Source organism: Podarcis erhardii, assembly GCF_964252035.2.
Source record: "Podarcis erhardii genome assembly, chromosome: 8".
Lineage (NCBI taxonomy): Eukaryota > Metazoa > Chordata > Lepidosauria > Squamata > Lacertidae > Podarcis > Podarcis erhardii.
The window spans coordinates 43,236,445-43,308,533 of record NC_138499.1 but is presented as its reverse complement, the minus strand read 5'-3'; the positions used below and the strand labels follow the sequence as shown (position 1 = coordinate 43,308,533).

The 72,089-nt window shown below is 40.0% G+C and overlaps 3 protein-coding genes across 12 annotated transcripts in view; 1 reads left to right on the top strand and 2 right to left on the bottom strand.

Annotated features, from left to right (window-relative positions):
* Window positions 1-8,979, bottom strand: part of LOC309348469 (opsin-5-like) — a 19,962-nt gene extending 10,983 nt beyond the window's left edge. The window contains exons 1-3 of one of the 4 annotated variants that reach the window (XM_081873704.1): window positions 5,974-6,076; window positions 4,289-4,311; window positions 1,532-1,619 (exon numbers count right to left, since the gene is read on the bottom strand). In XM_081873704.1, the coding sequence (XP_081729830.1) occupies window positions 1,532-1,619 (88 nt within the window). In that variant the 5' untranslated portion in view covers window positions 4,289-4,311; window positions 5,974-6,076. Of the gene's footprint in view, window positions 1-1,531; window positions 1,620-4,288; window positions 4,312-4,848; window positions 5,012-5,343; window positions 5,437-5,973; window positions 6,077-8,217 lie in introns of those variants that run through there. The other 3 variants (XM_081873705.1, XM_081873706.1, XM_081873703.1) reach the window with 3 other exon arrangements.
* Window positions 8,980-12,933: 3,954 nt separating this feature from the next.
* CATSPERD (cation channel sperm associated auxiliary subunit delta) lies at window positions 12,934-15,546 on the top strand. Its single transcript, XM_081873682.1, has one exon. The coding sequence runs from the start codon at window positions 13,038-13,040 to the stop codon at window positions 15,390-15,392; it is 2,355 nt and encodes a 784-aa protein (XP_081729808.1). The 5' UTR covers window positions 12,934-13,037; the 3' UTR covers window positions 15,393-15,546.
* Window positions 15,547-18,057: 2,511 nt separating this feature from the next.
* Window positions 18,058-69,138, bottom strand: TRAPPC8 (trafficking protein particle complex subunit 8). Of its 7 annotated transcripts, none has more exons than XM_081873603.1 (31): window positions 68,724-69,138; window positions 65,210-65,404; window positions 60,782-60,865; window positions 56,079-56,168; window positions 55,019-55,193; window positions 52,108-52,261; window positions 51,493-51,583; window positions 48,499-48,755; window positions 45,631-45,746; window positions 44,176-44,326; window positions 41,647-41,747; window positions 41,004-41,109; window positions 39,112-39,243; window positions 38,309-38,533; window positions 36,857-36,965; window positions 35,337-35,531; window positions 35,029-35,159; window positions 34,120-34,194; window positions 33,486-33,612; window positions 32,093-32,250; window positions 31,157-31,596; window positions 29,562-29,709; window positions 27,896-27,992; window positions 27,323-27,394; window positions 27,190-27,230; window positions 26,352-26,537; window positions 25,763-25,864; window positions 25,109-25,156; window positions 22,965-23,110; window positions 21,661-21,750; window positions 18,058-19,165 (listed from the first exon to the last, which is right to left on the bottom strand). In XM_081873603.1, the coding sequence occupies exons 1-31, from the start codon at window positions 68,878-68,880 to the stop codon at window positions 18,931-18,933; spliced, it is 4,434 nt and encodes a 1,477-aa protein (XP_081729729.1). In that variant the 5' UTR covers window positions 68,881-69,138; the 3' UTR covers window positions 18,058-18,930. The 7 variants fall into 7 exon arrangements, with proteins under 7 accessions (XP_081729729.1, XP_081729730.1, XP_081729731.1 ...); XM_081873604.1 differs by having other exon boundaries at window positions 27,323-27,391; XM_081873605.1 differs by having other exon boundaries at window positions 48,499-48,752.
* Window positions 69,139-72,089: the final 2,951 nt, after the last annotated feature.

Here is a 72,089-nt window from a genome sequence, read left to right as displayed (position 1 = left end):
CAATATGTCTGTGAAAACCCCAATGTGTACTTTGTGCATTATATCATCATTTAACTCCAACTTCTATATTTCCCCCCACCTTAACACCCCTGTGTATCTATGCCTACCAACTGAGGATTACACGTCATGCCTCTGATGGAATGGGTGCTACTCCATGAACGCTTGTGCTATAATACATTTCTTAGTCTTCAAAGATGCAGAAGACCCTATGTTGTCATTACTTAAAAATTATTTCCTTCACTAGAAAACACTTCAGTCTCTAAAGGTCTGATGGCACATGAAGGCACCACCTTACTGAAGCTAAGCAAGTGTGGTTAGATGATGGGAGACTTCTTTGGAACTGTTGGGATACTGCCAGGGAGACATAAGCCATCATGGCCCCACGCTGGCTCCGGACGATCTATTGACCTCCCGTAGAAACGCAGTATCAATCAATTAGCGACAAAAGCCTCGGAAATAGCTTTCCACATTCCAAGGACTGGTGCACGCTCTATCAGCAGAGTTTGTACAGCGAAAGATGCACTCAGGAGAGCATTATTTACAACTTTATTCAGCGTTGGTCAGAACAAAGAAAAAACATGACTGCCTGCTTCGATGTCTCAGGCACAGAGAGAGAAAACGAAAGCAATGTACAAAACATAAACTTCCTGTGAACAGGAAATACGCAGACTCTGTGACTCACAAAGCCTGCTCCCTTTTAAGGCGGAACGGAAATATCCTAACAGGAACCACATGTATTTCACCTTGGGTTCCATGATGCTTCTGTGTAAAAATGGAGTGTAAAATATAAGGAAATACAATAATAAAAAACTCAATTTAAACTAATTTAAACCAATGCAAATGTAATTATTTTATTACACTTACTTATTTAAAAAATGAAATTTTGCATACTGCTTTATGCATTCCAACTACAATACTGTGAAGCAAGTCACTAAAATTCCCATTGTATTGATGGGCGAAACTCAGACTGTAATTTGCCCATTGCTGTCCCAGGAATTCACAGCTGAACAGAAATCTGAGTCCAGGTTTGCTGGGGTCCAAGTCCAGCAGAGGCCTCCAGTCTATATATACTACAGTTGGATTCTCCCCTCTAGCAGCTTGTCCAATTCCATATGTACTTCACACAGGAAAATGTGGCCACCTTCTGGATGGGTTATATTTCAGATTCTGTCACCTACAGCCTTTGCATCTACTACCAAAGCACACATAAGCAATATAAAGCTCAGACTGGGCCGGGAATGAGAAAACAGATACATGGGTAAAAGGTAAGGTAAAGGACCCCTCGACGATTAAGTCCAGTCTAAGGCAACTATGGGGTGTGGCACTCATCTCACTTCAGGATGAGGGAGCCAGCATTTGTCCACAAACAGCTTCCTGGGTCATGTGGACCAAGGAGTTAAACAGTATCACACACATGCCAGTGACACAGTTATAAAATCTTCTTCTGTTTTCTAGAATGTGAAATACAATCATCATCATATGCAGAGAATATCACAATCATATGTAGAGAATATCAAACAATCACTCTTACCAAATATAATATAGAAGATTCCAACAATAATATCAGCTGCTTCAGTTATTTTGGAATGAAATGTTGCATTCACAAAGTAAGAACCCATCTGGAAAAAAATAGGATGGAAGAAGAGAGAATTCAAGGTAAGTGCATCTCAGGACCCTCAGTTTTCAGGTACAGTGTTTTCAAGCATTGATACATAAATGTGGAGGCATTTTCTTAAGCCTCGTGGTAATTTAAAAACTGACGTTTTGAGACTTTAAGGAAACATGACCAGATTCAAACCCTCTGAGAATCTGGGATCTCCCCCACAACCTGGTTGGGCAAGCACAAGTCGACTTGCCCACTATGCACAGGCTACTTGGAGCAGGGGTCACAAACATGTCACTCATAGGTGCACATACAACATTTTATTGCAGTCAATAGGAAATAGAATAAGATGTGGCTACAGCGTATGTGTGATGCCTACAATAATTTTTCCAATTTGCAAATGTGCCAAAGCTTTATCCACACCAATCTAAAAGATGCCATAGAATGACATTGGATTTATGTGTTCCTTAATGGCACCACAAACATAACGGTAAATGTTTAAAAATAAACTATAAAAATCACAAGTGTCGACATTATTCATTTAAACTTTATTAAGAATGCCCTTCTCACAATTCATCAATTTAATACTGCATTCTACGTGCTGAAAAAATATTTTTCAAGTCACAGTAAAAGTATAAATAGCACAGAATATATTCTTCAAAACACAGTCCTTATCAACAACCTTTTATTGTGTTCATAATTCTAATTTCACAGGGCTCAATGCAACTTCTGTATGAAGTCACTATGGAAAAATTGCCCAAATAAAACAATCACTGTTATCCAAAGCATACTTTAACAAGATATTTATAACATGAGTAAGCAACCTTGCACTACCAAGGAAAGATGAGCAAAACCAGAAATCTCCATCACAGATTTTACATCAGTGATTGTGAACAGTGGATTGAGAGCCTTCAGAGGACACACAGACTTCAAACATGTTTCACCAAGCTACGTACTCAAAACAAGGTGGTCTTGTTGTCTTGGCAGCCCAGGACCTCCATACACACGGTCCAAGCTTGCATGTCAAAGAGGTCTCATTGATGCTGGTAACATAGTAAAAACAATGCAGGAGGCAGAAGTTATGAGTTACCAGTTTCTGCAGCCCCAGCAAGCACTGTGAATCTCCAGCTGCTTGACTTCACCCCTGGAAGCACACTCCATTGTCTCTCAAGACAGATGGATGCCAACAACATTTAGCAGTGTTTCATTTACTTACCACCCAACCTATTCAAATATTTAGTTAAACTACTTTTAACTAGGGCAAAAATTCAGATGTAGCTCCCTGCCCCCCCAAAAAAGTCCAGAAAAATGAAAAAATCCAAAATTTTCATTATTACAGTTGGCCCATGATTGGTGACTAAAGTTTAGCTTACACCTGCGGTTTGTTCATGGGGTGATTGGGGGGTGGACTATGTACCCAGGTTCAGACATACAGTAATGCTAATTCAGATCATGTATTGTTTCCCAACAATGAAGCAGGAACAAAGGAAGTGTGAGCCACCTGTGGTTTCAGCAAAGAGCACCGGCATGCTGTACATTCACGTTTAAGTTTTAGTTTACCTATGGTTTTAAATTATGTGTTGACCAGACCATTGTGTGGGTGAGCAGCCTTCAGCAAGGGATCCTTCGGCGGGGGGGGGAGCCTTCATAGACATGTGCGGATCCGTCACTATACTCACTGACCCTCCCCCCACAAAAAAAGATCCCTTGATGAAGGCTCTGTATGTGTCTGTATGTGAAAACACATACAGACACAAACACACACACACACATCACCTGCCATGATGACAGACTTTTACTAATTTAATAGGTAATTTTAACTTTCTCTTTTCCCAGAACACACCCTGCAAGTCACTAACTATTGTTAGTGTTTACTAGGTCGTCATTATTATTAATTATTTATTTATTTATTTATTTATTTATTTATTTATTTATTTATTTATGCCCTGCCTTTTCCTCTTTTCTGCCAGTGTGGTGTAGTGGTTAAGAGCGGTGGACCCGTAATCTGGTGAACTGCGTTCACGTCCCCACTCCTCCACATGCAGCTGCTGGGTGACCTTGGGCCAGTCACACTTCTCTCTGAAGTCTCTCAGCCTCACTCACCTCACAGAGTGTTTGTTGTGGGGGAGGAAGGGAAAGGAGAATGTTAGCCACTTTGAGACTCCTTCGGGTAGTGATAAAGCGGGATATGAAATCCAAACTACTCCTCCTAATGGGACTGAATTACTAATATATTAAATTAATGTAATATTAAATGAAAGTTTTTTTAATTGACAGATATATACAAGTGAAATATATAGATATATGAACTTAGTTGAACTTAAAAAAATGTTGACCTAGGACCTGGGGAGACTGGACAATCAGTTCTCAATTATTTTAATGGAAACAGGTCAAACTGAGCCAAAAGAATTGGAAACACTGCTGTGTTTTTATTGGAGAGACCTCATATGACACGATACTGAACACTTTTATTAATCCCTTATTGTTTTATATCTGGCTTGCACTAGCTACATCATTTTTGGCTTGCAATCAAGAGATATTTATAGCAAGACCCAACAAGCATATGCCAAAAGTTGATGTCTTCAGTTGATTAGGACAATGGGTGCCAGCCAAAGTATTCATAAGATACCACCTCTACTTCTCTCTGTAACTTTGTGTTCATAACTTTGCTAGAGTGCATCATACCTGTTTGTCACTACCTTGAAGGACTGCTGCTACTCTGTTTTTTTTTAACCTTCCTTATTGTGTTGATCTGTCATGGAACAACCCCAGTGAAGAAAATAACAGTGGTTACTCAGACCTCATCTCCATCCTTCCTGTTCTCTCTCTTCCTTCCATCACACTTGGCTGGCCACCTAATCCATCATCCATCATCAATTTCCTCTCTTTCCTTCCTTTTCTCCCTTCTAACTTTCTGTGCTAGAGAGTAATTGCTCTCGCCTTACTCTCTAACCCAGGGGTCACTAACTTGGTGCCAATGGGTGCTGTGGAACCCAAAAATGCCTTCACTGGAACCCCTAACCAAGGGACTCAGGAGGGAGAGAAGATGTAATGTCTGTACCTGTGTTATGCTGTGCCCCAGAGGGGTGATGAACCCTCAATCTGGCCCCAAGCAAAAAAAAAAAAAAAAAATAGCCATCCACATTTCAGAGTATCAAAATCCTTCCAGCATGACTGTTATGCCTGACAAATGTTTATATTTAATGTTCAATCCTTCTCAGGCCACATGCTTCACAGTCACTTACAAGGTACTCAAATGAATCACTTCATCTGATAAAAGATCCTGATTTGCATGTCTAAGCACAAGGTACTTGGAAGTACGTGATAGCGTGCATGCAGAAGATGACTCCAGAGATTCTTATTTTTCTTTCCGCAATGCAACTTGCTTCTACTTTCCTTTTTCCTCTGCTGGGAAACAGGACATCAAAAGGCTTTCAGAGCAATTAGCAACATGAGGAATCAGAAAACATGCCCCAAAGCATAAGTTTTTAATGAAAGTTTGTGTGGAACAAAAAATATTTTCCCAAATTTTATTATGTAATACAATTTACCTAATAATTCTAAGAGTGGTGGTGGCCAATATTTCTCATCCTTGGAATTTAATAGAAGAACCACAGTCAATTTTGGCTTGAGAAAGCGAGTTACTGATAGACTTGTATCTTGCATACATGTTATTATTACCCTGCAATATCTGAAACTGCTCAGCCTTGATAAAAGAAGCACACTGGTAAAGTCCCAACCTTTTGCTTCTTTTGAGAAACCATGAGTCACGAGGAAAGTTTGTTAAAAATTCCACAAGCACAGTTCACCAGAAATGTGTCTTGCACAAGCTTCAATGAAACTGTCGTTTCTGCAAAAAAAAACCCACCACTTGTAATATACTACTCAAGCTCTTTCCTCTCTTCATAATAGGAATTCTGTTGATGTAAAGGCTGCAAATGATGGACTACAATGTCAAATGCATCATCTGCCCACAATTTGACTGCAACTCTCACATATGTAAAAAGAGTTACATTTGAATGACCAGTAATGAACCCTAAACATGCTCACACACTGTGACACTGCTACCTGTACACCCAAACTGTCCATATGCATTCCTGTCACACATAAGAATATTTATTAGAGTTCATTCTAATTATTTATTTTTAACCCGATGAGTCTGATCTTTATTTCCCTATCCGCTATCCCCACTTTAAGGGCCAACTTTGATGTGTGGGTGGGGCCACTGACCTGTCAGTCATGTGATGCCATGATGACATCAGGTGACTGATAGGGAACATACCCACCCACCAGGCAAAGTATAAATAAACAAACAAGTATAAATATGTATGAATAAATAAATGAAATAAACGCCCATCATCCCAGACTACTGGTCACGCTGGCTTGAGCTGATGGGAGTCCAACACAAAAGGGCTGCACATTTGCCGTTCCAGCTCTAGATGTTTATAGAGTTCTTGACCTTTAAGAGACCTCACTGAATATGTTTCGATTGTAAAGGACTGACCATTAGGTCCAGTCGTGACTGACTCTGGGGTTGCAGCGCTCATCTTGCTTTATTGGCCAAGGGAGCCAGCGTACAGTTTCCTGGTCATGTGGCCAGCATGACTAAGCTGCTTCTGGCAAAACCAGAGCAGCGCACGGAAACACCGTTTACCTTCCCGCTGGAGCGGTACCTATTTATCTGCTTGCACTTTGACATGCTTTCGAACTGCTAGGGTGGCAGGAGCAGGGACCAAGCAATGGGAGCTCACCCTGTCGCGGGGGATTCGAACAGCCGACTTTCTGATCAGCAAGTCCTAGGCTCTGTGGTTTAACCCACAGCACCACCCGCATCCCATGTGCCAAAAAGCAGCATATGATGGACACCTGGGAAGCTGGAAGAAACTATGCAGAACATATCATTGGGAAAACAACCACCTTGGTGTTTAAGCATGCCTAAGTGTCTTTGACTTGTTATGTCTACAGAGAAAGACAAGTACATTGGATTATAGAACAGACACAAAGATTTTGTCACACTCCAAACACATGGTTGGAAACAGGCAACTAGCTACTATCCACTCCATCATAGTCTTTAAATAAAGCATCTACAATTAGTAACTGTTGCACAAAGATTTTAAAAGACAACTCCCTGAACTTACTTTTGAAATTAAAGCTCACCAATAGCAGTATAAAGAAATAGACAAGGGTGATGTGATTGAGGAACATCCTTTTCTTGCTCATAGTAAATGAAAGTTCAGATAGTTAAGATCTATGGAAAGGAAAGGATCCTCCAGAACACCTTGCCCATATTCTGTGTACTCTGGATTTAGCAGGAGCACGTAGCACTGCCTTCTTCTAGAGCAGAAGCAGGAAAAAAAGAGCTGTTAGCTAATTTGGTGAGAGATGCAGTTAAAATGAAAGAGCTACACTACAGAGACCAATCGGCTCCCTTTTACACTACATGAGTACTAGCAACAGAGGGTCCAAAGAACCATAGCTTCACAGCTTGACAGATACTAATGAATGAATATCATGTTGCCTGTCTCAATACACACAGAAAGTCTGAGCTGTGTTGAGCACCTCTGCTTTGGCATTACCTCACATGCTCTTTGTTGCAGAGTTGCCCCTTATCACACAGCTCGTCAGTTCCAAGTTTCCAGCAGGCTAAAAGTAACACTAACTCCCTCAAAAATTAACAGAGCAGGCATTGCCCCCTTCAAGATGTCCTGCCCTGTGCGTTCTTTTAATCTGCTTTTGCATTCTTAAGAGGACAGATGAATCCACAACAGCAGCTGTAGTGTCAAAGATGTTCAGAATTAGCAACTGCTGTTGGCAGTTCTTTGTCACAGCAGATGCTGGATAAAGTAGCTTGTGGAATTTAAGGCAAGGTAACCAACCACATCTGAAATCTTGCATGGCACAATCTATATAGTAAGATCTACCTCACAGGGATCATAAAAGGAGGTTGTGGGCACTCTGCCCATTTGGACTGCTACTTGACCCTCTCAGAAGCTGGACACCTTCACAGCCAACAAAAGGAGTAACAGCACAGAGTAAACTGATAACAACATATAGTTATTGGCTACAACTTTCTTAGACAGTGCTGTAAGACACCACATTCTTGTACCACTGTTATTTGCACTTACTTCTCATTAGGCACAGCATAGCTAAGCCTTCATTTTCCACCAGTACCTGACCTCACCTCTCTAAACCCACTACTTTAGTACTGAACCTGAAAACCCAACAGGACTGCCTTCTGAATTTCATTGTTTTTACTGGCAGAACCTTTCTGTCCAATTATAACTGGATGCCTGGCAGAGATTCAACAGGTGTTGCTCTCCCCATCAGGACATCTTCATTTTGGCACCGGCCCACCTGCTCAAAATCCAGCCTTGCATGAAGCTATTAGATTTCAGTCGGGCACGCAACGGCTATAAACAGGGGCGTCCTGGCAGAAAACTGGAGACAGATTAAAGGAGGGGGGGACTGGAAATAAATAAAAAATCAAGTCATCAGGAACTTTAGAGTCGAGTAGGCAACAAACAGTCCAAGGTTGAGAGGCTGCCAGTTTCCCTTCCCACAAGGCGCTCGCTAGAAGCTGCAGGTGGACCAGGTGAGCGGGCGCGCAAACTTACCTTGGCTCCGGGCTGGCGCGCGGGGAAGTCGGCTCGCATTCTCCGCCGCGGACGGTGCCGCTCTGCGAAGCGCCAGAAAGAAACGAAGCGCTTTCGCCAAGGAACCTCCAGTGACTCACGAGACGGCAGGGGCAATACCCGCGGGTCTAGAAGGCGAGGGCGCGGATTGGGGCGGGCTGGAGCTGGAGCCGGGGCTGAGGCAAAGGAAGCGCCTCTGCCGCCGACGCCACTCGTTGCTCCAGCATGACGCGGCTGCTGCTACTACTAGCCCACAACTCCTGCGGGCGCGAAGCTCAAGGAGCCCCTTGCCCTGAGGCGACGGCGCCAAGTTGGGGAGCTCAGGGAGCAGAACTTTCCGCTTCTTCCTCACCTCCGCCCGCTTCTCCCACTTGCTGAGAGGCCGGAGGAAGGGCCATGGCAACGGCTAAAGGGAGCCGCTCTCTCCGGGGCTCCCTCATCTTATAGCCACGGGCGGGGAACTCGAGGGAGTTTCCCTTTCCTCCACCCCTCATAGCGACTGGCCCTCCAGCATGAGACGGCTTCCCAGCAGCCTTCCCGCCTTTTGAGGAACTGGATTGGATGCCCGCGAAAAGACCCTGAAGCGGCGCCTCCAGTGAGAAGAAAGCAGGTCTGCTCCGCATCTTCCCATTGGCCAAAGAAATCTCGGCGGTGTCTCTCAGATGGCGCAAGGGCTCTCAAGATCCTGGCGCTAACTGGGGGGGGGGGGGATAGGGGGAAATTGTATTTGATTCCTTGTGTTTGGTTATATATTCAGTTACAGATAGGTAGCCGTGTTGGTCTGCCATGGTCAAAACAAAATAAAAAAATTCCTTCCAGTAGCACCTTAAAGACCAACTGAGTTAGTTCTAGGTATGAGCTTTCGTGTGCATGCACACTTGTGTATCTGAAGAAGTGTGCATGCACACGAAAGCTCATACCTAGAACTAACTCAGTTGGTCTTTAAGGTGCTACTGGAAGGAATTTTTTTATTTTGTTTTGGTTATATATTGTTCTTGTATCCAACTAATAAAATATTAAATAAAAGGGGGGGAAAGATCCTGGCGTGCGCCTTTCGATTGCGCCAGGGCGAAGCGCTGGCGCTAAGTAGGGTAGAAAACCCGGAGCCCACAATCTAAACTGAAACCAAGTAGAATTGTTCTTACTTCGTTGGAATCTTGCGGTGGGGCTGCTGGGCGAATTTAAATTCTGGGTTGATTCAGATTTAGAGACAGCCGCCTTTAGACGGCCGCGTCTGTTACTTCAGTTGTGAAGCACATAATTAACGTCTCTCATACACACACACACAGCGCCATTCCATGCTTTACCATTGCTTCAAGTAAATAAATTTATTTTAATTTTATTTCCGTCCACATTTGTATCCCGCTGTTCCCCAAGGAATGGATCCTACTTTGTTCTCATAACAATCCTGATTGGGACTGTGCGGTGGAGATCTGATTTGCCCAAGGCAACCCAGTGAGCTCGCTGGCCGAGACAGGTCTGGGATCCAGGCCTCCTCGCTACTTTGCAGCTCACGGCCCTCCGGATGGGTAAGCTAGACACTGCAACACGGCAGAGTAGCCACACCCCTCCATCCACTCAGCACTGATCTTGTGGATATTCGTCTGCTCATGGTGAGAGCCTAAGATAGGATCATCTGTGTCCTAGTGGGAAACAGAAGTTGCATGCAGAGTATGGCTGTTCAGCAGGGGCAAGATGGGCGCGCGAAAGGTGCTCTGCACATGCTCCGTTTTCCCACTGTTCACATCGACGCTGACAGCTGAAGCGTGGCTTCTGCGATTCGCCGCCTCGTATCCGATGCAGCCCGGGCAAGCCGGTCACCACCGCAAGGTTTACACACCCGGCGCAGCAAACCGAGCAGAGAGAGGGGAATAGAGAAGGTGGTCAGATTCGCTCGGACATTCACCATGATGGTTTCTGCATTGGAGTGGGAGAAGTGCCAGGTTTTGGAACGGCACATAACTTGTAGTGTGCTAATGCAACAATAAAACATGGGTGGTAATTGCAGACTTCCTATGACACCATCGCCCTCTAGGGGCTGATATATGACACCGCGACTAAGGAGCACGGCGCTAACCTAACCGTGGACCAGGAGAGTTGAATAGGCTAAGGCTGGGGCAGGATCATCACTCACTCACTGGATCATGACGCTTGTGAGCGAAGCCATCCTGAGTCTCGTACTCCCAGCAGGCTCACCTAAGGTGGTAAGGTCAAAGGGGAGGAGCTAGACAAAGAATGATCCAAGAAGTTCTCAACGGCAGAACAAACAGTATGTTACAACAGCTGTGAAGATGGATGAAGGCTACAGCAGATAAGAATCTACCGGTCATTGTGATACTCATGCTATCGGAACAGAGCCTTACTGTGAAGACTGTGCATTGGTTAGCGTGCACTGATTTACACACATAAAACAAATTCACGCACAGGCGTCTTCCGAAAACCCACCCCAAACCCAAAAAAGTCCCATGACGATCAGCAAATGGTAACAGAGGCAGGACCATGAAATCTGGAAGCCCCTAATCGTGAACCAGCTCATGGGCGGTGGATACAGATTCAGTCATTCTGATTCAATGAGGCAGTTGAGTAGCTCGGCAGCTGTATCCACAACTGAGCAGTCCTGTTTAAGATCCACTCTACCCACCCCAAAAAGGTGGAGGGCTAGAAAAGGTGCCCTAAACATAGTCTGCCTCAAAATTATCCTCCTGGGTGAATTTAATGCAAGAGTTGGGTGAGATTTCGATCTATTGGGAAAGAAGGAATTGGCAACAGCAACCAGAACAGAATCTTACCTTTGACTATATTTGCAGCACACAACCTTGTTATTACCAACACACTATTTCGACCCAAAAAAAATTAAAATATCATGGAGGAACCCATGGTTGAACTACTAGCACCTCTTAGACTACAGTGGTAGCTTGGTTTGCAACCGCTTTGGATTACAACCGTTTTGGATTACAACCACATCAAACCCGGAAGTGCGTGTCCCTTTTTTTGGATTACAACCCTTTTTTTAATTACAAACAATTTGGGGGGGGGAGGCCCCATTGGCGAAAGCCCGCCTTGGGTTACAACCTGTTTTGGTTTACAACTGGACCTCCAGAACAGATTATGGTTGTAAACCAAGGTACCATTGTATGTCTGAGCTGAAGATCGCCGCGATGTACTCCTTACCAGAGCTATGACGACGACCGACAACTGATGGACAGATCACTGATTAATACATTCCACGATGGCTATCAAGATTATACCTCAATGCAGGCTTCAAGGAAGGAAACCAAGGCGCAAAATGACCACTCAAGCCCTTAAAGATCCTATTAAGCGGGATTGCTTCCAAACGTCTCTTAAGGACCATCTGAAAGGAGATAGGAGAAGCAACCACTCAGCAACTTAATAGAACAGTTGTCTTTTAAAGTAACAACCTAATCGGAATAGGAAAGGCTGGAGCCCAATAATGGAGTAAGATAAAGGTTAATGTCTCTGGCCTGCCACTGGGTAAAGTACGCATAGTCCTAGTATCAAACCATCCTAAATAGCTTCACATAAGCTTATGGAAAGCTTGGCCCATCGCTCAACATCCAAGAAACCAAAGTGCTGCACCAACAAGCACAAATAAACCCTCTGCAGCAACACAAATCCAACTCAATGATGTAGCATTGGAAAGTGTCAACCACTTCTCCTACCTGGGCAATTATCTTTCCACAAGGGCGGACTTTGATGCTGAAATCCAGCATTGCCTGAGCTCTGCAAGTGCAATGTGTTTGAGGACTTGGACATTCGCAGGGAAACCAAAATGCTTGTTTACAAAGCTATTGTACTACCAACCTTACTATATGCTTGTGAAACATGGACCACTTATAAATGCCATCTCCAGCTCCTCAAAAGAGTCCATCAACGGTGTCTCCGAACAATTTTACATATCACTTGAGAAGACAGGCAAACTAATGCCAGTGTACTGGAAGAAACAAAGATCACCAGTGTGATTCTTCAACATCAACTTTGTTTGACTAGTCATGTTTTGTGGATGCCTGATTATCATCTTCCAAAGCAACTACTCTATTCTGAACTTAAACATGGAAAGCATAATGCTGGTGGTCAACAAAAAAGGTTTAATGATTCTCTCAAGGCAAATCTAAAAAAAAAGTAGAACAAACACTGACAATTGGGAAACACTGGCCTAGGAGCATTCCAATTGGTGAACAGCTTTTACCAAAGGTGTCATGGACTTTGAAGACACTCAAACTCAGGACGAAATGGAGAAACAAGCTAAGAGGAAGGCACGTTTGGCAAACCCTCACCATGATCAACCCACCCCGAAACCTACGTTCCCACTGTGGAATGGCCACCTGAATAAGAGCTTAGGAAGAGAGGGAGACAGATGGAGCTGGTCTCTCAGCCAATCCTATGTGGTGGACCCTGCAACCCTCCCCATCCCTCTGATTCAGCCAGGTACAAAAACAAGCAATAGAGGACGGTTCAGGGAGTGGATGTGATATTTTGCATGCACATGCTTGTGGGTGTAGAGAAAGAGAGTGGGGTTTCACTGTTTCCTGGTTAAAAGAATCCATTTTATCATCTTTTATTCAGGAACAAGACAGCACAGAAGCTATAATAAGCATCATGTGAAATCTCCTCAGGTACCCCATCCCATCTAACAGCCAACTGCCACTTGGAATTCAGAATAACTGAATTAGAATCTGGAACAAAGCAGACGTTTGAAAACACTACAGCTAACAGCATTCACACTGAACACATCTGTTCATGCATTATGGGGTTGGCTTAAGAGAATAATTCAGAAATCAGCAATGCGGAAGCCAAGCAGTTCTGTAATCATATTAGTTATTTTTTTGCTGTGTCTGGATAGGGGTGATTCTTGGCCATGCACTCATGAACTACTGATTATATCAAGCATCTCCTTCAATTCAAGTATGGTATCACACGGCACTGTTCTCTCATACAAATATAAGGACCCTCGTCTAATACCACACCCATGTGAGGCATTCTACTTTGGAGGACAGACTCCTCCAGCCATATATCTTGGGGAAAAGGTTTTCCTCAGCCAAGATAATTTTCAGAGCAGTCTTTTGCCATTGACCATTCCAGCTATAATAAAAAGCCCACCAGCTGAAGTCACTAGTGCTCTTTTTGTGCAAAGCAATCGAGCGCTTTTCGTAATAAATGGAAAGGTCTATTTGTATTTCTATAGCACATGGAAAACCTGGAAAGTGTCAACTGGCATCGATAGCCCCGTTACAGATATCACAAACATGGACTGCTGTTATTCTTTGAAGGACATCAATTGTTACGATACCAGCAATTTCATTGTGGCTTATACAACTGGAAAGCCTGCTGAATCCACTGATGTCTTCACCTCCAAAGATGGGGGATACAGATTTGTAAAAACAAGCCCTTCCAGTTACGAAAATGCACTGATTGGTATCTACAACTTTGTTTCCTTGGCACAACTTGGAGTTATCCTCAATAAAACAGATGGTGATGGGGAAGCTTATTTTACATATACAGATATGAACTTAGCCCATCAAGAACAAGGTGCAAAATTCGACATGAAACTCTATGCAGATGAATCTGTTATTGGCATAATTCCCCCTGGCCTGAGAGGTTTTATTCTCCTTTGGACAAAAGACACTTTCGTGTTCTCTTTCAACCACGGCCTGAATGTCGCTCTGATAACAGTGCATCCCACTGATAAATATGTTAATGTGACATTACCTTCGCATGGCCTTTGTAATGTTGCTGCCAACAGAAATGAGATTGCAGCCCTCACCAAGAGCCAGAAACTTTTCTATGGAACCCTGGACATGGAATCAACACAGATGGTATACATTGGTGATAAAACCAAGGGCAAACCCACTGACCCTTGTGAGGCGATGATGTTTGAGAATATTGGGGTGCTTTATTTTGTCAGTCCTATTCCGAGCACGGATTCTGCATTGTATCATTTTCAGAAATGCATTATTAACATACAGGACACACTCATGACTTTACGGCCACCGCTGCAGCCCTGTCCTGTAGAGATCCTCAGTGGTGATTTCCATAACAAAATATATTATATTGATATGAAGCAGGAACTTAATTTTAATGTCACATTTGTGCCCAAGCCGGGCACTGGGACCTATCCATATGTCACTGTGAGCAATCCCCATGCGCTGGCATTTCAAGCACAAATTGATCAGGATGGCTTTACCTTTGATGGAAACACTAAATACAGGCTACATATTAGGCTGCTTCAACAGGCTTTCTCGGGCATGTCTCAACTCGAGTTTCAGGATACTATTTACTCAAGCAGGATATCCACCGTCACGGTGGATATCTACAACAAAGCCATATTCTGTATTGACATGCATCCAATGACAGCCCTTATTGTAGTGGGCTGTTCACCTAAGAAACATATCAAAATTGCTGAGAGTACAACAGCATGCAACAGAGGTCTCTTTCAGGATATTGTACTGCAGAATAATTTTGTTTATTCAATTGATCGAAAGGTATATGACCCACAGTTCCTTGGCAGAAAAAAATTGTCACAGCCAAACCTTAACATTACCTATCGTTATGATCTTTGGAGATGTCCTATTCTGTTGTACTATGACAGCCCATGGCTCCCTGTTCTTGAGCTGTGGGACAATGATGAATTCATAGAATATGTTTCTGCTGATTTTGTACTGTATGAAATACATGGCATGCATAATTATGATTATCTCCTGAATGAAGTAGAAGCTGAGTGTAGGACAGCAGCGCAGAACTGGATCACTATAATGGCAGAGGATCCTGGAAGAGAGCCAAGTGATATGTGGAACAGATTGCTTTATGAAAATTGTAAAATTTCCCACGAAAATGGGCCTTTGCCATCAGCTTCCAGGCCGTATCATGTTCTAAACAGGAATGAGAAGAACAGAATATTATTTCCACAGTACAATGGCATATATGTCTTCAAAGCCATTGTTGTAGATACACAATATAGCTACTGTGACCTAACAACGGTTTTCAGTGTGTATGTACATGGCGCCCTCCCAAAGTCTCAGATCAATGTTGGTAAAACACTTATTAGTTTTCTGGTTCTCATATTTGGCTCTATTTTGATGGTATACTACTTTCCTAAATTAATGAAGGAAAATGCAAGAATGAAAACAGTTTGGGCGTAATATTTTAGTCCTGTAATGTCATGCTCTGAGGAGGGGTAGGTTAATTCTCAACAGCACTGAAAAGAAATACCATTTGGTTTGCAAACCAGTATTTATGGATAAGGGATGGTTTAAAAATGTATGAGTTTTAATAAATACAAGTTGTCAAAAGAAAGTGCTTTGTGGATGGTTCTCTGACTTTAGCAATATGAGTACCTGCACTGAGCAAACTCACAGCTCCAAATCCACAGTGGGAGAGAGTAATGCACTGTTGTTTCCACAGCGTCTTAAGCATCCATGCAAGGAGGGGGAACGGGGGGGGGGGCACAGACTCAAGAAAACTTTTTCACATTTCCTTTTTCTTTCTGCACTATCCAAATATGAGCAGAATAGTGCTTCATAGGCAGTAACCGGTGTTAGGTTTGTGTATGTGTGTGTGTGGTGGTTTTGGTTGTTTTTCAGTGTGGGTGGAAACAGTTGTCACATGGGCTTTGGATTTGGGGGGAAAGCTCTCTAATGCACTCTGATGCTACACGGTATGCTGCCTTGAAGGCTGAAATACTAAGCAAGCAGCCCATGTTACTCTCTTCTTGCCCCACTATTTTTAAAAAGTGCAAACTTCTCAGTAATTTGAAAAATTGGGGAGAAAAATATTGGATTAGATTTAGATAGAATATTTATATTGGAGATAAGGGAGTGCTCTCTCTGTGTGTGTGCGGCTGCCGTCTTGATAACACAACACACAAGTTGTAATTAACTTGAAGATTTATTGCAATACAAACAATTAGTCTCGGACATCTAACCAAGCGTCCATGCCGGCCCTTCTAAGGAGTGCTTCCTGGTTCTGCAGAATATGCTGAACCTATTACCTTTCTCATACATCTACTCCTTGGGCTCAAGGGATTGCTTGCTTGAGCGGGCTGATTTCTCTCCCTCCCACTCTCTCCTGACACGTTATCTACATTCCATTCTGTGTCAGGTGGAGGGGGAGGGAAACTGCTCACAGCTGTCCGACTGCTTCCAAACCCACGCTGTTTCTATACTTGGGGCAGATGTGTTCATGACATCCTGGATCAGCAGTACACTGCAGCTCACAAAGTCAGAACTCTGATTCTCAAGTGCCTTAGAGAAACATAGTTACACCTGCATTGAAGACTCAAAACTGGCTTCAAACTAATCCTGAAAGTCCCTTCTTGAGACACTGTCGAAGGTAGTTTCTGGTTCACTTTGAAGCAGTGTTTTGGTGTGTGTGTTACTCTGATTTTCCTCTAGACTCAAACAGAGAAAGGAATGCCTGATTTGTGTGACAGTACTTCTGGCTCATTTTGAAAGGGGTGTTTTGTTGTTTTGTTTTGTTTTGCTTTGCTTCCCTGGTGGAGAAGGAATTGTTGCCCAGGTGTTGTTCACATTCCCGTTTATTGTGCACCTGCTGCATTTCCTGTGCTGAGATTTTAATCCATGATCATACATTATCCAAAATGCATAATCATCCTGTTCTTGTTTGATGGGTTGTTTGTCAAACCAGCTTCACATTGGAGTGCTTTAGCTGCTCCTAATTTGTCTCCAGCCAACTTGCGAACCTCTTTGCAGAATCCTTTTTGGCTGGGGGTGGTCCTACATGGGTGAACTGTCAATCTGAGGATACACAGAACTGGGGCTCCCCACTTCAAACCCCAAACCTACAACTCTGTTTCACTTAACTTATTATTATTTATTAAACTTGTGTGCTGCCCTTCATCCAAAGATCACAGGGTGATTCACAACATATACAAAATGAAAACACAAAATACATAAAAAGACCCAAAGAAACCAGTAACACCCCATCCCACAAACACACTTAAAAGCCTACAGAATGTGTAATCAGCCAAAGGCCTGGTTAGAGAAACATTTTCACCTGGCACTTAAAAGATATGCAGTAAAAGTGCAAGGCAAGCCTCCCTGGGGAGATCAGGCAGCCACCACAGAAAAGGGATGTTCTCATGTTGCCCTCTAGAACTCTAGTGAAGGCCTCTATGATGATCACGGGGTCCAGGTCATATGGGGAAAGGTGGTCCTTGAGGTACTGCAGTCCTGAACCATTTAAGGCTTTATAGGTCAAAAACCAGAATTTTTAATTGCGCCCAGAAACTTGCAGTCAGTGCAGTTGGACTAGAATCAGTGTTATATGCTTAAACCGTCTTGTCCTGGTGAACAACCTGGCTGCCAAATTCTGCACTAGTTGAGGCTGCCAAACATTCTTCAGAGGCAGCCCCACATATTATGTGAAGCAGTAATGTAACCTAGAGGTTACCAGAACAAAGAATATAGAAGTTAGGCTATTTGTGTCCAGATCCTGGTGCAGCTGGGCCACCAGACAAAGCTGATGGAAGGCACTCCGCACCACCGAGGCCACCTGCACCTCAAGCAACAGCAGTGGATCCAGAAGGACCCCCAAACTACATACCCATTCCTCCAGAGGGAGTGTTACCCCATCAAGAGCTAGCCACCTCCCATCCATCTGGTCTAAGGTACCGCCTACTAACAGTGTCTTGTGTCTCAATCTTGATCTGGACTGAGCTTCAATTTCTTGGCTCTCATCTGCTTCATTACTGAGGCAAGACAACGGTCCAGAACAAACCATTAACAGGAATCTACTTAATTTCTGTCATCATTTCAGAAACATTATGAAATAAATCAATACAGTGAATATGGTGCACATTTTATTCTATTTACAGCACATTTGTTATAAATATAATACATTTCTCGAAAAGCTTAATTAACTGGTAATTTAAACAGATCATCTGAATTGTTATAGTTACATAATAAAGTGGATGTGTTTACATGACAAACTTTAATGGTTGTGAAATAGTGCATTTTGTACTGAGATGAATGAGAACATATCTAAACTGGGATTTTCTGTTTTTAAAGGATATTAAGTGGAGTTATATGCAGTTTGCAAAGAGGACTGGCTATCAGAATATGAAAGAAATCCCAATTTCACTTTTTTTAGTAGTGGAAAATGAAAAACTGGGTAGGATTTATTTTTGTATCTTACTGAACTTCACAGAAATGTTATGAAAAGATGGTTCATGAACAAACAAACAAATAAAAATGCCAGCAGGGGTCTGTGCCCTAAATTGCTTCCTAATGCAGCCACAAATATTAACACAGGTTTTAACAGCAGTATGGCTGCATTTGACAGGGTCTAAGGTATATAGGAGTTTCCAATTCTGTTACGAGGAGGATGATACCCAATTAAGTTACATGGAGTAGACCCACAGAAATTAAGTCAATTGATTTCATTGGGTTTGTTCTGAGCATGACTAACATTGGATATCACCAGTAATGTTGTGTATTTCCACTTAATTAATGGAATACTTTTTTAAAAATAAATGTTCTGTCAAGTCTAATGTACCAGGCATTATGAAACAGAAGGAGACAAGTACTTGTAATAGTTTGGAATTTTATCTACACTATTTTAACAGTTCATATGCCAAGGCTGCAGGTTAAAAGTAATGAAGTAAGTAACAGTACTCAAAACACTTCTTTTCTTTTTGGTTTTAAATAAACCTGCAGCAAGTCAAACATTGCCAATGATGATCAGTGCTGGCATCGAGTTCTGCTGACTTGTTTCAAACAAAGTAACCTGGTCCGAAAGCTTGGCAAAAACTCGTGGGGTTCCAAGATTATAAACTCCTGTGTGGACGAAACAGGCCTTTAACTGCAGGCTGGATACTTCCTGGCTTTTCAGCTGAAGCTTGTATTGTGTTTGCCCAAGCCAAGTAAATGAACCATGGATTTCAAGTGTTTCTGGACTGGAAAAGAGAAAACATGTCATATTCTTCGGTTCATGCCCCAAAGTGTTAGTATAAACCTATGAGTAACTTAGCCAAAGTGACAGTGATTCAATAATTTAATCAAAGCATACTGGGATATAATAAAACCAGTTATATTTATACTAGCTTTTTGCTTATTTACCCACACCACAAGGAATTTCAGTTTAATGCATTCCAAAGTTTGCAGCCTATTACTACTATTTCAATTCTTACCCACCTTTCACCACAAGGTTCCAGGGCAGGTTACAGAAGTTTAAAAAGCAACACTGAAATTTCCGAGTAGTTTTTAAGAGTAGTCCCACATAGAGCGAATGGCAATAATCTAGTCTGGAAGTTACCAGAGCGTGGAGTAGCACGGCCAAGTCATTTCTGTCCAAAAGGTGTTGTATTTCATGAACTCGCTGGAGATGGAAATAGACATTCCTAGCTACCTAAGTTTCCAGTGATGACGCTGGATACCCCCACCCTAGGTAAAGGTAAAGGTACCCCTGCCCGTGCGGTTCAGTCTTGACAGACTCTGGGGTTGGTGCGCCCATCTCACTCAAGAGGCCGGGGGCCAGCACTGTCCGGAGACACTTCCGGGTCACGTGGCCAGCATGACAAAACTGCATCTGGCGAGCCAGCGCAGCACACGGAAACGCCGTTTACCTTCCCGCCAGTAAGCGGTCCCTATTTATCTACTTGCACCCGGGGGTGCTTTCGAACTGCTAGGTTGGCAGGCGCTGGGACTGAGCAGCGGGAGCGCACCCCACCGCGGGGATTCGAACCGCCGACCTTTCGATCGGCAAGCCCTAGGCGCTGAGGCTTTTACCCACAGCGCCACCCGCATCCCCACCCCCACCCTACAAACCTGCTATTTCAAGGGAAATACAGCCCCATCTAGTTCCACCTCCTAAACGTGAGAACTTGAACACATCAGTAGTTTTCATTTGTTGGCCAACATCCAGCCCATCACTGCCTCCAAGCACCAGTCTTGGACTTCAGCCCCCTCTCCCAATTCAGTTGGAACATAACTATAGAGTTGGGTATCACCTGCATACTGGTGACACTTCACTTCATATCTCCTTATGACAGCCCCCAGTGGCTACAGAGAGTTGTGAAATATCATGGGGGACAAGGGTGAACCCTGCAGGACACCACAGGGAAACTCCAATGGTGTTGAGCCGTGCCCCCCACTCCAACTACTTTCTGGAAATGGCCTGGGAGGTAGGAGAAGAAGTACATTGCCCCAAATCCCACCTTCCCAAGCCTTCCCAAAAGGATACTGTGGTCAATGGTATCTAAGACCACCAAGAACTCAAGGAGAACATGTATTTCCTTACTCAATTCAAGGAGCATTACAGTCAACAACCATTTAATGGGGGGGGTTTCCGTTCCTGGCCCCTGCGTGCACCAGCAGAGCACGTATAAGTGTGCCCTGCCCCCCTTTTCTGTGATGTTTTCTGCCACTTTCAGGTTCAGTGCTGTGCACACATGCACAATCGCGTAATTGGTTGTCATCTATACTACAAACAACGCACAAGGTTTTTTCTTTTATGCTATGAATTTGGCAAGGGGAAAAAAGTAGGGAGGGAAGTTTAGGTGCATGAAATAATATTTATGCCCAACATGTTTCAGAACAAATTCTTACTCAGAGACATGTTTTAGCAGCAATTCTTAAATGCAAGAGACCCTCCAAGCAAAGATTTAGTCCAATATGTGTTGGGCTTGGAATAAATCTCATTTTAAGCACTTGGGAGTTCCCTCCTCCCCTTTTCCTGCCAGTGGTGCTTTCCCAGTTTTGTGGTTGAATTTTGCAACAGTACACATTTATAATTGCTAAGTCCTGAAACATCAACAGTGTCCAATATGTGGAAACACATTCTGGAACTGTACTGGTGTCACTGTGTGTGTGCATGTGTGTGCGCATGTTAGAGAACCAAAGGAAATAATATGAGGAGTAAAACCAGACACATCTCCCTCAAAAGAGTATGAATGTCAGAGTCAACAAACTGGATTGACTTTCCTCACAATAATATTTCAGAGTAGGATCTAACAAGGAATCCTCTGAATCACTCCTACATAACACAAAATTATAAATTGGAAAAACATGTGAAGTACTTAGTTACTTACTAATTTATTACACTGTTATCCGCCGCCCCCCGCTCCAAGGTCTGGGCTGCAAACATGATTCCCAACTCTTTTTATCCTAAGTTTGTGATGAGAGATACTGGCTGAAAGATACTGCTTGCAACAATATCACCCAGGAAGCTTTGCAAGTGAGTAGAGATTTGAAACTGTTGAGCTGAAATTTTAGATAACATTTCTCCTTCATCATTTGTAACTTTTCCACTGCCTTCAATAAACCTTTAGATTGAAGTAAGTGGTTCATACACAGAGAGGAGGTTTCCCTTTTAATTAAGATATGTTGTCTAGAGGTGAATATCTAAATTTGATTTGCTTCATTAACATCAAATTTAGCTTTAGAATATTACCTTGTTGTTTTATGTCGCAAGTCAATGATCACATCAACATCGGCCTGAGAGCAATTTGAAAGTAGAAGAGTGACTGGTACTATACAAAGGCTACAAAAGAAAAGTCTCATTAGAAGCTTTGTCCTGATACTTCTGACTTTGGAAAACACAACTACACAACACAATATGCACCTTTATTAACAAGAATGAAAAAGACTTCTGTTCACTTAAAATCAGCCAGAGGCCAAACCCTTCAGTTATAATTCCAAAATAAATCACCATCTTAGCTATGTTACCTGTGTTTGTTCACAAACATCTTTCAATTTCAAGGTCTCTGGAGCAGGGATTGTCCACTGATGGCAGAATTATCTATAGCACATTATGCTCTTGTGCCAAAATGCTCAGGCAACCTATCAACATGTGGGGCTACTTTTGACTTATCCACAATTCTTAATAAAGAAAGGAATAATTATTCTTCAGCTAGATGGGAAATTATAATGAAGCTGCTCTGCAACAGCCTCCATTCTCCTTTCTGGGTTCAAATGCAAAGTGACAACATGAGGCTAGAAACAAGTGTTTAACCAAAGAGAATGCAGCACTCTGAAGCAGAGGCTGCTGTACCCTTCTTTGCTGAACTAGACACATGACCATATCTCCACCCCCACCTTACATGGGGTGTTAAAACACAATAAGAGAAGGCAACATTTTGAATGAGGTTGTTCTTAGTTTATGTTGTTTATGTCTTAGTTTTGATTAAAAAAAATGATATTTAGCATGAGAAACTCCCATGGTTCTTTCAGGTCTTGAATTTATTCAAAATTTGAGAATGCAAAGGATGGAAGTCTAACCCCAGATCTAATTCAATGAGTTAGTTAGGATGTGGTGGATCTTCAGCTTAGCCAGAAGGACCAATAGAATTTACACCAGTATAAGTCCTGAAAATGGGCATCCTGGGGGAGCGGTGGGGGCAGGACCAGGCAGGGTCGACTTATTGTGGATCCTTACACCATTCAGCTTGATCATGGGACCTAGCAACCCAGCAGAATTTATGTCAGCAAAAAAGAGTTACACCAGCTTCCCATACTCAAGATCCCTCCCAAATACTCCGCTTCAAAAGAGGCCTTTGTGATATTATTTAACAGTGATGAAAAATAGCCTTTAAATTTTAAATAACTATTAAAATTAAAGGCTAACTATTACAATGGTCATTTCTTTTCGTTCTTTGTAGTTCAGTGTTGCACTGCATAGTTCTTCCACTGAAGACTACTTGCATCACATTCAACAATATCTATATTCCTTAAATTAGAACAAAGAAGCATTCAAACCTTTTTTGATGAAATGGGTGGTTATAGGTTTCTGGATAATGAAGACTAGTTTTAATAAGGCTGGAAAACTGATCCAGAGATGGCCTAGCAGGTACCGGTGTGTTTTCTGGCCGGAAAAAATTGAAGAGCCCTATCTCTGATGACTCCTGGAATACAAGTGTTAAATAAGCAAAGTCGTATAAAATCAAGAAGAACTCAATCCCGCATGTGAGAAATACATAAGAGATTTTATTCAAATCATGTAAGAGCAAAAAAACTGTTCATTGATTCTTTCTTTAAAACAAATGCAGAAGAAATGTCCAATACGATCAAACTTCTGCAGGAGATGGAGCAACCAAGAGGGCCCCCTCTGCTGATCTTAACACCCAAGAGGAACCATAGGGAAGGAGGCAATCTTTCAGTTATTTGGAGCCTAAGTCAATTAGGGCTTTAAACACTAGCATGAGCAACTTGAATTGGACCCAGAAACAAAGTGGCAATGTGTATGCTTAAGAAAAGTGGTTAGATGATTATGATGATAATGATAATAATAATAATAATAATAATAATAATAATAATAATAATAATAATTTATTTATACCCCGCCCATCTGGCTGAGTTTCCCCAGCCACTCTGGGCGGCTCCCAATCGAGTGTTAAAAACAATACAGCATTAAATATTAAAAACTTCCCTAAACAGGGCTGCCTTCAGATGTCTTTTAAAGATAGGATAGCTGCTTATTTCCTTCACATCTGAAGGGAGGGTGTTCCACAGGGTGGGCGCCACTACCGAGAAGGCCCTTTGTCTGGTTCCCTGTAACCTCACTTCTCGCAATGAGGGAACTGCCAGAAGGCCCTCGGCACTGGATCTCAGTGTCCGGGCTGAACGATGAAGGTGGAGATGCTCCTTCAGGTATACTGGGCCAAGGCTGTTTAGAGCTTTAAAGGTCAGCACCAACACTTTGAATTGGGCTCAGAAACGTACTGGGAACCAATGCAGATCTCTCAGGACCAGTGTTATGTGGTACCGGCGGCCACTCCCAGTCACCAGTCTAGCTGCTGCATTCTCGATTAATTGCCGTTTCCGGGTCACCTTCAAAGGTAGCCCCACGTAGAGCGCATTGCAGTAGTCCAAGGTGAGTTCTAAAGGCAACCCTACCCACTGCTTTTTGGACCAGTTGAAGTTTCCAAGTTATCTACAAGCGCTTCCCTGAATAGGAAACATTGCAATAATCATCCAATCTGGAAGCATAGAGTATCATGGCCAAACTATCTCTGTCCAAAATGAGCCACAGCAGGCAAAACAGGCAGGGCTGGAAATGGGCACTCCTCACCACTGAGACCACCTGGGCCTCAAGTGATGGCACTGGATCCAGGACTACCCCACAAGCTCCAAACTTGTTCCTTCCAGAGGACTGCAACCGTGTCCATTATGGGCTCTCTTCATACTTCCTGGACTCAAAACACCTAATAACTTTGTCTTTTCAGTGTCACCTTGTGAATGAAGGCCCAGGTGGTTTCAGTGGCTACAAGTGCTTTTTACCAGCTTGGGATGGTAAGGCATCTATGACCCATTTTTGGACTGGGACAGCTTGAGTACTGTTGTTCATGTGCTAGTAACCTCCAGAGAAAATTACTGATAGGCACTTTATGTGCCTTTGAGGTTAACCTGGAAGTTGCAGATAGTGGAGAATATGGCACCTCTACTGTTCACTGGGACAGATTATCGCCTGTGTTACACTGCCTCTTAAAGAATTGCACAGGCTACCGATAGTTAAGCTTTGTGGGGGGAAATGACACTATAGTTAAGCAAAAGAACAACCTAACCCCAAATACTTTTACTCATGAAAGAACTCAATTCTTATTAATCTGGTGTAGGGTCATTCTCTACATCACTTTATGCACAAATTGGGGAAGGGATGGGAAAAGAGCATATATAAATTTCCTACATGGAGAATAGAATTTTAAGAGCAGTGTGAGTGTCAAGCCTCCCAAGAATTTATTCAAAGGCAAGGAAGTCAAAAGCAGAGATCAAGCTATTTGTGGTGACACCCAGCTTGTTTGGTGAGGAGGGAGGATGTGGTAACAGCAGGTTATTAAAACAGATAACAGAAATGGTGACCATACAGCACTATAGAAATGTATCTTTCCCCTGGATTCCCATACCTGTTCCAAGTCTTCCCAGTCAGAATTCCCGAGTATTTTTTTAAAACCCTAAAAAAACAAAGGTATAAGAGCAAGATAATATATTCCACCATGTACAAATATGCTAATTAAAGTTAGTTAAAGATATTTTGCTAAGGGAAATCCTGGCTGGCCTTAATCGTGATTAATATGTGCACCAGGGAGGAAACATTTTCTGAGGTTGAGTCATGATCTATAGGTGGAAGGAAGTGATTATGTTTGCACTTGACTCAAAATAACTTTTATTTAGACATGCTTCAAGAAAACAGGTTGATACAATAGCCCATCTTCACATCCCCCCCATGCAGCACTCTAGTCCAACCTTCATTCCAAGCGTTTGGCAGTATCTCAGTACTCCTACATTCATTGTGTTCTTAATAATTGAACTTCTAATATATACTATGTTATAGAATTCTGCCTGAGATCCATCTGGTCAAGGAGATTTCCTCCTCCCAAATATTTCTCAAAGTTCATCTATTAAAATGCTAGCAAGGCCGATTTTACACCTTAATAACTGTTGATATATACTATTGTTGTACTGTGTATTTTGGGGTCTATGGACTGCAATAAAGCTTGTATGTAAAAAACCAAACCTTTCCTTTTCTTAAAAACAAAAAAGTAATTCTTCCATGATACCTGCTTTTGAGGGAAAGAAAATGCCTCCTTCCCTACTGTATGAAGCACAACATGATGCTGTCCTTCCAAAATGAGTTGCTTGTTATCCTCCACCACATATGCCTGTTTGAGAAAAAGGTTGAAAAAGATCACAACATAAATGAAATTGTAAGGTGTAAGTTGTAACAGGAATTTTCCAAATACTGACAGCTAAGAATGGACACAAATATGGTTAAAATAATAACCTGTTATAGATCTACTGTAAAATATATTGTTGAGTAGTGTTAACAGAGTATAGCCATACCAATACTTTTATTTGGTTATTAAACAAATTTATAAAGAACCCTTAAAATGACATATTTTAAAACATGTAGTTAAGTGGGCGGTTACTGGAAACAGGATGTTCTCTGATGCAGTCCAATTGTGGAACTTCATCTCCAGACACATTCACCAGGGGCTGGTAATGCTATCCTTTAGGAAGTATTTTAAAACGGGCCTAGTCTCCTAGGTCTGTGTCAGTCAATAATATTAAGCAGCATCTCTACTGTTTTGTACGCTTAGGTTGTACTGTTTTGCTTATCTGTGGAAATATTTTATATTTTATACATACTTTCCAAAGTACAATGATGTTCAAATCCACCTCACTGCACTTCTGTATTAGTCTGACAGCATTGTCAGGAGACGGTTTTGCAGCTCCTTGTGATGTGTGCACACTTTGCTGTGATCGAGTTCTTTTTAAGTCAGAATATAAGCTTCGGAAAAAGAAATCTGCACATGGACTGGTTGAACTGATTATCTATGAAAAAACGGAACAGAGGTGTTGTTCTTCAGAAATAGCCAGTAAAACATTTGTTTAAAAAACACACTATAAACTGTAATCCAAGAGTGATGTGCATTCAGAGGTTGCCTCTCAAATTGTAATTCCACAGAAACCCCAAATGGTTCATCATGTTCCTCCAGTTCCAAAAGTCTGGGGATTTACTGCAAGAATTTCATTTAAAAAGGCAAATGGTACCACTGTATGCTTGTAATTGTGCACTCGCACACTTCACTTTTAAAAAGCAGTTCAGTTCAGCAGAGTTGTTCTGAATAAAGAAATATTCAGACGTGCATATTGATTGTGGTCATATTCTGCTTATGTCTAAAACTGTATATACAATGTGGAAGAGAGACTGTGACTGTACGTGAGTAATTATCACAGGTTTTTAAAATGCCTTTAGGCACATTAGCGCTCCTGAACTTTGTGAGTAACTACATAAAACATATCAATACTTTATTTTTACTTTTATTATTCAGTACATGGGTACTTGGACCATTGACTTTTCTGTGTTTTAGATTTAGCAAGGTTTATTTTTCCATCACCCAAGATCATATATTGGAATAAATGCTTTGTTCATGTGGTTATATTACACCAATGTATAAATGCATTTAAAAAATGACATGTATACCTGTTCACTTCCAAAAACGATATCTGCAAATGTATACTTTTCTACAAATGAAAAGGGAGAAAAATGTTAGCCCATAAAAATGAATGAAGATTTAATTATAGAAATATTATACTCCAAAAAACTGAATACTTACCTACTGAATGCTTGCATCTTACTGCTTTCAAGCACAATTTTCCTTTCTCTCTGTTAGCCAGCTTAATATCTGCTAGAAGGAATGACCAAATATGGATTGCTTCTCATGTCATGTAAGTTTACACTTTAACATCATAACTGCTAAGCTCACATATTTTACACACAGCAGCATAATCACAAAAGTGTGTGTGTGTGTGTGTGTGTGTGTGTGTGTGTGTGTGTGTGTTTTAGGGTAATACTATTATTATTATTCAAGTACTTAACAAAAATTCTTCTTGTGCTTCTAAATCTTTTACTTGTGACATGTTACAATTTCTGGTCCAGAACTTTTCTAGCCCAGAACTTTCCCACCACTTCCCAGGCACAACTACTGTTTCCTCCCCCCCACACACACATTAAATAATGTCCTACAGACCCTTAGGAACAGTTTTTGGGGGTGCAGGGAGCTGCAGTCAAAAGGAAGCAGGAAAGTTCCATTTGATGAGCTGAACTTGCAGTTCTTAGGATCCAAGCCTAAACATCCAAGCCTAAAACAGAATTTGAACTACCATATCTACTTCTACAATTCACAAACCTTTGTCTTCAGACAGATTTATGGATTCCTGTAATTTCCAGTTCTTGCTGTTACTAGATACTTGTACTATGTGAAATTCTTTTACACCAGCTTCACTCTAATAAGCAAGCACCAAAAAGAGATAAAAGATGAAAATTTATTTAAGTCATATATTAGAAAATGTTCAATAACTTGATATTACTCAAGATATTTAGTATTTATATTCATGCATCTTTCTGAAAAGGTTAGATCAGGACAATTCACAAAATGGTGCTTCCAGAACAGAAAAAGGACAGTGTAGGGACAAAAAAAACCTCCAGAAACATTCCATCAAATTTCGCCCACTAGTACTGGACAGCAATCTATGATTGTGGGGTGAGGAACATATATGTACACAATCTAACATGCCAAACATGCACACAGAAAAATCAAATCTCAATGGCCTGCTTGCCATAAAAGGCCCTGTCAGGAAGCACTTTAAGCCGGTGTATACTTTAAGGATACCTAATTGTCCCTAATTCAACTCTGGCTGCATTTGCTCAATAGAATTTAATACACTGCAAGAGTTAGTAACTCAAGTAAAGTTTACATATAAAAAGAGAGAGTGAGTCGTGGCACCTGAAGATCTTCCAGATTTCATCATTCACATTTTCCACACCTATTTTAATCTGTCCACTGAAAAAACGAAATAAACGAAGCCCTGCTTAATCACATTATCTCCACCTGGCCAGGTTCATGCCTGGAGAGAGTTTAGAAGTGGGCCTTAAGGTTGTCAGCTTGTTCCTCTACTCCCTTCGTTGTGGATGAAAGAAAGCAACTGAATCGGAAGATCCTGCATTCATTTGAATGTGGAGATCTCTCTTAACACTGCAAGTTTAAACCCTCTGCCTAGAGATTTTAATCTCAGAGGAACAAAGGCACAGAACCTCTTAAATCTGGTCATTCACTTCCCTCCATAGCAAACCAAGTGAGGTACAGATGTGGATGCCAATTTGGCAGAAGCACACTCCAATCTCTCCCAAGCTAGACCCCTAGAGAGAAAATGATGTCTGAAGAGGTTCAGAACAGGCCAATTATTTTAATTATGCATAATGAAGCTGAATACTACAAAGTGACATTTCTAAATTCACCCTACCCTAGATACTGTTAGAAGTTAAACATCTGCATCATCAAAGGTTCAATAGAACAGGGAATGATACTAAAATTACTTTATTCTGAACCAGGCATAGGCAAACTCCGGCCCTACAGATGTTTGGGACTACAATTCCCATCATCCCTAGCTAACAGGACCAGTGGTCAGGGATGGTGGGAACTGTAGTCTCAAAAACATCTGGAGGGCCGAGTTTGCCTATGCCTGGTTCAGAATAAAGTAATTCTGAACTTTCAATCCAGTAAAATTAGTTTTTGAAAATTAGTTTTAAGAGACTATGCACATATCTATAAATATATATTAAAAAGTCAAAGTTAGAGAAGACAAAGATAAGCAATGTGCTCTGAGCAAACTGAAGCTCCAGGGGAAGGAACAACAACTTCCTTTAAAGGTTCTATGATCCTGCCTTCAAGCAGGGGTGTGTGCATTCTTTTCACACCTAAGGATATCTTACACACTCCCAACATTTTCTTTGAGGACAGCAAGCTTCAATTTAAAAATACAATCACTGTTGGACCGAGTTCTAAGCAGACTTACGGTATTGATATTTTCCACATCCACAAACACTAGCATATTGTCGCCATCACCTTTTTCATCCTCAAGAGCATTGCTTCGATATGCGGTAGCTCGTACAGTCAGTGATCGACTGGTACAAATAACGGCAGTATGTCTCAATACTCTGTGACTGGAAAGAGAAAATATGTAACATTTCACCATTGTATTTCCCTCACATGCACTTCAGCACCAGGAAATTGTTCACTAACAATTAAGGTGGTTTGCATTAAAAATGAGGGGAAATTCGCTCTGATGCATCTACATGCCCACTGAAAGGAGCTTTGCATCAAGTTTCAATTCACTCTAAAAAGTTCCACATATCTGATGCCACCTGCCTTACTGGACTCCCTTCCTACTAATAGTAGGCAAGCAATAACCGTTTAGCTTCAGGTGCTTGCTTAATACTTTTTAAAAAAATCACAGAGGCCTTCCCTGAACTGTGATCCCAGCGGTGTGTGCTGTTGATCATTGTGATTTACACTTATTCTGAATTTTATATTATTTTATTGTATATTGTTTTTCTATGTGGTACACTACTGTGTAGTCTGCCATTTTGTTACAAAATGGTATCCACTGGTATCCAAAAATAGACAAAAACCTACTCCATGGCCTCATGCCAAATGTAGCTGAGGTGTTTTAAGAGGTGTCCAAATGTATAAGTGCATAGAATTCTTTTATTTCAAAATATACAGATTTTTATGTTTTCATTGAGGGTTTGCTTTATGACAACTTTAAAATGCTAACTTAATATAATCAAACAGTTATTTGTTGAAACAAAACAAATTCCTTCCAGTAGCACCTTAAAGACCAACTAAGTCAGTTCTTGGTATGAGCTTTCGTGTGCATGCACACTTCTTCAGATGTATCTGAAGAAGTGTGCATGCACACGAAAGCTCATACCAAGAACTGACTTAGTTGGTCTTTAAGGTGCTACTGGAAGGAATTTGTTTTGTTTTGACTATGGCAGACCAACACGGCTACCTATCTGTAACTGGAGTTATTTGTTGGATTGCCATGTTATGTTTTGAAATGATTTGTCATTTGCTACTATAACATTGTAATGATTTTCATTTTTGTTCTGTTGTGAGGAACTTTAAGCATATGTATATGGAAAAGCAGCATTAAAATTTAAATAATAAATAAATCCAGTTTTCCATGTAATACATTCATCTGTGTGCTTAGAATTAAACCCAATGATAATACTCAGGTTCATCCAGAATCTGAAGACTATAAGCAGTCATTTGACTAAAAATGGTACAAATTTAATTAAGTATTGAATCTGTTCTACCCCAAAATTTTGTAACCTACCCAGACATGTAATTTAAAGGAAATACTGGCTTTACACATTAAATAAATGAGAAGAATACAGGTTTCTGCCCATGCAAAAGTGTCTGCATATAACCAATTGAATGGGATTCAACAATAAAGCCAATAATAAAACTGTTGTTATAAGCTAATAGGACACTCTGCAGAAAGATATTCCTGGCTGACATCCTGCTGTTTGTGGAGGGACATGTCTGGATCCACCGCAACAAAACTCCACTTAACTCAGAAGTAAGGAAGATAGTTAAGCTTACCACATTTTTGAGTGTTTTCTAATACTTTCATAGTAAAACAAGAAGTTTATTTCATGGACACCTTCTTCATCTGGACCACGTAACCACATGGGAAGCTGTACTGAAGCTCCAGGGAGCAGTACAGAATCAGGAAGGGGGACATCTATCACTTCTGGCTGACATCCTGTTCCAACCCCAAAGTCTGAAGAATCAGCCGAGGACGTCAACGAATATAGGGAGGTAGAATGCTTAACAACAGTCTTGTAAGCGCTACAGTGTTCAGATGCTGAAGGGCTTAGTGGTGTTAAAATAGCGCCACTGCCACCAAAGGTAAAGAATTCTGGCCGTTTAGAGACAACTTTCACTCCAGTCAGAGGACACTTGCCTACATTCATAAACTCTACATATGTCTTTCGGATTTCTCCACAAAGCAGCCCTGTAGGAAAATTTATAAAGAAGACCTGCATTGGAAGAGAAACATAGGAACACATTTTGACAAACTGACAAAGTTCATTAAGGCAGGACTATCTTATTTGTCCATATTTATCAATAGAAATAAATTTTGCAGAATCAAGCCCACGTAAAGATGGTTTTCCAAATTCCATTTTCACCTTTACTAAAATTAACATGAAAAGAGTACCACATAGAAAGTGACAAGAAATCAAAATAGTTTTTCTTTTTCTCAGAAAGCTGTTATCAGCCAACCTTAGAAAAAATACACATTTCAGTGCGATAAGTCTGGGGAAGAAGATGCATCATGCTCTTTTACAGTTTACACTCTTTTATACTTTAACACTCTCTTACACTTGAATTAAATTTAACAGGGCTTCAAATTTCAACCCTATGCACTATAACTTAACAAGTTTAATCTGATACAGAGTAATAAAGGAAAAACTGGAAGAAACACCTATGTATTTCAAAAGCAGCTGTTACATATTTGTCAATAATTAGCTGTACCTCTAGCAAAGGCATTTCCTCTGTAATGATAGGATCTAAACGTCGATCAGGTCCATATTTAATAGATGTTTTCTCTTCTTTTGTGCTATTCAAACGAGGGCCCTGGATTTCTAAATCTTGTCGCCCCCGTACTGACATTCCATTAGAGATAAATTTTCCTGAAAAGAAAACCAACAGGATATTGAGGAACAATAAGTAAGCAGATAATAAAAATTTGAGCTGGTTTTTAAGATCACATTGAGTTGAGCTTACAATTGTTAAAAGTGAATTTGACACTGAAAGAAACCATCTTCATCATCATTCCTCCCCAAACAGGTTTGTTTAATGATGAAACTACATATAGATAATGAAATTATTTTGTTGTCATAAAAGGTATGCGTGTCTGGCTGTTAAAATGATGAGGTTTTAATGTTAAACCTAACTTTACAACATGATCAACAGATTGGCTTGGATCCCATCTTGTATAAGCAGGAAGTGGCTCACACAACAAGGCTTTTACGCCTCCTTCCCCTTATTACAGACCTCCACACAACATCCTGTGCCAGTCCTCAGAAGCAGCTTTTTATGGGAGCTGGAAGAGGGGGCAGGATAATCTCACTGCACAGCACCCTGCTGCTTGTACAAGTCCAGATCCAATGGAGCCATTGTTTTCTGGTGACTTTCTTGGTGGTATCCTTTTCATGTTACTTCTAGCAAAGGTGAAGTTGGAATTTGGAAAACCCTCTTTCACTAAGTAATATGGGAGTTCAACAGGCAACACTGCAGCAGTAAGAAAATCTCTTTCATGTGGAGCTACCTCATGATGTCAACACATATATTTAAAGGTAGTATTTTAGTGCCATGTTGGTAATAACACATAAATCCCAGTTTAGCACTATGCACACAATCCTTGGGATTGTATATTCCACCATCCCCTTTCCTGCACCGGTTTCATCAGTGAAAAGGAGATCAGAAGCACTTGCTGAGTTTCCAAATAAATGTGATTTGTTATTTCTAAACCTAGACTGAAAACAAGTCAATTTGAAACTGCGATTAATAATTCTACTTGTTTCAATAAACCATCCCTAACCCTAAAACCAGTTCCAGGATGGGCCATAAAGCGCAGTTAGTTGAAAATGGAAGTGGATGCTTCTGAGCTACATCTTGTGCACAGGAGTGCATGAGCCCATACTATGGTCTAGATATTACAAGGGAACCAGAACTCTAGCTTATCACCCTCATATGGCATAAGTATCAAATTTGGTGTTAAGACTATGGTCTAGTCATGATAACAAATCATGAACTGAAATACCTATATCCCATGTAGTGGGCAAAACTGAATGAACCAGCCCTATGGACCACATTCCATGTGTTACTAGACCCTGTGTTAGACATAAAAATACAACAGGCATACCTGTTTGCAGTACAACAGAAGGGTCTACTCCATCTAGCACTGAAGTACTCTGAATGGTGCCAAGATTGTAAACGACTCCCAGAATGTGTAGCTCCCCTGTTTGATGGGGAAAGAGCTTTAGTCTTGCCTGTGGAGATATGTTAAATTTTTGTTGTTGCTAGTGTAGTTATTTTACATTTAAACGCCATTTTAGTTAAACAAAAACAAGCATCTACATCTACTATTCTAAGAAGCTATGTGCAAATTAATACAATTTACATATTTCTACAGGAGTGTTTCAGAAAATAAATGCAACATTGTAGCATAGGCAAACTATTTGCCATTGCTTTTCTTGTGTCTTTACAATTCTACAGCATACTTGTTCAGATATTCTTAAAGGGCTGCCCAGATGCACCTTACATGGAAAAGAACATCCCAACTGCAATGCTTCTCTAATGCCAAGTACCATCTTAAATAATGGAAGCACTATTAGAGTAGGTATTATATTCTAGTGAGTTATTTAAAACTGAAAAATAATCCCTCCCCCACAAAGTGCCTCACAAAAGGAATGTTTAAAAGCATTTTATGTCTAACTCCTTTTGTGAGGACCTGGAAAAGATTTGCTTTTAGGGGGGGGGGGGAATTAAGTTCTCACCATTTTAGTTTCTTCACTGTTCATCAAAAACTCTGATATTACTTCAGCTCCAATCATATCTTTTCCAGATGTTTCCTAAAATAAATTATGAAAAAAATGTTCAATTAAGCACACCATTATTTCTCAGTAGCAAACTGTTCCCAATAGTGGTTCTAAGAACATTATATTTTAATGTATTTCAAACCTGATAGTTTTATGAAAACTAAAACCTAGTTTATGAAAACAAAAACCTAGGTATAGCTGGGGGGCAGGTATCCTATGTAACGGGTTTGTTACATACGGGTACATAACGGGTTTGTTATACCAAATTCTGCATTATGAGAAAGAGCCTAGTGCTCTCTGGGGTACTTATGTGCTCCCCGCTTCCTCCTCTGGTGTAGCCGTATGTTTGAAAACTTTTGCTTTCTTTTTAGATTAACTAAAGCTTCCTGTTTTGCCAAACATATGACTAATATTAAGTATCGTTAGTGGAAACACTCCAACTTCAAACCCTAATTTATAATGTTGGCTTGTTTTCACTAAGGTATAGGATTTGGATGACACAATAAACTACCGCTAATATAAAGTAGAAGCCTCCATTCTCCACTGCAAGGTGGTGGGGAGTCTCAGTCTCAGTAATTTCAACCATAGTCATTGTCTCCCTAATAATTAGAAGGTAAATTTCCCTTTGATGAGGTAGGACTCTTAGTTCCAAGAGCAGAAACCAGGAGCAGAGACCATGCATGATTCTAAACCTTGTCCTCTAAGAGGAGGGTGTGAATAAACTCTGGGGGATTAAAAACTAAGAAGAATGAAAATCAACATATGAAAGAGTGCACTGCTTTACTTTTCAATAAAAAGATTTTGAAAGATACAAATATTGCTAGTAGTGTATGAAGTCTTCTTAGAGGACTTGATTAAATCACTTACTACTTCCTTTGTTTCTCCGTTATTCTTTGAACTGTAATCCTTTGGTTGAAATTTCCAAAGCAGTGATAAGTCGGTTAACAGAAGTGGAACTTTCAATGGATTTCTAAAAGCTACTTCCACAGTTATTGGCTCTATTAAAAAGAAAAGTCAATGTATGTATTTAGGGAGGTTATTCTTATAAGATGTGAGAATAAACCAAGCCATTCATAATTTAAAAGCTTATCACTGCAATTCTATTCCATAAGCAACTTTGCTGAAATAATATTAGTTTTATGTGCCATTTTTAAAAATCTGTACAATTTTTTTACCTTCTACTACACCGAGTGGAAACCTAGAGTTATCTGAATACTTATTCAGACAATACTGTGTTGGCTGGAAATTAGAAAGTGCTGTGCCTTTGTTAGCTGCAGCCACAGCTTGCTCTTCAAGTTCCTTCCATTGATAGGAGAATTCAGAGTCATATTCTTGATCAAGGCTTATATGTGTTGCTGCCTGTTTTTCACCTAGTTGTGAATAATAATAAAAAATCACAATCACTTCAGTACACCAGAGAGTACCAAACAAAAAACTTTTTCTGTTTTTATTACAAATGGTGAATCAACTTTCAATTGGAAGACCATACAATTTTCTTAAAACGCCTGTTTCATACATGCATTTTCAAGAGATGGTATGTGTTGCTGGGAGCAGAACTCCAAAGGACTGGGGGGAAGACAGTGAGATTGAAATCCAGAACAATAAGTGGGTAGGGACATGAACAAGCCAGTGGGAGGGGGCCAAGGTTAACATATTGAACTAGCCAGTCCAAACTTTTGACTGCAGAATCGTTAATATTTTTTTTCTAACTTATGAACTAATTCTAAACTACAGTCATAGATAGAAGGCACACAATAGGTTTAAAATCCAGTAGCGGCTGGTGTGAAGCAGCAGAGATGGAAACTGCTCTCTTGACATCAGTGTTGCTAAGCTTACCAGGACGGGGTTGGGGTGGGTCATGGCTGTGTGGACACACAGATGGAGCCAAGCTTTAAGACAACTGCAACTCCTGACTGTAGTGTTTAGTGCAAGAACTGTTCTAACTCTTGGACTGACTGTTTATAGTTCAAACACATTAGGAGAATGAGCATGATTAGCATAGGAACTGCGGCAGAAAAACTAGCAGCAAAAGGAAAAAATGCCCAGGTACTATTTATTGTCTGGTGCTACCACAGTTAAAGCAGCTTACATGTGAAAGCATCCCAATCACAGCAACCAGAGGCGGCTCTGTTTTTCTGAATCTGTCCGTTAGCAAGAACTCCCATTAATCTTAAATCTATTAAAGTGCATTTAGGTGAGGAAGGAAAATGCTGAAATCATTCACTTTCTATATATTTGAATAGCACAGAATGAGGCCTTTAAATGCAACAGAAATTATTTATTTATTTCATAAAACTTATATACCACCTGATGGTAGGAAAAACCTCAAAGCAGTTTACAAAATGAGGAAGGATGCTGATTTGGTAGAGTAGTTTGCAGCATTTCAGAATGTATTTTAATGCCCATCTAAACTTAAAAATAAAAATTCCTGAAAACAAAAAAAACCAAAAACCAAGCACAACAGGAAAAGGACTGGGCTTCAACTTTGCTCCCTGATGTGCTAGTTTACTGTTTGCAGGAAGTTTCTGATGCAGAGGTATATACAAAAGCAGTATAATATCCACCTGTAGTATGAAGTGGTATAGTCTAGTCTACCATCTCATTCTGTAGCATGTACAAATCCAACCTTATGTTAAGGTATGGTATCCTAATGAACTCAAATGGCTTAAGAACAAATCTCCTTTTTTGTGCTAACCTTCTGATGGCCGTCTGTCATGTCCAAAAAACACTCGTGTTGCAGAACTATTAATATAAGGTAAAGGAAGTTGTGGTAACGGCCCATCTGGTGATAGCTGACTTACATTCTGCAAGAAAGAAAAGCAGAGCTTGGTCAACTTTTGGCAAGTAAAACTAGATATTGAGAATTGGAATATACAAAACTAAAGAAAGCAATAAGCATTTAGGGGAGTGCAAAAAAATAATATCTTGAAATTCCTCCAGTATAAAATGTATAAATAATTAAACAATAATTTATGAACCTGTGTGTTGTTTTATAATTGCAATGGTACCATCCAAACAACAGCTTCCAATGTATCCCCTTTACTGTCTATTTACTTTCTTTTACTGTGGAATTTTTTAAATATAATTTTAAAGAAAGCAGCTAAAAGCAGCATGCTTTTATCATATTTTCAGTTAATATTTCATTTAACATAAATATACAAGAAGTCAACATTATGGGTTACACAAGCAACAGAATGTACTAATGTACTTTGAATTAGTTTAGTATTAGCGATTCCTGACCCTGACTTTGTGCCTTGGCTTCATCATGCACTCATATTTATCAAGTTGCAGGAACGCTCATAATCTCCATTTTCTTGGGAGTCTCATAGTAAATTGTTCTTCTTCACCACTTTTATTTCATCTTATGGGATATGTACTCTTATATATTTACATTAGGATTTTCAATGTGTTAGGAAATTGGGTTAAATGTACCCACAACTTTATATATAAACTATACCACCTTAATTAATTTGCGATTAAAAATCTCTTCATTATCTCTTTGTAATAAATATTTTACTTGGGGATTCAAAGGAAGCTTTTATGTTGGTGTTTATTTCTGAGGTTCAACTGCTTACAAAGATTTTCAGGGTAACATATGACTGATACCTGCAAAAGGTCTGCCTCTCACATAAACATGTTTTAGGGGATGCTAACAAGGTGCACACACATGCAGATTCCAACAGACAAATGTTAACGCCTTTCCCCATACAATATCATTTTAAATTTCCATTGTTTCAAGAAAAGGTTTACTAAATGGAAAAATAAACTCTTTGACACACCAAAGTCCCATTTGATACATGAAATTAGTCATGCAGTGCTTTGAACCAGGACTAGAGTTTATAGCAATTTACAAATACTTATTACTATATACAAGTTTTGAGTAGTGGGATAGAATTTAGAACATCATATTGTGTCCATATTAAATGACCTTCTTTTTTGGAAAAAACTTCTTAATACAGAAGCTAGCTGACAGGCATCAGTGAGATGCTAGCCAGACATGGCCCTACATAAAGTAACATGAGCTGTAAGCATTCAACATAGCATTTTTGCGTACGTCATCAGGTAAGGTTAACTTACATTTTAGTATCAAGCAGGGAAAAGTTAAAAGACAATTGCAGAACACTGAGGATAAAAACTGACATCTTACCCTATAAACATAAAGATATTCTCGGAGGAAGGCCCCTTGCTGAGCAGCACTTTGCTTGCTGTCATTGATCAAAATGTGCCTGAAGGCAGATACGGCATTGTCAAGCTGCCGAAGTGTAAAAGACTGCCGACCAATAGTGAAATTTATATGATCTTCTGCAAGTGACCATCCTTTCCCTTTATAAACTTGCATGGCTTGACAGTAACATCGTAAAGCATGCTTCTTCTGAAAGATAAAAAGTGAAGCACGGTAAATACAATTCCACCTGCCGATGTATTTAGAGCTAAAGAGCAAAACCGCAAAAAGTTCAAAAGGATATTTTATGTCAGTATAAGAAGCCATTACCTTAAACAGCTTTCTGAGATTACTGAATACTGGGGAAAATAAGGGCAGATCAACACAAGCCAACTGTGTCCCTAAACTGATAGTAAGGGTTGCATCAGCAGAATGGCTAGGAAAGCAATTTCTGATAATTTACCTTTCCCCTGTACCACTCCTAATCTGCTCTGAAGGGTTCCCCAATATCTAGCATAAGAATGGTCTTGGTAATTCAATACAGAGTGCTAATCCCACCTGCGTCAAGGTAGCCAGCACTTGAGATACAACTACCTATCTTCTCTTCAGTAGATGGAATGGGAAACATTTCATTTCTGAGTTTCCCCTCCCAAAGATGTAGAATAAAACTTTCCACTCAACTCAAGCAGTATTTAACAATGATCAAGTATTTCAAAGGTGCTAAAACACTATCAAGAGAACTGGAAAATTACAGAATATGTACTTATTTCCTAACACAGAAAACTTACCTGCCCTGCTTTACTATACCTATGGCCAGCCAGTATCATATGAAAGGCAAATTTTCTAACCATAGGACTTTTCATATTTATAAAACAATGTGCAGCTTGCTCGAGCAACAGTGCACTCCGCAGATCTGAATCCTATTAAAAACAGTGAGTGATAAGAGACAAGTTACAGTTACCCAGAAAGCACAGTGATGTCCATATTCTTAAATATAAATTCCCTATTACCAGAGAAGGCCCTGAAGTCTGAAACAATGCAAGGCTCTATAGTATTACTGATGCAGTGAATATATGCCAATTTTATAAATCTTCACTAGCCAACACTGAATACGCTGCATCCAAATTTCACTGCAAAGAGCTACAACAGTACCCTTGATGATTTATTTCTCAAGTAATAGCAAACCATGTTTTCTGTACTGCATGTCAAAAAGTGAACTATTTTCTATTTCACTGGTTCTGCTTGACTTTTTAAAGATCAAAGTGAGCTGGTATAAAAAGGAAGTTTTATGGCCTTTGTCCTTGGCTCAGTACTTGTGATGCCTCAAAGGAGCTGAATAAACCCTATGGAAAATGCTTGTAGAAACAATATAAAAATGAGTCAAAGCTTAAATATTTTAAGAAGCTTCCTTCCACAGAGCTTGTTGCAAAAATGTAGTGTTCCTTCTAAGTCTCATTTACCAATAGTTCAACAAATGAGGACTGTTCTCCAATGAGGACAACAGTGCTGTGATGTTCATGTTAGTATCTAGAACCACACACAATCATCAACATGAAAAAATTCTCTTACACTGGTATTTTAATCAATATCCAGATATCAAAACACAGTGGCATACAGATGAGTAAAAACAAATTTAACGCACTACCTAAACCTCCAGCTACTCAGGCTGACATTTCTAACACTCACCATTCCCATCCAAGCGCTCTGCTGCCATTTTTCAACAGAAAAATTAAAGAATAAGAATATAAGCTTTAACATATTTCAATTAAACAAAAAGCAAAAAAGACATGGAACAAGTATGGAATATTACAAGCTAACTTTGAGTTGTAATTCTGAAAGACTAAACAGGAGCTATGTTATCTTTTTAATTTATAACTGAAACATCTCACATAACTTCAAAATGGTTTCAAAATAATTTCTGGGCAATTCTAAAATGACACAGGAATAATTCCTCTTATTCAGTTACCTATGCAAAGTAGCCTCAAACAATCTTAACAGATCCCCAACACAAAATAATTGTATTCACTATTGGTCTTTCTAATCTCATGTCTACTAGACGGGGGGGGGGGGGCGGGGAATCTTTATATTGCATCTTGGGAGTTTTATACTGCATTTTAAGACTACTCTGCTGCTATCTAAAAGTGTGATTCTAAGAGCCACAAGAAAATGTGAAGAGCAAAACAGTAGCTTAAAGTTTCTTCAATAGTTATACTATCCTACTTGAAAGCGTGTGTGCTTCATAACCACAGATTGCAGCATACTGCAAACTATACATTTAACCTCCTGTCAACTTTCCTTCAAGAAAGGCTAGAATGTTCAAGATGAGAGTTTATTCCAGCCTTCATCAACCTGGTGCTGCCCAGACGTTTCAGAGTGGAAGTCCAAAACATATTGAGGGCATCAGGCTGGCAAAGGCTTCCTTATTTTGTGGTCATAACAAGAGTTCTGTGGGCTTCCCATAAATTAACAGATGCAGAGGAGAAGCAGCAGAATAGTTTTATGCAATGGAATGGAAATAGTTAGAATCAAAATCTGACATGATAATCTTTTTCCCCCAAGGGCCATTACAACTTTCTATCTAGAAAGCTCTATTTTATAATTTAGTTATTTATTAGAAAAAGTTCAAAGAATGCCTGTCTCATTTCAAAGCACAAGACCAGCTAATAGAAATCTTCTTTACCTCACTGGTTAAACGTATCAGGAGAGCAGCTGCCTCTGAATATTTGCTTTGGCTTTTTAATACTTCAGCACTAAGCAGCACACATCTCTCTGCCAGCATCATGTTCCTAAAAGACATAAAATTTAAGCCCAGTTACATATATCTTATAATGCATGTTTTATCAGTGGTGCTTGACAGATTAGTATATGAATGTCAGATTAGTATATGAATGGCACATTTTAATTAAACAGAATTACCACGGCCCTTCCTTTACCAAAGGTGGTCTCATTGTGTTCAGGGCTAGAAGGACTAACTAGCACTGCAATATATAAGTTATATGGAGCATCTGCACAGGATTTAACCAGGTTTCTTCTTTGACAAGTTAATTATAAAACTTGTGAGTTCTTGTAGAACTAAATACATGATTAATTTTAGAGTATTTGGATTTTCCTCTGGTAGACCAAAAGTAACTTTGTTGCAGCTGGACTCTGCCTAGTCAACCAGAGCAATTTTATTCAAAAGTTGAACTACAACACCACCACCACCAGCACCCTATATTACTGGTATTACCCAGAGTAATCATACCCATTGAGGAATTAAAACAATATTAAGACTATAGTCTATCTTCTACCAGGAAGAACTGAAAATGAATAGCCACACTTACTTGCAAATATCCCTATATGTTTGAATTGCAGTATCCATGTAATGGGCAGGATATGGTCTAGGTGCTCCTGGCTGCAGAAAAGCAGATACTGCTGCCATTTCCTATAAAACAACAATTGGTCATTATCTACTATTTTTGCTACAAAGCTTTTATTACAAACAAACTGTATTCAAGTAAATTTCACATACACACTCTATTATGATTCAACTCCATTTTGCAGCAGGGTGATTTGTGTTTTCACATATGCTTGCATAAAGTTTAAATGGTTCACACACAAAAAAACCCCCACAAATCTTCAAACCCTCAGAACTTACAAGATGATTCTACAAGGAAATAATGATGGATACTCAGCAAGGATGCTCAAGTTACCTTTAAAGTCACTTTGAAAAAACTGATTAAAATTGAGTCAGTTTTGTTTTGATTTATTTAACCTGGGCTAGTAACAGTCACATGTCAAACCAAGATAGAAGGGAACGTGGGGAATTTGGAAGGTGCCATGTGAAATCTGCATCCTGCTTCCTAAATTCTGATTCCCTTCTCTGATTGTTCATTTTAATTGCACCATCTAAAATGCCAACAACCCCCTCCTCCAACTCTGGTCACATGCTACAGTTATATGCTTCTCTTTCACAATAGCAGATCAAATACTCTAAACCGTAGAAGGACTAGATAGCTCAGTTGGTAGAACATGACTCTTAATCTCAGGGTTATGGGAGTGGCTGCCAAGACCATATAATACCGGTCTTGAAAGACCTACATTGGCTCCCGGTACGTTTTCGAGCACAATTCAAAGTGTTGGTGCTGACCTTAAAAGCCCTAAACAGCCTCAGCCCAGTATACCTGAAGGAGTGTCTCCACCCCCATCGTTCTGCCCGGACACTGAGGTCCAGTGCCGAGGGCCTTCTGGTGGTTCCCTCGCTGTGAGAAGCCAAGTTACAGGAAACCAGGCAGAGGGCTTTCTCAGTAGTGGCACCCGCCCTGTGGAATGTCCTCCCACCAGATATCAAAGAGGAAAACAACTACAGTGGTACCTCAGGTTACAGATGCTTCAGGTTACAGATTCCGCTAACCCAGAAATAGTACCTCGGGTTAAGAACTTTGCTTCAGGATAAGAACAGAAATCGCGCGGCGGTGGCAGCGGGAGGCCCCATTAGGTAAAGTGGTGATTCAGGTTAAGAACAGCTTCAGGTTAAGAACAGACCTCCAGAACGAATTAAGTTCTTAACCCGAGGTACCACTGTACCAGACTTTTGGAAGACATCTGAAGGCAGCCCTGTTTAGGGAAGTGTTTAATGTTTAATAGACTATTGTATTTTAATATTTTGTTGGAAGCTGCCCAGAGTGGCTGGGAAAACCCAGCCAGATGGTGGGGTATAATAATAATAATAATAATAATAATAATAATAATAATAATAATAATATTAGAGGCCCCAAATTGGGCAAAGGATTGCTTCATGTGCAAGGGTTTGGAGTATATGACCCTTGTGGTCTCTTCCAACTCTACAGTTCTTTGATTCTATGACACAGATGATATGCAACATGACCAAAGGTGGGTAAATGCCAACCCTACAAATCACCCACATACCCACCCAACATGTTTGAATTAGAAACATAGGATATGAAGTATCATCTTGTTTCTATGTGGGAAGGCGGTATGTGAGATAAAACTCCCTATTCTCTCCAATTCTAATCTGCCAGTTCTTTCCAAACCTCACCCCCCCTTTCTCCCACACCTGAAAAAAAAGTGATAAACACTATTCACACCAGATTTAAAAAATTGGCTTGGGATTGAATCAAGCACTACCTGTCTCTGGTCTTCAAAATAACTGAATCAAGGCACTACCTTACTCTGACATCAGCTATTACTAACAAATTAAAAGTCATGGATCTATTAAATTTAGGTCTTATAATTGGCTGGCAATAGCTTTGAAATGTTTGACTTTCTGCAAATATGAGCACTGATTTCATATGAGTGTAGAGAATCCCTGCGAGACAAGATTGAATAGGTCCATTTAGTTATACCAGTGGCCAACAAGATTCCCCGCCCAGAAACAGGACATGGAAGGCGAAAACATTCCCCTGCCACCATTTGCCTCTAACAATTGGTGTTCAAAGGCATACCGCTTGAATCATTAAACTGTAGAGTAGGAAGGGGCCACAAGTGTCATCTAATCCGCACCCCTGCAATGCAGGAATCTGAACTCACAATGCTGAGATTAAGAGCCTCCTGCTCTACCTATTAGGTTCACTATATCACTAGTGGCTATTTGTGACTGATAGACCTCTCTTCTGGGAATCTGCCTAATCCCTTTATGCTTGTGACAACAACTTTCAAGGTTTCTGGATAATATTTAGCTTAATTCCAGAAGCTCAACATATACAGATGTGTGTTACATGAGAAACACACATTTCATTTTACTAGGAGGCCCATTAAACTTAGTTTTAGCTAAAAAGAGGTTATTGGGAAGTTATCATATAGATAATAGGAATTGTTTACCATTCCAAAACAATCAATATTAACGAACTAACCAGTGCTCCTGCTGCATAAAGCATTGCTTGATCATTTAAAAAGTCTTTCTTTGCTGTATGGTAGCAATTGTATGCCAGTTCATAATGTTGCACCAAGAAACACAGATCTGCCATTTTCCTGATCTGAAGCTCTGGCGCTTCTGGAGGATACCTAAAAATGTAAGACATTATGAAAAACAAAATTTGAGGGAAACAGAACATACCGCATTCTTAATAACACAAGACTTAAACCAAGGTACAGATACTCCAACATTGTGCTTCCCCGAATTACCAACCTCTGAATGCTCAAAAGAAGGGCACTAAAGTGACCACCATCCCTGGTTAGTATCTAGCAGCTGTTTCCAAACACATGGAATGGATGGATTCCATGGATGTGGATGAATTCATCCCATGAACAAAATGAGAGACTCCATGGAAGAAGTCCTCCAGCGACAGGAAGCTCCTTCCAATCAAAGAGCAAAAACTCTGGACCCAACTCAGTGACCAAAGGCAAATAGAATAATTTTTGTAAAGTGTTAAACATCACCTCTAATTTCAACGGTAATCTGAAGGATGGAGTTTTGCTTTTGTTTTTACAGGCATGCTCAAAAATACAATACAGAATTCCAATGTAGATTAAAATAGCAGAATTATTGTCAACTTTTGTTGTTTTTTTTAAGTTGCAATAGTTGTACAAGTTAAAAAAGGAATAGTTGTTAAATCAGCAGTCCCAGGGCATGTAGATGAACCTCACCTACTTTTTAAAATGCAGAAGGCATGCAATGGAGGTAGTTAAGAACACGTATTTAACTGGTGTTACTATTGTTAATGAATACCTTTTAAGACAATCTTCACACAACCATCACCACTAAAAACAAAAATTACAAGCCTAAAGTGGATGCAAGTTTTTAATCTTTGAACAAATTAGGATACAAACTTAATTGCCTGATGCAAAGGATCATATCTCAGTTTAAGAAGCCAAGATGTGCACAGGCCTTCTGTCAATACATGTAGCCTCTTTCTTCTTCCTTTTTTGATGTGCTGCACCTAAATATGGAATTTTCAATTAACCATAGTTACATACAAACTTGGAAATTGTTGTCACCAGCTTCTAAAGAAGCCAGGATCTTAAACTACAGTTTAAAGCAAGTCTAATACCCTGATTTATTCCAAGCCAGTAATCATAGTTTGTTGGTTCAGATAAAATGAGAAACTATGGTTAACTGAAGACTTCCTAGTTTAATCTCAGTGTAAAGTTTATTCTCTGGTTTAATTAATCTCAGAGGGACATGGTTCTGTGTGCTAACAGAAGGTCTATACGCATTTGAGCTTACTAAGAAGAGATATTATTGTCTGAATACAGCCAATGTGTGAATCAATGACAAGAGAAATCACAAGGAACATATGGAAATCAGCAAGGCAAATCCTAATAGAAATCAAGTACTTGATATTTTTATGGCAAGTAGATCTACTCACAACAAGCCAGAAGTGCTTTTTAGCTCATTTACACTTTTCTCTGGAACTTTGCTGCCACTAAACCATTTTTTGGTTGCAGAAAATAGTGAGCGACTCAGGCCTTTCCTGGATATCAACTGAAAAATAAAATGAACATCTTGTAGTATCACTGAATTGCAACATAGTTTATTATTTTATGAGCAAATAATGTTACAAAGATTTTTAAACCAATTTAAAGACTGCTTCCCTTGCAAAATCAAGAATTGAAATGTTCAAGTGTACTTCTGATGTAGTCTTCAGAACACAGCTTTTAATGTTTGTGTGTTGGTACGGGCGCAATCTCTAAGTACAATTAAAAGATCAGGAGAATGGTGACTATCACACAGTCCTTTCCCTCTCACATGCTAATTCATCCCACTATTCCTCAGACAGCCTTAAATATTACATCTGCACCACCTTTCACCATGGTTAACAAAGCCAGTGTGGTGTAGTGGTTAGATCTCAGCAATGAAGTTCACTGGATGACTTTGGGTCAGTTGGTCTCTTAGCCTAACCTACCTCAGAGGGTTGTTGTGAGGATAAAATGGAGAGAAAGAGAACCATATAGGCCACACTGAGCTCCTTGGAGGAAAGGTGGGGTATAAAAGTGATGACTAAATAATAGAATCAGGTTTACCAATGTAAGAATGACCAGAAATTATGGAGTGAGGGGCTGGATTAGCATTCACCATGCTTGAAGCTAGTGCTGATGTAACCCTTCAACATGCTTCAGTCATTCAGGGGAATGGTGGAGAGAACTGGCACTGGAAATGGGAGGGACTGGGTGAAGGGAGCCATAAATCTACATGAGGCTCTTCTGATCTCTTAATCAGGGTCAAGAGACCAGGAAATGTTACATTTCACAGCTACTGCTGAGGAAACAAAACTCTTTAGAATAAGCTTTGAATGTCATGCTCTACTCTATAGGTTAAGGGTAAGTCTGCAAATGTGAACACGACTCTGAACCCATTTTGCACATGCACTGCAATAAAGCTTTAGTGAAACAACCAAGTGTTATTTTTGAAACAGAGTTCTGAGCTAAATCAAAGGTTGTTGTTTTTTAGAAGTCAACACACATTTTCCCTAGTAGGAAATAAACACACAAACATTTTTTATTTATGTGGGTCTTACCTGTCCTCCAAAGGAACAAGATGGTGATTTTTCCTTTGAATGTGGTAAGATTTATGAAAAAATTCCTTTGAATATAAAATATTGAAAAGGATAGGTCTAATAAGGCTGTGTTTGCCATTTTTAAGGCACTATGTACTGCGACTGTTTCATGGTCCTAGTGCTAGAAGCCATTCATGGGCAATTGTAAAGAGAAAGCAGGTTTTGTAGAGTTAGACCCTCTATTATGAAGTTTTTAAATGTTATGAAAAGCTGCAAGGTATGTTCAGAGCTGTATAGATCACAAAAAATGAAGTGTTGCACTTTTTAATACTAAAGCAGGCATTTATCTAAATATAACAGTGATGGAAAACCTCCAGCCCTGGCAAAATTTGGCCTGCCAAGCCTTTCCATTTGCTCTGTAAGTCCAGTTTCCAAAAACAATACCTACTGCCCCACAACTCATATCATATGTGCAAGGTAAAGATGCAAAAAAGTATTACAGTGGTACCTTGGTTGTCCTACTTAATCCATTCCTGGACTCCATTCGACTCCAAGGCGCAGCTTGCGATTGGCTGCAGGAGCTTCCTGCAATCAATCAGAAGCCGCAGAAGCTGCGTCGGATGTTCGGTTTCCAAAGAACGTTCGAAAACCGGAACACTTACTTCGGGGTTTTCGGCTTTCGGGAGCCAAAACATATGAGTACCAAGGCGTTCGAGAACTAAGGTACGACAGTGTATGATTCAGATGGGCACACCCAAACCTTGTAGAAAGCAGGCCTGAACTTCCCACTCATCAACCAATACTTAGGGCTCTAGATAACCACACCCAGACAGGCAAACCTTGACAGGTAAGCAGAACAGGCTAAAGCAGACGTGTCCCAAGGAGCAGTGTCATTTGTAAACCCCAACCCTCATTACTAATTTAGCAATAAAGTTCTGGGATCTGTCTAAACAGGACAGATTTCTATTGCTGCAGTAGCAGCAGCGGCACTATTTCCTTTTTTTAAAAGTAACCCCAAAGGGTACCATGGAGAAAGCATTCCACAAACGGCAAGCCACCGCAGAAAATGCTGTTTCTCATGTTGTCACACATACCCTGGACCTCTTGTGGAGGGGGCACACCAAGAAGGGTGTCAATATTATTATGGCAGTGTCTGGGTCACTTCATATGGGGAGAGGTGGTCCTTGAAGTATTTAGCTTCAAGGCTCAACCTCTGAGTCTCAAGATGGTGATTTTAGAGTATCTGACCTCAGCCTTCCTGATTCCTTGATGCATGTGAAAAAAAATTATCCAAAAGTAGTTCTAAGCCTGACACAGGTCCCCTGAGATGGGAGAAGGAAAAACAAATGACTCACATTCTGTCAGATGGGTTTGGGTTCCTACAAAAAATAACTCAGGGCGACAGATGATCCCATCTGGAGGCCAGAAGCAAAAATAACAAATGATGGCCAGATCAGAAGCGCCACCCAGAGCCACCAGACCAATAGGAGTAACACAAGGCTTTTCTGAAGAAAACACTCAGGTTTTTTCCCAAACAGCCTGACTGGAACTGAAGCAAGGAGGGAGGGAGTATCAGGAGGGCATTAACTCCAGAAAACAGGCAGACCACTTTGTTGTAAGCAAGCATAGACGTTGACTACATGCCTGTTACATCTACTATAGATAAAACAGATTAAAGTGCATATCTTGCTGAGTTTATTTATCAGCTAGGCAAAAAAGCTTAGAGGGTGAATGACTTACCTGGTCATTAAGTTGCCTGATCGTTTTCTCTATATGTGGCAAAAGCCCTCTAAAGGTAAATTCCTGTATGAACTGTCGAATTCGATCATGATCTGTGAGTGTCAAACAGGTACCATGAGGTGTCCATGTATTTGACTTCTTCGATTCATGCATGGATGAATTTGGTTTCACATAATCAGTGCCATCAAAACAACCACTCTCACTGGTGTGATCCAATTGAAGTGGATGACTCTTAAAATTATTTGATAAACCATCTACTGAAAAACAAAATATGTAAACACCCATTTAAATAAGCTCTGATACTAAGGATTGGAATTTTAGCAAGATTTTACTAAGTGATTATGAGTTAATTGACACCCCACCTTTCTAAAATGTACTGAAAGTTACTATAATTCAGAGTGGTCAATCCTCTGTATACAACATATTTTACAGCTACTATTACTCCATTCCAAATTAGATTAATAGTATTTTAATCAAATAATTATACCAATATGCAAAATAAAATATATGTGTATATTAGATTTTCCCAGTCTACATGGATACTATTTAATGACATTTTGCAATGGTTATGCCAAATTATAGTGCATAATATCAAAGTTTGCAAACAAATAATGTCCGAACTTACAAGAGGAAAACAATAGAAAATGAAAAGGTATATCTAGCTGGCCACTACCTCTCATTGGACTACCCTCCCTAGCCATTGGCCAACCTAATATGATTCACAAGAAGTCAGAGCTGTCATGACCTCAACATATTGAAACATGCAAATTCTATTGAACATGCAAATTCTATTCATGGCATCTGAAGGTAACATGGAGATTCCAAGTAAAGGATAAGGTATAATCTTAGAATTCTGACAACTTGGAATTACAACTGGAAAGAGACTAAAGCCAGCTCTCAGCTGGGAGACAGTGAAATGTCTCTAAGAGAAGCACCAAATCAAATATTAACTAATAAACAAATGTGGTTTTTAAACCCATATATATGCATTATCAAACAACTAAAGAGACCCAAGAGCAAACTCAGCCAACAATTACCAACATTATTATAGTCTCCGGAACAGGCATAGGCAAACTCGACCCTCCAGATATTTTGAGACTACAATTCCCATCATCCCTGACCACTGGTCCAGTTAGCTAGGGATGATGGGAGTTGTAGTCCCAAAAACATACGGAGGGCCAGGTTTGCCTATGCCTGCTCCAGAAAGTACCACCACTATTTAGGTAAGGGCAGTCACAGTCCTACTCTCTTCCCCACATTCCTACTCACATGTTCTTAAGCTCCCCTCCTCTCCAAGAAAACCAGAAATCTGAAATGGCACCATCTGCAAAGAACCCTATGGTGATACCAAAGATATATAAACTAGGAACTGTATAACAGCATTAAAGGTAAAAGGTAGGTAAAAGTAAAAGACCCCTGGATGGTTAAGTCCAGTCAAAGGTGACTATGGGGTGTGGCACTCATCTCACTTTTCAGGCTGAGGGAGCCAGTGTTTGTCCATACAGTAGACAGCTTTCCAGGTCATATGGCCAGCAAGACTAAACCGCTACTGGTGCACAGAGGACTGTGACAAGTGCCAGAGCGCATGGAAACACTGTTTACCTTCCTGCCACAGCAGTACCTATTTATCTACTCACACTTGTATGCTTTCGAACTGATAGGCTGGCAGGAGCTGGAACAGAGCAAAGGGAGCTCATCCCGTAATGCAGATTCGAACTGCCGACCTTCCAATCGGCAAGCCCAAGAGGCTCAGTGGTTTAGACCACAGCGCCACCTGCGTCCCATAACAGCATGAAAGCATGGTTTGCCCCACAAAATACGGTAACTGAAGCAAACAAGTGTCATGTATTTGGTATTTATTATTTATTATGTGTTAATGAAACACATTTAGCAAAAGAGTATATTTAAGGGGGTGTGGTAAATTGTGAGATCTACCTTACCTGAGGTAACTGTAAAATCTCAGGACATTCACTAATTCTATTTAGCTTAATTTTAAAATGCATGCATTTCTGAAGTTCCTTTGCATTTTTGTAATGCAACAGAACAATATTTGCTTGTTTGCTCCACTTTTGTAATACATTCTTATGAGCTGGCTATATTTCAACTAGGAGAGGTCTACAAATAAACTTCCCATGTATTTTAGCCTAGTGAACACAGCTTAGAAAGACAGAGGTTTATCTCTACAAATACAGTGAGCTTCAGAAACACTTCAAAAGGAGCTAGACTTTTACCAATGATTGTAGTCTTTTACTGTTTGCTTAACAACTCCAACAAGCTTTTATTTTATTTTTTAATGGCACCTGACTTGTAAGGGGGAAACTCTTGGTGGAAGGCTAGGGTCATACTAGGTGATCTGATCAGATCAATTTCAGGGGATGGGGAAAGTCACCAATCAGCTTCACTGTAGTGAAGTTTGATGGAAGAGCAAGATACTACTTGAATTATCACTGATACTGCAGCAAATACTTTTCAGCTAATCCTGGAGGAATAAGCATCCCTACATAAGCACTTGAAACTTTTATGAAAACTCAAAACCACTTCATATATATTCTTAGTAAGCCTTAGAATAATTAAGCAAAGTTTGCTAGTATTATTTCAAAAGGGGACTGAGACAGTGAGTTAGTAGTTTGTCGGTGGCCATCAAAAGAGCTCATAGGAGAACTGAGATTTGAGGTGTGGATTTGCAGCTCATACCCACTGCTTTTTTTTCTAAAAAAATGTTTACGGATATGATCATTTTCCTACTAATATTGAAATACTACCCCTCAATGAGGCCAAACTTAGATTCACAAAATGTTTAAGGGCATGCATACCCCTGTATCCCCCAAGAAAAAAACACTGCTCATATTACATAATTTTAATGGCAGTTACCTTATTATACCATGATGAAATAAGGGCATGTTCTGGCATGATTAAAATTGGACCTGCAATAGTCTGATAACCAACTAGTTTATTTTTGTTTTTTAAACTAAGTTGTTATAAAAAGAAATATACCTTTGGAATCATTACCTAACCCATCCAGTGGTATAAAGTGATCAGAATTCTTATTTGAAATTACTGTATATGGGCCATCTTCATAAGGTTCCTGTCAGGATAAAACATACAAAAACAGTTTCACCTTTCTGAAAATGTAACATATTTTACACTTCTATAAATCACTAATTTATTTCCAACAGAATGTTGCTTGGATACTACTGCAGAGTATGCCTTGTACTCTCTAAGTTATGCTGCGGTCTTCAGAGGCAGAAGGGGACACTGAATCTTCATCACCGGTGATGAGGCGAACTGCTAGTTTAGCCAGCTTATGTATGTTGAAAGGGGAATTGCCTTTCACTTTTCCACTCACCTCAGGCAGCAAAGTGTCCTGGGCTAGCTGTGTTGGAAGGTACCAGCCAGCAATCAATCATAGTATAAAATAATGCCAAGAAAGAACAAAAGAAGCTGAAACTTTAAACTTCAACTGGTATGTGGATCTGCTTTCTCAGACATTTAAAAACTGCGACAAAATAATTTATTAAATAATTTATTAAATAATTTATCACATACAGCAAAAGGAGTGAAGAGACCCTTCAGTATAGTACAGAAAAAGTTTTAAGTAAAAAAATATACCTGGGTTTGGATAGTGTTTTTCTGAAGATATTGGCTCCAGGGATCAGGAATCTGTTCGTCTGCTCCTCGATTAGATCCACGAGAATTTATCTTAAGTAAATAGCACCCCTGAGTCCCATATCTCTGTTTCATTTCTTCATAAATTGAATCAGCCCTAAAAATTGTAAAGCATTGCAGAATATTTTCAAACATCATCCTTCTTGATGGGTAATCCAACTTCACCTTTATTCCTGGCATGTTCACGTAGCCATAAGCCATAGACCATAGTTTACCAGGCACAAGCAAACTACATCCACTCCTCCTCACTTGTACTGGGAAGAAACAAACTACAATTCCTGGCTCAGCATTACACTTGGCCAGTTTGTTCAACTGTAGTTTGGAGTGAAACAATCAAGCTGTAAAACTAAGCCAGGGGTTGTGATTTCTTTTCTCACAGCATCCATGCATGTTAAGTGCATGGTTTATGGCTTACTGTGGCATGTGAATGCAAACTAGTGTATACTGAATGAACAACTTTGCTTCAGCTCAACGTGCAAAGTTTCAGGAAGGAAACATTTCTCTTCAGAACTACAGAAACTGAAAAGAGCAGCAATCAGTGTTGCACAGAACAATTTATATGAAGTATTCTTGACAAGAATCCCAGCAGTCAGGAAAAACTAGTGATCCATCAGGAAGTGTCCATCCCCAACTTAGAAGACTATATGAAGAAAGATTAAGGATTGAATGAGAAAAAAAGTGAAAAAACAGAAACACTGTTGAAGTGACCAGAGATTTAAAGAGCTGAGGATACAGAAATAAGCAACTGCTGACAAGGAAGATTCTTCACAAGTCAATGCAGCCATATTAATTTCAATTTAACACAGGCAAGGGCTGAAAACAATGGCAAACAGAATTATAATAAAGTCCATCAGGAGAAATCTGAACAAGCAGAAGAGTATTCAGTATGGATGTATATGTGTGTGTGTGTGTGTGTGTATAAAATTATTAATTATTATAATCATCATTATTACCCTGCCCATCTGGGCAGCTTCCAGCATGAATAAAAACATCAAAAGAGGACAGATTTTAAAAAATCAAAAGAAGAGGACAGGTGAACATTTAAAAAGAGGCAAACATGGTACTGATAGAAGATTTTGGGAATGTAGTGCATAAAGAACAAGGGTTGTTTCTGCTAGCTCCACTGTGTATGTTTACCTTAGCTCTAACCCATGGGTAGGCAAACTAAGGTCTGCAGGCCGGATCAGGCCCAACGGCCTTCTGGCGGTCTGGGAATCGCTGCGTGGATCGCCAGCATGCACATTCTTTCCCTCTCCTTCACATGGCGGCAGCGGCAGCACCTTCCTCCCTCCTCCTGGCTTCTCCCCACCCTGCCTAGAGGAAGGGGGCTGGGCTTTGTTGGTGCCAGCAGTAGTAGCGCTCAAGCAGCAGCCATTTTAAGCAGCCCCTCTACAGAGCCCTTTTGCATGCCGTTCATCATCCCTCCACCACCGCCAGCCCCTGCTGCTCACAAGACACAGGTAAGCACCCACTGGAGCTCATGGTGCTCTTGCATTATTATTATTTTCAAAATATAGTCCGCCCCCCCCCCAAGGTCTGAGGGACAGTGTACCAGCCCCCTGCTGAAAAAGTTTGCTGACCCCTGATCTAACCCATTATGTTCAAGCCAACTCTGATGTGAAATATCTGTAGGAATCAGTTTCCATGTAGCATCCATGTAATAAGCCTGCCGTGCCAGGACAGCAATAAACGGCATAAAATTGTGTTGGCACATGCCATTTTGTAAATTGCCCCACCCTGAGCACTTATTTTTTTTAAGACAGAACAGAGTTCTTTTCTAAGATTGCTATTGTAAAGCCAGGTTAAGAGCAGCAACACATATGCAAAAAAAATATTTCACCAGTTTATGTTTTATATTGTTACGGGCTAATTCTGGTCCGAGTGATTAACTGCAGACAACTTGACAATTTGAAAAGTCCAATTTCCTATTTTAAAAATGCACACATCCCAGTTTTACACAATGGTCGCAGAAGGTATTCAATAACAAACTTGTAGAGTGTTTTGCAATATCAAGCACTTGCATTTCCTGACTGCTTCATGGAAGAGCTTATGAATTATTCTGAAAAAGCACCATTCTTTATTCTAAAGGAAAAAACATGTATGACTTAGAATACAAAACCCTAAAAGAATTTCCTTAACATGAGCCAGAGGAATCACACTTTATCTAGGAATCCTCCATGACCAAAATATCTGATTTAACCTACTTACCGTATTTTTCGCCCTATAAGACGCACTTTTTCCCCTCCAAAAATGAAGGGGAAGTGTGGGTGCGTCCTATGGGGTGAATACAGGCTTTCGCTGAAGCCTGGAGAGCGAGAGGCTCTCGCTCTCCAGGCTTCAGGAAGCTCTGCGCAACCCTCCGGAGCCCGGCGCCAAGCCGCGCCGGCCTCCTGAAGGTCGCGCAGAGCTGCCTGCACTCCTGGGTTCCGCACAGCTCTGCGCGACCCTCCGGAGCCCGGCACCAAGCCATGCCGGCCTCCGGAGGGTCGCGCAGAGCTGCCTGCGTTCCCGGGCTCCATGCAGCTCTGCACGACCCTCCGGAGGGTTTTTTTCTTTATTTCCCTGCCAAAAAAACTAGGTGCGTCCTATAGGGCAAAAAATACAGTGCTTTAAAATAATACAGCTCTCTCTCTTTTGGGTTATTTATAGTGGCATAGTCCTACATGATTTATGCTTGTTACAGCAAGTTATATTAGACACATAGTTTTTGTACACCAGAAGGAATTACACCTGTATGTTCAAGAACTGAGGATAATGGAATTATCTTAAACTACATAGACATTAGCAAGCTTAAAATCAGCATTTCAGAAATCTTATAAAATGTCAGAGAAGCCACTTAGACAACCCTACTCACCTTTGTTCCTCTCCTAAACTCACATCATGCAACAACACATAGTATTTGAGGGTGTTTGGAATGAACCATTTTGGATAAGAGTATTCATTACTATGTTGAATCTGATGCTGCTCTTGTGAAAGCTTTAAAAACTGTTCCACAGGTTCAGGTTCACTAGATGACACCACGAGCATACCTTAGTTGACATTAAGGATGAACCACAAGTTCACAAGTTAACCAAGAACTAGTTAATGCTTGGGTATTGTTCCAGTAACAACTTCAGTGCTTCTTTTAAACCTGTGCCTAAATTACATCTAAAGAAAAGCTACAAGTAAGTCACTTGTGATTAATAATAATAATAATAATAATAATAATAATAATCCATCTTTAGCAAGACAGGTGGCAGCTAACTGATACTGCCTAAAAATAATAAAAAATAAAATACTGCCTAAAAATAATGTATAAACGATGAGCTCATTGCAGTCTGTTTGCTATGCTACCATTAGCTAAATGACTGCAAGTTTATTCTTTGATAAAGTACTAAAAGCTGGTCAGTACCCAAGAATCTTCACCCAGCTACAATCCTCATATTGCAAGCAGTGATTAAACCAGGAAGCCTCCAATTATGTTTATCAGCATCGGAACAAGCCAGGATATTACACAAAGTTCAAACCAAGGATTAATATCCTGGCTTGTTCCAAAGCTGAAAACCACAGTTTACCATTTCAGATGGAATGTGAAACCATAGTTAATTAAGGGCTTCTTGGTGTAATTGTGGCTCGTTCAAATGGAGGTGCAAAGGGGTTCTGTACAAGCAAGAACACATAAAAACTGAGTAATTTAAGGTTCTGAATAATGCAGGTTTTTGCTGCAATTATTAGCAATTCAATATCAAACAACTCAAACACAAACAAAATGACCTTGAGCACCATATACTCCCAATTAATTCCGATAAAGATTTTGGAAAACAGAATTGTTTTGTTGCAATTTTCTGCTTTTTTAATAAGCTTCTTTACTAGCAGATGTAGGACAGAAGCATCTTATATACAACATACATTTATCTTTCTGTTCCAAAGGATACAGGCTACATAGTGGTTTAGGAATTCATGGTCTGATGATGGCATAGACTGAAGAAAGCTCTCTCGATAAGCCTCAAACCATGGAGTGGTAGCTGAAATAAATTAAAAAGATATCACAGAAACATTTAAAATGAAGAGACAAGCTACTCTGCTGTAAAAAAAAAAAGTAGACAACTTAACTGCCAGCAGGAGAGGTCTTGGAAAAAGTTATCAAGCCTAACAGTAGTACTAATTAGTTATTGAGCACTTCTGCAGTATGATTTGGACAAAGATTAGAAGAAACTATTTTCAAGATTGCAATTCATAAAGAAAGGGAAGCTAATGAATATTTCATTCATATGGTTCACAATATATCCCATGGCTGTACTGCAACCATTTCGCCCCTCTGCTACTCCCATACAATTTGATTCATACTGCCATGCCTGTACAACTACAGCGTATCAATAGTATAGTTTTGGGAATTTTTCATTTATTTGAACAAAAACAGAATTCACGCTAAAAAAAGAACACCACAATTTTGGAGTGTCCTGGTTTTTACTTTTTGAAATATGACAGCCTTATCTGTAAGTTACCCAGAAGTCACCTCCATTGAGTTCAATGAGATGTAGTCTGATGTCTGTAGTGTATGTATACATAATTCTATATAAGTCTGTAGTGTGTGCATACATAATTTTTATTCAGTTTTTAAATAAACAGAAACAACTAAGACTAAGCGAGACATTGTAACATACAAAGGAGTTGAGGAAATGGCTGGGGAGAAAATAGGGGAGGACAGAATTAGGGGGGAGAGGTGACAGCAGGGCCCCAATACAAGATTCACTGATTTTATTTAAAGTACAGAATAATAAAATGTAAAATGGATTGGTGAATTGCATTACAATGCAAGTGTATATATGATTGCAGCCTACATTTTGTTAAGATTCTAAAATCAGTTATATCATTTTTTGCAATTCCAAATTACAAGTAAGCTCCACTTAAGAAACATTATCTAATGCTGAGATTATTCAGAGAACAATCAAAATATATTAAACAAGAAGCAATATAGCTAGCATACATTGATCTAACACTGGCAAAGGGAACCTTCAGGCTGCAGAACTCATTAGGCCCGCAAGGCCGTTTTCCCCAGATGCTAGGTATAGGTCTGGCAGGGTCACAATTGGTCATGTACATTCAATGTTACTAAAATCACATGTTCATCACAATGAAACTGGTTATAGGTATAGTATAATTCTAAATTTGAAAAACATAGAACAGGAATTTGTTTTGCTGTCATGGTTGTGGTTAGACGGGCACCTTTCAGGATTTGTTACCACCACAAGTATAGTAACCAAGACTACTATTCCCTTCTAGTAAACCCACTGTATAGATTTCACCTTTTTTTCTTTTTTTAAGACTGTAAATGCATTGCTTTCTCACAAATACCATTAGAAGCTCACAGGCACCTCACATTCAAGTAAAGGCCCAATTCATTTGTTAAAGCATAACCCAGTATTTTAATATTTTAATTCTGGAACGTAAACACCACTTTTGTACCATTCAGCATAACCATCATCACTTTTTATATCCAAGACACAAAATATCAGAAAAAGAAATCCTCCTATGACTTTCAAAAGTAATATTGTTAATCACTAAAGCATCATACTGCTCCTCATTCGAGAAAAGGTATTGTAGCGGTTTCTAATCTCAAAATTTGAATATATTTTACTTATGTATTTATATACCACTTAATCATCCATAACTTATAAGCAGTTTATGTAGAATAAAGAATGCACGTTAAACTATTGATCAAAGTAAGTTAAAAGCAAGTTTTTGTGTGTGTTTTTATTTGTTTTTCTGTTATATCTCATCATCAACACATACTATGTTACAGTCATACATAAAAATAAATAAATACCATGGATATAGGTCATAAACATATGATAGCAATAATAACATAGCTATATTTTTCCAAGATTCTTTAAATCACATATATCTTGAGTTAAACTTCCCTTCCACTCTTTCCATGGTTTCCTATCTACTATCCTTTTAACTGTGCTTTCTTACTCTACTAAATTATTTTCATTACTTTATACCAGGCATGCCCAAAGTCCATTTGAGGGGCCTAATCCAGCCCACCAGTTGGTTTAATCCGGCCCCTGTGGCAGTTTATTTCCTGGGGTAAAATCCTTAAAAAAAAAACCTCAACAACTTCAATCCTAAAAAAAGCCCAACAACTTCAATCCTAAAAAAAAGGTTGGTCCTTCACTTCATCAAATCTGGCCCTCTTTGAAAAGTTTGGACACCACTGCCTTACATAATCTCACATTGTAACATCTACTGCTGAGTATTTTATTCAATCCATTATGATTATTTTCTTGTTATATTTTTCCATATAATCCCGATATAATATCCAATCCTCTTTCAATCTCTTAGCATCTTTATTTCTTAATCTATCTGTCATACTGGCTATTTCTAAGTATTCTAACATTTTGAGGTGTCATTTTTCTCTTGATGGTTGTGTATCTGTTTTCCATTTTTGTGCAAATAGAATTCAAGCAGCTGTACTCACACACGTCCATAGGGTAATTTGGGGGGGGGCGTGTTCTGTTGTTACTATTCCCAGAAGAAAAGCCTCTGGATTTTTGGTAAACATTCTTTTAAACATTTTTTTAAGTTCATTATACACTATTGTCCCAGAATTATTTTGTTCTCCTCCACAATCACCTGTTTAGGGAAGCTTTTAATGTTTGATGTATTACAGTATTTTAATATTTTTTTGGAAGCCGCCCAGAGTGGCTGGGGAAGCCCAGCCAGATGGGAGGGGTATAAATTATTATTATTATTATTATTATTAATGATAGAATGTACCAACTGTTTCTTGGCATTTCCAACATTTGTCACTTTTAGATCTAAATATTTTGGCTAGTCTGCTTGGCGTCAGATACCACCTGTGGATCATTTTTAAATAGATCTCTTTTAACACATAACATGCAGTAAATTTTAAATTTATTTTCTACAATTGCTCCCACAGATTTAAATCAATATTGTGATCCACATCTTGTGCCAACTGATAATGGATGATTTAACTAATTCTTCTTTGGTTTCCCACTCAAGTAATATTTTATACATTTTAGATAGGTTAGATCTTAATATCTCTTTTTCAAATTGTGATGGTTGTTCTGTGAATCTCACTTTTTTGTCTGCCTTAAATTTGGAGTTAATTTGATAATAATTTAGCCAATTCAACACATAAATTCTTTAATCTCTTCTATTCTTTTTTTCATTTTTAGTTCTCCTGAGAAATCTAACAACTCATTGTAGGTACCCCACTTAACCCCCATGTTAAATTTTTTCCTTTTCTCTGCTTCTATCAGGGATAATCACCTTGGTGTTTTGTTTTCCAATAAGGTTTTATATTTTTCCCCATTCTCTAATTAATTTTTTCCTAATAACATGGTTAGAGAAACTTTTATGTATTCCAGCTTTGCCGTACCAAATACCTGTATGCCAACCATGTTTGACGTCAGGTCCCTCTAAATCTAACAACTGTGTGTTTTCCAGCAGCACCCAATCTTTTATCCAAAACTGGCAGGCCACTTCAAAATACAACTCTAAGTCTGAGAGTGAGAAACCCCCTCTATCTTTTATATCAATAGGAATATTATTTTATCCTGGGTTTCCTCCTCCATATAAAGTTAGATAGGTATTTTTGCCATTCTTTTAGACAGTGTACATCATTAAGTACTGAGATCGTTTGGAACAGAAATAAAATTTTGGGAGGATATTCATTTTTATCACTGAGATTCTCACGATTAAAGAAGACCTAATAGCAAGAAATATAAAAAAAGAGAAAAATCCTCTGCACATTCTGGATCTAACCAAAGTCTAAAATGAACTCAAATTCCTAGTGCCTGCTTCCTCCATCTGAGACATACTTAGAAAAGAGTGGAATTGCCAAACACATAATCAATTTACGGAAGAGGAAGCCAGCAAACTTCTCCTTTAGTTTCAGTACCAATGCTTCCTTCCATGCAAGTAAGTCCCTTTTTGCAGCCCGAGTGGTTTGACAAGGGAGAAAATAGTAACCACTGATGTCTCGAGCACTGTCAATTAAGTTTCTGTTTATCACACAATCACATTCAAGATTAATCATAACAGCCTTGTTAACAACGAAAAGAACTAAGTTTTCCCAGGAATAATGTGCTGGGCAAATGCAATATATCACAAACAGGAATGCTGTTGTAGTGAAAGACATCCAAATTCCATACAACAAATGAGTAACTATACATTTGTTAAGCTATAAACTACAAGACCCTAAAACAAAATATGATTAACAACAAGAAGCCAGCTAAGAAAAATATGGTGGGTAGTGAACAGCAGCTTACAACTCATCTGAACACTACTATTATTTCCAATTATCACAAACAAGTTATTGTTTAAAAAAGGAAAAGGAGGCAAGCATTTCTGGAAAGTCAAGCAATTTAAAATTCAGCATGCTCAATCAAGTCAATAGAGAATGATTTTCTCTTCATTTTGATCTATGGAATAATCACAATTGGATTTAAAAGAAAAGATAAGATCTCAGCAACCATCACCAATATTTATTTCTAGGAATGAAATCTATTCTAAGAAAAGTGTAGTAGGGTGGTAAGAAAAGATGGATGGGTTGCATAACAAAGGAATATAAAGGACTATTTAGGAAACCCACACCAGTCACACAAAATACCTGAATAAAACGTGGATGTGTTCAGTCCCATCAGTGTGTCTTTCCAACTACTGTACCAAGGAACACTAGCTTTAACTGAGAGATCTGACAGAGAAAACATGGAAGTATTAAACTAAGCAGGTAGTTTGTATACATTTCATCTTCGTTCAGGTTTAGGAAGCCTCCTTCATATGCATGTGAAAATCTACTGGATACACGTAAACCCTTAAGCTTCCACTGACGTCTCTGGACATAGGACACTTTCAGAACCAAACATGAAAAATCTAAAACCAAGAGCATTTTGTCTTGAGCATACTGCATCATGCTCATTCTCTTCAGAATTAGAATATTTTAAAGCTTCTGAGAAAGCAGGTGTATTTGACAGAATTTATTCAGTAACATTGAATATTTTAAGCATTTGTTATAGGGTAACTGTGCCTTACTAAGAACATAACTAGGTTTAAACATTTGGGATGTGTACAGTATCAATCTACAACTGTTGCTTACTGAAAAAAAACCCAAAGTAGCATTTTTATTTTGGGGCTTATTACAAAAAAGACTTATGCTCATTGAAATATTCACACACCCCTAAGTCTTCATCTTCTTTAAATGCAGATATTGTTTGAAAGAGGAAATGGCATTTCATGGGGGTGGGGAGAGCAGGGAAAATCAGCCAGACAGAGAGCATCACTTTGAACACACTTTTAAGGCAATCTCAGCACAATCACTAAAAAAAACTACCTAAACAATATTAAGAATCTATATTAACTATATTTTTCTCCATTCAACAGGTAACATCACTCATGGGAACACACACATACACTCAGCACAAGCCTGGTACCTCTAAAACTATACTTAATGATATGATAAAGTTGATAGTCTTTCCTTGGACTATTTTAACTCATGTGCAATTTTATAGTTTTGTTTTGCAATTTTAATTTTTGTCTGCTGCTACAATTGTTCTGTTTTTTATACATTATAAAATGAAATAATAATTAAAAAAACACACCTGGAATACAGAAAATAATGTACTTGCAAAACCGAGACATACACCTAAGACAGACAACTGATTACCCAACTAACTATAACAAGAGACAAGAGTTTTTTAGGAACAAATAATGAAACTTCTCACATGGTCAGTAGTCATGCCTTTTGACATGTCCGAAGCATTTCCATTGGCCATGCATTTTAAAATATATTTAATACTCAAGAGTAGGATACTTCAGACATGTCAAAGGGCATATAAAATGTTTTGGGTTTGTTTTTTTAAGTGTTTAAAATATTGGGTGTATTTTAAAATAAACTATTCAAAAAGTCTGTTCACACCAGCTTTTCCCCCCTGAGAAATATCTCAGGAACACGAGTTGTAGTTCACACCATATCCTCTAAGTGGAAAGTGACATATTAGTGCTCCAGTTCTGGGTTTTACTGGAGTCCTACTTTCAATAAAGAATCCTTTCTCTCGCTCTGTTGGGGTCTCTCCTGATATGTTCTTAGCCCCCTGCTATTCATTCCCAAGCTCTAGGCCAAATTCCATCACGACAGGCCTTCCAGAAGCTGCATGCCAGTGGTGGGTCCAAAGCCAAAGAACAACAAACTGTTACAGTAGGCTTCTTCTAGCCCTTCCTTTCCAGTCAAACAAATTCAGAGGTTTCACACACACACAAACACACATGCATCTCTCCATTTGGCAAGAGACATGATCACAGTTGTAGAACACATTCCAGCTGGGCAAAAACACTCAAAGAAAATGAGCAGTAGGGCTGGGGTGAGGGTATCCAGCCCAATGCCCAATGCTGGCTCTATAGTCCTTTGGTAATCTCATCAATTTCTATGGCTATCAGTCCTATTTATATGCAGACGACACCCAACTCTCTCTCCCACCCGCAAGCTGTCCCTCCCCACTCTAATCCCATATCTCCAACTGCCTCTTTGATATTTCTAATTGAATGCTTTGCTATAGCCTCAAACTTTTTATGTTTAAAGACCAAACCTTCTATTTTCCCCAAAGCCCTACTTCTTCTAGCCCTTCCTTTCTCACTGGCGTTATTACCATCCAGTCACATTTTGATGCCTAGATCATCTTTGTTCCTCATATTCAAACCATAGTTTTTCCCTTTGCAACACTGAAAAACTGTAATCCTTTCCTTCTGCAAAAACGAAGTAGACTAGTCCTGACCTAGTTTGCTGCAATCTCTAGACTTTAATTGTCTCTCAGTCTCATCACATCTATCTAGTACTCTGCTGCCTATGTCATTTGCTCTGATCATGACAAAAGATGGTATATAAATTTAATAAACAAACAGATAAATAGATAAAACACTTCTTAAATCCTATGTCGGTTACCTCTCCACTCCTAGATCCAGTACAAGTTCCTTGTCCTTTTTTCATGGCCTTGCCCACCCTCACACCCCATTACATCTTTTTTATATCCCAACAGCTCTACCCATGATCTTTCCTTCTAAAGCTCCACCATTTTCTACCACCTGAATATCTCCTGCAGCCTCAGAACATGTTGGCCTTTCTCTCTCATGCTACTCCATGTGCTTCAACAGCCTCCAAGAACATCTGTATGATGTTACATCTCCTTTCCTTCAAAATACACCTTTTCCATGAAGACTTGTGTTGGTAGATAAAGTGATAAAACACTTGCTTACACTTTCACATTTTCGATTGTAACTAACCTGATGTACTAGCACAAGCCAGTGAAAGGACTTCCACTAACACAATGGAGTTTCCCACCCTCAAAAAACCTGCTCTGAAGGGTTGTGAAAACCCCCCAGAATAGCACATGAGAGGAGAGGAAATATAGTTCCATATGAAAGTAGAAATGTTTGCGCTGACAGAACAATTGTATTACAGTGGAACTGAATTCCATTCAAAGTTTATTGAGTAGACTTGTCCTCATATACTCTGAAAGGTCATGCACACTGGTTACACAATATACCGTATTTTTCGCCCCATAGGACGCACTTTTCCCCCTCCAAAAATGAAGGGGAAATGTGTGTGTGTCCTATGGGGCGAATGCAGGCTTTCGCTGAAGCCTGGAGAGTGAGAGGGGTCGGTGTGCACCGATGCCTCTAGCTCTCCAGGCTTCAGGAAGCTATCCGCAAGCCTTGCAAGCCCGGCGGGAGTTCCCGCGGGCTCACAAGGCTTGCGGCCAGCAGCCTGCTGCCCGAAGCACGGGGAGCCCTCCGGAGGGCGGGTGTCCACAAGCCTTGGGACTGCAGCCGCGGCTGGGGGGGGGAATAAAATTTTTTTATTCATTCCCCCCCCCCCCAAAAAAAACCAAGGTGCGTCCTATGGGCCGGTGCGCCCTATAGGACGAAAAATACGGTAAATAAAACAAGAAATAACAACAATTTTCTCTCTGTTTCATTTGCTGCTTATACATACAGTATGATTACATAAAGACATGGGGTAATCTAGAAAAGTGATGCATGAACAGGAGATTTTCAAGCAGAAAGGTTCAGGTAATAAAAATTATTTTTCTACAGAAAAGTAGTACTGGTTTCAACACTTTTTCTATAAGTAATTATACCTAAGGGCAGAATTGTATGTTACCCTAGAGTTCTCAACCCTTTCTTAACATACAGTAAAAAATTGTGGCCTGACATAAATGCATTCTGCACTTCCTGGACACTGTCAGTGATGTGGACTGAGGAATCTCATTACATAGTATCACATAGGTATGCAGAAAGTTTATGCTGTCTTTTGGAGGGAGGGGCAGAAATCAGGCAAGTTGCTCCTTTCATATCTATGGTGTGGAAGCTTCTCACAGAACCAGAACCCTTCCTCACTAGTGACAGCCACTTCACTTGGAGAAATGATGGGGACTGAGGGTCTGCAGCTGCTTATTTGTCCATCTGCATTCTATGAGCCAGATGAATATTGATGAGAGGGCAGTAATGGTGAGAAGCAATAGTGGGACAATGCTAACTTTGATGACAGCACTAAGTATATGGCTAAATGTTACAGGGTGGGAAGGATAAAGCTCAACATTTTGGGCAATAACCATTTATCTTACAACATGTACCTCTGCCCTTCAAAGAAATTTGGCTAGGATTAACAATTCCAAAATTGAAAATAAGCAGCAATGGAGAGTGGGAATCAAAGTAGGAGCATTTCTAACACTGTCTGCTGCTTTAAAAAAAACCAACTCCAACAGTATATATGGAATTTTATCAACATGGAAATAGGCAACAAAACTGAAGAATTCCCACATTTCCTGCATATGCAGTATTGTATTGTATTTTTATCCTGAGCAATTCCCAAACTGCCTATGTGTGCAGAACTGTACCTGTTATATTATATTGTATTTTTCTGTAGTAACTAATCACTGTGCAATATCAAGTTTTCAAAGCTGTAAGCTGTATGTCTCTCACTGGGAAAATATAAAACAAAACAAAATATAAAATCATTAACACATTTCAATGTCTTGTTACATACCACTAATGTTGAGATCATAATCTCCCGCAGTAATCACATTAGCTACTAATCCTTCAGCAGGCTGACTAACAGTCACAACATCATTCAGAAGCTTCCGAATGGCTCCTTGTTGAGGTGGCTGTGTAATAATGTTGTTGACAGCAATTTTCAAGTTTTTGATTATGTGAAGTTGGTTGTTGGGATCTCTCATGTGCACTAAAGTAAGAAAATAGCTGTGTTAGACTAGTCTGCTCTGAAGCAATGCTCAATACACAACATTTCTGTAAAAAAAATTCAAAACATATAGTATCTTCAAATTTTTTGAAAAGGCAAGCAAGATATCCTCTCACAAAATATTCAAAATGAGAACATTCCTTTAGACTGCAATCTCTCTAAGAAGTAAATCCCACTGGAGTTAGTAGGGTGCACTTTTGATTAAACATGCATGAGATTATACTATTTTACATTGTTGAAAGTGTTAGAAGCATTCAACATGGAACCAAGGACAGGGTATTCAGATGTTGGGGGGGGGGGGGACTTCACAAAGAAACATAATTTCAGTTGTTGCTGTCAGCACAGCATTCCCTCTGAAGTGTTTAAGTCATTTTTAAAAGTGATTTATGTTTTCAATAGTAGAAATTTCTGTCAGTGATGTCAAGCACTGGAAAATTTTCTCGTGTTTCTTTTTTGTGGAAAATTTTCTGTTTCAAAAGCTCATTAGTAACAATGAGTTGATGCCAATTGCAAATACTATTTTAGGCATTCCTATTACAATAAACTTATGCTTTATAGGGATAACCAAACAGGCAAAATATCTGTAAGAAACATCCTTCTATTAAAAAGAAATCCTATATCCCTAGCCCTATCCACAACATGCCCTTCTGTTTTGATAAATTTAATGCAGGAAACTATTATGAGTGTATTATTTTGCAGTACATATTATATATGTTATAATAATGGCTTGGATCCATATGAAGGTTGCAATGGCAGCAACATCTCAAGATCAGAGTTCCACTAATAGGATGCTCTGTCAGTGGAAGGGGAAAATCATTTTTGCTGTTCTTCATTCCCACCTGAATCCCCTTGAAAATCTTATCCAAAGAGTTGGAGGAGCCTTCAGAGAAGTAACACAGGGACTGCAGGGGAAATGGGGTTTGGGGGGGGGGGGAGGCCACTAACCTCTGCACTCCACTGGAAGCCTCCAATGAGTAAGAACATAAGAGTCTGCTGGATCAGGCGAATGCCCATCTACTCCAGCATCCTGTTCTCACAGTGGCCAACCAGGTGACTATGGGAAACCTGAAAGCAAGGAACTGAGTGCAACAGCACTCTTCCCACTTGTGATTCCCAGCAACAGGCACGCAGGCACATACTGCCTCCAACAGTGGAAGTAACCCAGCTCCCTCAGCAAGCAAAAGGAACCCTTTGGTTGCGGTTTGGTGTGTGTGAGATCTACGCCATTATATTTCTCATTTTACAATCACTATATCTAAGCAGTTTTTACCTGTCCTGAACACCTTTGGATGAGTTATAAATCATAAGAAAAACTGGTATTCATATTCTTAGTTTGTAACTAAACTTGTCACTTTGACATCCTTCCATTTCTAGTCTCCTATCTGACACTTTTCCAAATTCACAGAAATTGCCCTCAACCTTGTATACTTTTCCTGTTCATTATGTTTCCAAACAAGCACATCTGTGAATTGCAGAAATTCTTGGTAGATCTCCAGCTGAAAAAACTTCCTGCCTCTAATTCACATTTCCTAATTCTGGACACATTAAAACAAGGTGCAAATGAAAGGAGCAACTTAAAATACAGTTTGGTAGGCAGTATGCCAACAGCCCTGCTTAACATACTCCTTACCTACCAATTGTAATTACTTATTGTTTCCAACCATGAAGGTTCAGCACAGGTAAGAAACATAATTAAAGACTGCATCGATATAGTGATTATAAAATGAGAAATATAATGGTGTGGATATCATCCCCACCTGCAACTAAAGGGCTCCTTCTGTTTGTGGAGGGAGCTGGAATATCTCCACTTTACTCATTCATAAAAGCTGGTATAAAATATAGTACTCAGAAATGCTGGCAGGAAGTGGCCATCACTTATCCTAGCAGAGTGGTTGAAGAATTTATGATTTCTTTGGGGCAGCAAAGTTGTCCACATATGTGTATATTTCAAATGAGCCTAGCATGTGCACAATTAGAATTCCAACAGCTTAATCCTAAATGAATGGGCATATATTTGTTACATTCACCTCCTATATTTATTTCATGATAACAGCATACACTGAGCTCATTGATGGTCCCCCATCTAAGCACTGACTAGATCCAAGCCTGCTTAACTTCAACAAAGTTGCTGCTTCATGTGCCTTTAAGCAATGTCCTGCTTACTTGGAGTAATACATGAGCAAAAAAGAAGAACAATACAAAAGCAGTTCTTCTGAAAATTGTTATTTTTCATCAAGATCCATTTCATTACTATCTATAGAAGTCATTTTACAGCAACAGAAAACGTGCATATTTAATAAAAACACTGATTGACCAACTAAAAATGTATTTAATGTTTTTAATGTTCAGATAGCATAATAAATACAAAGCAATAATGTATAAAACAAACCAAAACAAATTAATTTAAAACAAATTAATTGATGTTTCTAACTGATTTTCATTTAGCAAAGGTGAGCATTTTGTTAAATGTGCTTTCCTAGGTTGTAACAGCCAAGTTAAAGTAATTTATTCCTTTTTCAAACATCACCTATGTGTAACAGACTTGTTTGTTTGAGAAACATGAAATATTCCTGTTGGTACAAAATTATATAATCATCTTGGCAAATCAGCCTAAGTCTCACAGGGAGCAGTCTCCAGTACATATAACTGAGGCTACAACTGACACATCCATTGCTAATAACCACTCGCATGGCTCACATCAACAGGGTTTAATTTGAGCCAGCACTTGTAGGGCTGTCATCTTTTGCCTCTGAAGTGTGGTAAGTCAGTAAGGGAGACCACTTTCACAAAATACAACCAAAACATTGACAATCAGCAGAGCGTAATTCTGCCCACGAGGGTCCTAATAACTTTAACGCTGGTGTCCCTGTCGTTGCAAAGGCCCCTGGACATTACACTTCAGAGCCATTTGGCCCGTTGTCTTTAAGTAATAAAAAGCTGGAGTGAAAGCATAAGCCGGATCCAATGCTCCCCCCCTTCAGAGTAAACAAGATGCCATCACACACGTGAACAAGTACCCTCCTGGCTTTCGCAGAAGGGAGAATTTGGCAAGCGATCTGGATGGGAAGCAGCTGCCTGAAGTCGAAACTTCAGCAAAGGGGGAAGTCAACACAGTGAAAGGGGCTCCTGCCTCGGAGGGCTCTGGGGATGTACATACTGCCCCCACCCAGCTGCCTCGCAGCACCCACACCCGGAAGGGACGGGGCGGCGGCGGCGGTGGCAGGGGTGCTCCGGAGGCGGCTCTCCCTTCCCCTCCCACCATGTAAACAACCCAGTTCCGCTCCCGCCAGGTGACACCGACCTTCCGAAGTGAGGCGACAGAAAGGCTTTATGAGCTCGCAGAAGCCCAGGTTGTTTTTGCGGGTGACCTTCTCCGCCTCCTCGCTGCACAGCGCGGCCACCAACGGCACGAAGGAGTCCTGGAGGAACTCTTGCGCCGACTGCACTCGCTGGGCCATCGCTCCGGCCGACTGACAGGGCGGCCCGCCGCGCCGAGCCCAAGCGAAGGGCCGGCCCCCTCCGGCCGGCTAGCCCGCTCCTTTCCTCCTGGAGACGCTTCCCGCCTCGAGCGCTGAGGCCGAATCCCCGCCGCAGACGAGCGCAGAGTTGGGCTGCCCGTGTTGACACCCGCCGCCCCGCCAAGCCCCTCAGTGACCGCCCAGACCCGCCATATTGAATCCGGAGAGCCCAGACAACCGGGTCAGCCTGCTCCCGGCAGCCTTTGCGGCTAGTCACGTGACAGCGGAGGGAGAGGGAAGAGGCGAGGCTCCTGGAGTCGAAATCAAGGAGGAGACCGGGGGTGGCGGGACAGGGAGACAAGTACGCATGCGCAGTGTCATTTTGCTGAGCATTTGGGAAAGGCAGGAGGGTTGTGCAGAATCAATGAGCGGAAAAACAATCCGGGGAAAGGATCTGGGTCTCCCGGTGCTACTTTAGACCTGCGCATGCAGCCTGATTTTTCTACCAGGGCTGCTCCTGCAAGGATAAGACACAGCCCAGGCGCTTTCCTCCCGCTTGTGCTCATGCCTATATGAGTTCTGTTTCCATTTACAGGGATTCCGTGAGATATTTCTGCTTTTGTGGCCAGTTGGCTCTCTGCAGAGTGTAACCATTCATAAAACATTACAGATCCCTCCCAAAAATGTCTCAGGCGGAGAACCTGAGCACGTTTTTAAAAACTGGCATTTTGCCTGGGCACCAGATCCATGCAATTCCTGGATTTCCAGTCCCTGGGAATCACAAGGGTGGAGAGTCCTGTTGCGTTCAGGTCCTGCTTCTGGATTTCCCATAGGCAACTGGTTGGACAGGATGCTGGACCAGATGGACCAGTCGCCTAATCCATCAGGCTTTTATGATCCTAATCTAGCTCTCTTGATTGGCAGCAGGGATGCCAACTTGAATAAAACCTTGAGGGGGGCAGGTAAACCCTGCTCTGCATAATCAATCACAAGAGTTGGTACATGCACAACATTTGAGTGGCAATGCCCATCAACTGGGGGGGGGGTGTCCAGCACCCTCAAAAAAAAATTGGGGGGTTGGAGGGATCTCGGGCCCAAGGAGTTGACTCATGATTCGTAGTACTCGACATTCAGGACAAGGGGATTAGCATATCAGATCACCCACCCTGAACGAAGGTAATAGAGCTGAGCTATGGCCATCCTATCAGCAAGTCAGAATCACATGTTCTGTTTTGCTCTGGTTCCGAGCCTGTGCAGTGTTGTCCTTTCTCTGAGTTTATCAACAGCAAGTTCTGAAAGTCAGCCAGGCCAGCATGTCCTGAGCAGCCTTTGCTCTACTGTTGGATTGGATTATGTTTGAGGGGAGGCACCTTGGTGCACTGTGTGAGTCTGGCTTATTTACTAACTAATCTATTTATTTGTGAAGCAGGGAAATGGAGGAAGAGAATAATGGAGGACCAACCTGCCCTTGCCAACGTTTGCTCACATTCAGCGGAGGGGTGGACAGTTTGAGAAAGGATGTGTCTGCTCTGCTCCTCATTGGTAGCCCATGTGCAACCTTGAAAGGGCCTCCTGCCATTGTGAAGGATCAGGGGCTTCCAAATGTCCCTGCTCACCTGCCTGCTCCACACATCCCTTGAATACTTTTGGCTGGCTGGAATGCATCATTGAATTGTGATAACAGATCTTGAGTTTTGCATGGCTGGAATGTAGCCTACTATACAAAAGTACAATCATTTCCCATTAATCCATTTACCTTTGCCTCCTGCCCCACCCACAACTGGCATGCAGGTCCTGCAGGAGGGAATGCAGTTTTAATGCTGGGAAAAAAATCCCCATCCCAGGTGTAGAATCAGGAAAGGGGTAATATAAAAAGACACACCCCATAGCTCCTCCATGATACCTGTGATATTCCACATGTGAAACCTCATAGGTCTTTAGCTGGGGCCTAGGGAAGGGTGTTTCAAGTCCACAAAAATATAAGCTCTTGCTTCAAAATATTGTATTCATAGTGTTCATAACATTAAAAGAATAGGTGCTAGAGGTGATTTGGGCCTTTTATTCTGAAATGGAAATGGGATGTGGTGAAGCTACGCACACAGCTTATTTGCATATCTTAGTTCATTTAGATTTGACACTTTTCAAATATATTCTCTTTTAAAGCGAATTGAATTAAGGATGGGGACAAAGCCTTGAAGCAATGCAAATCCCTGGTGTCTGGGGCTTCAAACAATCAGATGTGACTCTTAGGATGCAATTTTGTAATCCAGGTTTATAAAGATTAGTATGGTCTGGATTTCTTTCCTTTGCAAATAGTATTTTTGTCACATGTGTTCCCAAAGTAATTTTACTTTAGCTACCCTGTCCATTGAAATATAGATACCAAAAGGACTGAAGTCACAGGACACTCTTTCTTTACAGTCAACAAGGTAAAAGTTAAAGATTACACCTGCATTCCAGGAAATTTGGCAGGAACTTGCTCTGTGGCAATATATGTTGACTTCAGGTTCTAGGCTTAAAGAAGCAAATTGCTACAACATCCTTTGTACACTTTGCTTCCTGAGTAGAACCTTGTCCTATATTTTTCTGCAGGATTATATATTTGTTTTTAAGAAGGCAAAGAATCAGGTAAGGAAACTTACTAAAACTGAGTTTCAAATTAAAACCAAAACTAATTGCAGAAACACCAACACCTTGTTTTTATTTGAGGATGGGAGAATTTGCATGTTTGTTTTGCAACTGCAAGAAAATGGTCCTAGGAAATCCCCTGGTGTATTATTAGCCTTTTGTGTTGTCATGGGGAGCTGGGAACAAGACAGAGTGGCACCTCAGAATGTCCTGGGTCAGTCTTATCACCAACTGTTATTTGAATCTTTGTTGATACACAGATTACCATGTTACTTCTAAAAATTATCTGACTGAAACGCTAGTTGGAAGTTTTAGTAGACATGGGAGAAGAAATAGGAAGTTTTAAAAAACTGAAGTTCTGTTTGAAATAAGAATAATGGTGTGGAAAAGCCACCACAAATCAATTTATTTTGGTAGCTTATTTACAGCAACCCACTTACAGGATCACTTCAAAAAGTCATTCCATAAGATCCAGTCATTCTATCAGAATGGTTTATAGATCTGAATTTCCACATACTCATAAGAATTTTGAGGTCTTACATATACTGTATATATAATAGATGTTCATAAATGTACCAAGC

Excerpts from the sequence above, each read along its gene's own strand:
- CATSPERD (XM_081873682.1), top strand. The coding sequence starts at position 13,038 with ATGCGGAAGCCAAGCAGTTCTGTAATCATATTAGTTATTTTTTTGCTG.
- TRAPPC8 (XM_081873603.1), bottom strand. The coding sequence starts at position 68,880 with ATGGCCCAGCGAGTGCAGTCGGCGCAAGAGTTCCTCCAGGACTCCTTC. Across the intron at positions 51,584-52,107 it reads AAAACACTATCCAAACCCAG|GAACCTTATGAAGATGGCCC; the intron begins GTATATTTTTTT and ends TTATCCTGACAG. Across the intron at positions 27,231-27,322 it reads AAGATGCAAGCATTCAGTAG|AAAAGTATACATTTGCAGAT; the intron begins GTAAGTATTCAG and ends TTTCATTTGTAG.